This window comes from Schistocerca gregaria, unplaced genomic scaffold, assembly GCF_023897955.1.
Source record: "Schistocerca gregaria isolate iqSchGreg1 unplaced genomic scaffold, iqSchGreg1.2 ptg000049l, whole genome shotgun sequence".
NCBI lineage: Eukaryota > Metazoa > Arthropoda > Insecta > Orthoptera > Acrididae > Schistocerca > Schistocerca gregaria.
In genome coordinates, this window is record NW_026061705.1 from 251,111 (window position 1) to 323,199 (window position 72,089).

Sequence of the window (72,089 nt, forward strand, 5' to 3'; positions counted from 1 at the left end):
GATTTCTCATGTTTTTACTTCATATGAACACTTTTCACATTCTCCCGTGCAACTCCGCTGCTAATCCTCCTTTCATGCAGAATCTAAAGGTCCTAGCTCATGTCCAAGGCACCAAAGCCAGCTAAAAAGTCAATAATCGATACCTAGAACTTGAATTGTACTACTGCTTACTGGCTATTACATCAACTTAGAAGCTTCATCTGTGTTCTACTATGGTGATTTTAATGTCTCCGCATACCGGAGCACGCGACATAGCTTTGCAGACAATAAGTACAACCGTTTCAGACAGAAGAGCGGCCTATGTGACGATCTGGCTTTAAGTCGATTCGATAACAAATGACGAAAACGGACCGAATTCTCAGGTTTTTACTACATATGAACACTTTTCACATTCTCCCGTGCAACAGGGCTGCTAGTCCTCATTTCATGCAGAATCATAAGGTCCTAGCTCATGTCCAAGGCACCAAAGCCAGCTAAAAATTCAATATTGAATACCTAAAACTTGAATTGTATTACTTCTTACTGGCTATTACATCAACTTAGGAGCTTCATCTGTGTTCTACTATGGTGCTTTTAGTGTCTCCGCATACAGCAGCAGGCGACATACCTATGAAATCGATTAGTACAACCGTTTCAGAGAGAAGAGCGGCCAATGTGACGATCTGGCTTTAAGTCGAATCGATAACTAATGACGAAAACTGACGTGTTTCTCAGGTTTTTACTACATTTGAACACTTTTCACATTCTCCCGTGCAAATAAGCTGCTAGTCCTCCTTTCATGCAGAATGTTAAGGTCCTAGCTCATGTCGAGGGCACCAAAGCCAGCTATAAAGTCTTAATCCATACCTAAAACTTGAATTATACTACTTCTTCCTGGCTATTACATCAACTTAGAAACTTCATCTGTGTTCTACTATGGTGCTTTTAATGTTTCAGAATACCGCAGCACGCGACATAGCTTTGCAGACGATAAGTACAACCGTTTCAGAGAGAAGAGCGCCCAATGTGACGATCTGGCTTTAAGTCTATTCGATAACAAATGACGAAAACGGACGGATTTTCAGGTTTTTACTACATATGAACACTTTTCACATTCTCCCGTGCAAGTCGGCTGCTAGTCCTCCTTTCATGAAAAATGTTAAGTTCCTAGCTCATGCCCAAGGCACCAAAGAAGGGTAAAAAGGCAATAACCGATACCTAAAACTTTAATTGTACTACTTCTTACTGGCTATTACATCAACTTAGAAGCTTCATCTGTGTTCTACTATGGTGCTTTTAGTGTCTCCGCATACAGCAGCAGGCGACATACCTATGAAATCGATTAGTACAACCGTTTCAGAGAGAAGAGCGGCCAATGTGACGATCTGGCTTTAAGTCGAATCGATAACTAATGACGAAAACTGACGTGTTTCTCAGGTTTTTACTACATTTGAACACTTTTCACATTCTCCCGTGCAAATAAGCTGCTAGTCCTCCTTTCATGCAGAATGTTAAGGTCCTAGCTCATGTCGAGGGCACCAAAGCCAGCTATAAAGTCTTAATCCATACCTAAAACTTGAATTATACTACTTCTTCCTGGCTATTACATCAACTTAGAAACTTCATCTGTGTTCTACTATGGTGCTTTTAATGTTTCAGAATACCGCAGCACGCGACATAGCTTTGCAGACGATAAGTACAACCGTTTCAGAGAGAAGAGCGCCCAATGTGACGATCTGGCTTTAAGTCTATTCGATAACAAATGACGAAAACGGACGGATTTTCAGGTTTTTACTACATATGAACACTTTTCACATTCTCCGGAGCAAGTCGGCTGCTAGTCCTCCTTTCATGCAGAATCTTAAGGTCCTAGCTCATGTCCAAGGCACCAAAGCCAGCTAAAAAGTCAATATTCAAAACCTAAAACTTGAATTGTACTACTTCTTACTGGCTATTACATCAACATAGAAGCTTCATCTGTGTTCTACTATGGTTCTTTTACTGTCTCCGCATACCGCAGCACGCAACATAGCTTTGCAGACGAGAAGTACAACCGTTTCAGAGAGAAGAGCGGCCAGTTTGACGATCTGGCTTTAAGTCGTTTCGATAACAAATGACGAAAACGGACGGATTTCTAGGTTTTTACTACATATGAACACTTTTCACATTCTCCTGTGCAAATTGGCTGCTAGTCCTCCTTTCATGCAGAATGTTAAGGTCCTGGCTCATGTCCAAGGCACCAAGCCAGCTAAAAAGTCAATAATCGATACCTAAAACTTGAATGGTACTATTTCTTACTGGCTATTACATCAACTTAGGAGCTTCATCTGTGTTCTATTATGCTGCTTTTAGTGTCTCCGCATACCGCAGCACGCGACATAGCTATGAAATCGATTAGTACAACCGTTTCAGAGAGAAGAGCGGCCAATGTGACGATCTGGCTTTAAGTCGAATCGATAACAAATAACGAAAACTGACGTGTTTCTCAGGTTTTTACTACATTTGAACACTTTTCACATTCTCCCGTGCAAATAAGCTGCTAGTCCTCCTTTCATGCAGAATGTTAAGGTCCTAGCTCATGTCGAGGGCACCAAAGCCAGCTATAAAGTCTTAATCCATACCTAAAACTTGAATTATACTACTTCTTCCTGGCTATTACATCAACTTAGAAACTTCATCTGTGTTCTACTATGGTGCTTTTAGTGTTTCAGAATACCGCAGCACGCGACATAGCTTTGCAGACGATAAGTACAACCGTTTCAGAGAGAATAGCGGCCAATGTGACGATGTGGCTTTAAGTCGATTCGATAACAAATGACTAAAACGGACGGATTTCTAGGTTTTTACTACATATGAACACTTTTCATATTCTCCCGTGCAACTCCGCTGCTAATCCTTCTTTCATGCACAATCTTAAGGACCTAGCTCATGTCCAACGCACCAAAGCCAGCTAAAAAGTCAATAATCGATACCTAAAACTTGAATTGTACTATATCTTACTGGCTATTACATCAACTTAGAAGCTTCTTCTGTGTTCTACTATGCTGGTTTTACTTACTCCGCATGTAGCAGAGCGCGACATAGCTTTGCAGACGAGAAGTACAACCGTTTCAGAGAGAAGAGCGGCCAATGTGACGATCTGGCTTTAAGTCGATTCGATAACAAATGACGAAAACGGACGGATGTCTCAGGTTTTTACTACATATGAACACTTTTCACATTCTCCCGTGCAACTCGGCTTCTAGTTCTAGTTTCTTGCAGAATTTTAAAGTCCTAGCTCATGTCCAAGGTACCAAAGCCAGCTAAAAAGTCAATAATCGATACCCAAAAATTGAATTGTACTACTTCTTACTGGCTATTACATCAACTTAGAAGCTTCATCTGTGTTCTACTATGGTGATTTTAGTGTCTCCGCATACCGCAGCACGCGATATAGCTTTGCAGACGATAAGTAGAACCGTTTCAGAGAGAAGGGCGGCCAATGTGACGATCTGGTTTTAAGTCGATTCGATAACAAATGACGAAAACGGTCCGATTTCTCAGGTTTTTACTACATATGAACACTTTTCACATTCTCCCGTGCAACTCGGCTGCTAGTCCTCCTTTCATGCAGAATCTTAAGGTCCTAGCTCATGTCCAAGGCAACAAAGCCAGCTACAAAGTCAATATTCAAAACCTAAAACTTGAATTGTACTACTTCTTACTGGCTATTACATCAACTTAGAAGCTTCATCTGTGTTCTACTATGGTGCTTTTAGTGTCTCCGCATACCGCAGCACGCGACATAGCTTTGCAGACGATAAGTACAACCGTTTCAGAGAGAAGAGCGGCCAATGTGACGATCTGGCTATAAATTGATTCGATAACAAATGGCGAAAACGGACATTTTTCTCATGTTTTTACTACATATGAACACTTTTCACATTCTCCCGTGCAACTCGGCTGCTAGTCCTCCTTTCATGCAGAATCTTAAGGTCCTAGCTCATGTCCAAGGCACCAAAGACAACTAAAAAGTCAATTATCGATACATAAAACTTGAATTGTACTACTTCTTACTGGCTATTACATCAACTTAGAAGCTTCATCTGTGTTCTACTATGGTGATTTTAGTGTTTCGCATACCGCAGCACGCGACATAGCTTTGCAGACGATAAGCACAACCGTTTCAGAGAGAAGAGCGGCCAATTTGACGATCTGGCTTTAAGTCGATTCGATAACAAATGACGAAAACGGACAGATTTCTCAGGTTTTAACTACATATGAACACATTTCACATTCTCCCGCGCAACTCGGTTGCTAATCCTCCTTTCATGCAGAATCTTAAGTTCCTAGCTCATGTCCAAGGCACCAAAGCCAGCTAAAAAGTCAATAATCGATCCTAAAACTTGAATTGTACTACTTCTTAGTGGCTATTACATCAACTTAGAAGCTTCATCTGTGTTCTACTATGGCGCTTTTAGTGTCTCCACTAACCGCAGCACGTGACATAGCTTTGCAGACGATAAGTACAACCGTTTCAGAGAGAAGAGCGGCCAATGTGACTCTGCCTTTACGTCGATTCGATAACAAATGACGAAACGGACGGATTTCTCAGGTTTTTACTACATATGAACACTTTTCACATTCTCCCGTGCAACTCGGCTGCTAGTCCTCCGTTCATGCAGAATTTTAAGGTCCTAGCTCATGTCCAAGGCACCAAAGCCAGCTAAAAAGTCAATAATCGATACCTAAGACTTGTATTGTACTACTTCTTACCGGCTATTACATCAAGTTAGAGATTCATCCGTGTTCTACTATGGTGCTTTTAGTGTCTCCGCATACCGCAGAACGTGACATAGCTTTGCAGACGTTAAGTACAACCGTTTCAGAGTGAAGAGCGGCTAATGTGACGATCTGGCTTTAAGTCGATTCGATAACAAATGGCGGAAACGGACGGATTTCTCAGGTTTTTACTACATATGAACACTTTTCACATTCTCACGTGCAACGCGGCTGCTAGACCTCCTATCATGCAGAATCTTAAGTTCCTAGCTCATGCCCAAGGCACCAAAGAAGGGTAAAAAGTCAACAATCGATACCTAAAACTTGAATTGTACTACTTCTTACTGGCTATTACATCAACTTAGAAGCTTCATCTGTGTCCTACTATGGTGCTTTTAGTGTCTCCACATACCGCAGCACGCGACATAGCTTTGCAGACGATAAGTACAACCGCTTTAGAGAGTAGAGCGCCCAATGTGACGATCTGGCTTTAAGTCGATTCGATAACAAATGTTGAACACGGACGGATTTCTCTGGTTTTTACTACATATGAACACTTTTCACAATCTCCCTTGCAACTCGGCTGCTAGTCCTCCTTTCATGCAGAATCTTATGGTCCTAGCTCATGTCCAAGGCACCAAAGACAGCTAAAAATTCAACAATCGATACCTAAAACTTGAATGGTACTACTTCTTACTGGCTATTACATCAACTTAGAAGCTTCATCTGTGTTCTACTATGGTGCTTTTAGTGTCTCCGCATACCGCAGCACGCGACATAGCTTTGCAGTCGATTAGTACAACCGTTTCAGAGAGAATTGCGGCTAATGTGACGATCTGGCTTTAAGTCGATTCGATAACAAATGACGAAAGCGGACGGATTTCTCAGGTTTTTACTACATATGAACACTTTTCACATTCTCCCGTACACCTCGGCTTCTAGACCTCCTTTCATGCAGAATCTTAAGGTCCTAACTCATGTCCAAGGCACCAAAGCCAGCTAAAAATCAATAATCGATACCTAAAACTGGAATTGTACTACTCCTTAATGACTATTACATAATCTTAGAAGCTTCATCTGCGTTCTACTATGGTGCTTTTAGTGTCTCCGCATACCGCAGCTCGCGACATAGCTTTGCAGTCGATAAGTACAACCGTTTCAGAGAGAAGAGCGGCCAATGTGACGATCTGGTTTAAGTCGATTCGATAATAAATGTCGAACACGGACGGATTTCTCAGGCTTTTACTACATATGAACACTTTTCACATTCTCCCGTGCAACTCGGCTGCTAGTCCTCCATTAATGAAGAATCTTAAAGTCCTAGCTCATGTCCAAGGCACCAAAGCCAGCTAAAAAGTCAATAATAGATACCTGAAACTTGAATTGTACTACTTCTTACTGGCTATTACATCAACTTGGCAGCTTCATCTGTGTCCTACTATGGTGCTTTTAGTGTCTCTACATACCGCAGCACGCGACATAGCTTTGCAGACGATAAGTACAACTGTTTCAGAGAGAAGAGCGGCCAATGTGACGATCTGGCTTTACGTCGATTCGATAACAAATGACGAAAACGGACGGATTTCTCAGGTTTTTACTACATATGAACACTTTTCACATTCTCCCGTTCAACTCGGCTGCTAGTCCTCCTTTCATGCAGAATCTTAAGGTCCTAGCTCATGTCCAAGGCACCAGAGCCAGCTAGAAAGTCAATAATCAATACCTACAACTTGAATTGTACTACTTCTTACTGGCTATTACATCAACTTAGAAGCTTCATCTGTGTTCTACTATGTTGCTTTTAGTGTCTCCGCATACCGCAGCACGACACGTAGCTTTGCAGACGATAAGTACCACCGTTTCAAAGAGAAGAGCGGCCAATGTGACGATCTGGCTTTAAGTCGATTCGACAACAAATGACGAAAACGGACGGATTTCTCAGGTTTTTACTACATATGAACACTTTTCACAATCTCCCTTGCAACTCGGCTGCTAGACCTCCTATCATGCAAAACCTTAAGTTCCTAGCTCATGCCCAAGACACCAAAGAAGGGTAAAAAGTCAACAATCGATACTTAAAACTTGAATTGTACTACTTCTTACTGGCTATTACATCAACTTAGAAGCTTCATCTGTGTTCTACTATGGTGCTTTTAGTGTCTCCGCATACTGCAGCACGCGACATAGCTTTGCAGTCGATAAGTACAACCGTTTCAGAGAGAATTGCGGCTAGTGTGACGATCTGGCTTTAAGTCGATTCGATAACAAATGACGATAACGGACGGATTTCACAGGTTTTTACTACATATGAACACTTTTTACATTCTCCCGTGCAACTCGGCTGCTAGTCCTCCTTTCATGCAGAATCTTAAGGTCCTAGCGCAAGTCCAAGGAACCAAGGGCAGCTAAAAAGTCAATAATCGATACCTAAAACTTGAATTGTACTACTTCTTACTGGCTATTACATCAATTACAAGCTTCATCTGTGTTCTACTATGATGCTTTTAGTGTCTCCGCATACCGCAGCACGCGACATAGCTTTGCAGACGATAAGTGCAACCGTTTCAGAGAGAAGAGCGGCCAATGTGACGATCTGGCTTTAAGTCGATTCGATAACAAATGACGAAAACGGACGGATGTCTCAGGTTTTTACTACATATGAACACTTTTCACATTCTCCCGCGCAACTCGGCTTCTAGTCCTCCTTTCTTGCAGAATTTTAAGGTCCTAGCTCATGTCCAAGGCACCAAAGCCAGCTAAAAAGTCAATAATCGATACCTAAAACTTGAATTGTACTACTTCTTCCTGGCTACTACATCAACTTAGAAGCTTCATCTGTGTTCTACTATGGTGCTTTTAGTGTCTCAGCATACCGCAGCACGCGACATAGCTTTGCAGACGGTAAGTACAACCGTTTCAGAGAGAAGATCGGCCAATGTGACGATCTGGCTTTAAGTCGATTCGATAACAAATGACGAAAACGGACGGATTTCTAGGTTTTTACAACATATGAGCACATTTCATATTCTCCCGTGGAACTCCGCTGCTAATTTCCTTTCATGCAGAATCTAAAGGTCCTAGCTCATGTCCAAGGCAACAAAGCCAGCTAAAAAGTCAATATTCAAAACCTAAAACTTGAATTGTACTACTTCTTACTGGCTATTACATTAACTTAGAAGCTTCATCTGTGTTCTACTATGGTGCTTTTACTGTCTCCGCATACCGCAGCACGCGACATAGCTTTGCAGACGATAAGTACAACCGTTTCAGAGAGAAGAGCGACCAATGTGACGATCTGGCTTTAAGTCGATTCGATAACAAATGACAAAAACGGACGGATGTCTCAGGTTTTTACTTCATATGAACACTTTTCACATTCTCCAGTGCAACTCCGCTGCTAATCCTCCTTTCATGCAGAATCTAAAGGTCCTAGCTCTGTCCAAGGCACCAAAGCCAGCTAAAAAGTCAATAATCGATACCTAGAACTTGAATTGTACTACTGCTTACTGGCTATTACATCAACTTAGAAGCTTCATCTGTGTTCTACTATGGTGATTTTAATGTCTCCGCATACCGGAGCACGCGACATAGCTTTGCAGACGATAAGTACAACCGTTCCAGACAGAAGAGCGGCCAATGTGACGATCTGGCTTTAAGTCGATTCGATAACAAATGACGAAAACGGATCGAATTCTCAGGTTTTTACTACATATGAACACTTTTCACATTCTCCCGTGCAACAGGGCTGCTAGTCCTCATTTCATGCAGAATCTTAAGGTCCTAGCTCATGTCCAAGGCACCAAAGCCAGCTAAAAATTCAATATTGAATACCTAAAACTTGAATTGTACTACTTCTTACTGGCTATTACATCAACTTAGAAGCTTCATCTGTGTTCTACTATGGTGCTTTTAGTGTCTCCGCATACAGCAGCACGCGACATAGCTATGAAATCGATTAGTACAACCGTTTCAGAGAGAAGAGCGGCCAATGTGACGATCTGGCTTTAAGTCGAATCGATAACAAATGACGAAAACTGACGTGTTTCTCAGGTTTTTACTACATTTGAACACTTTTCACATTCTCCCGTGCTAATAAGCTGCTAGTCCTCCTTTCATGCAGAATGTTAAGGTCCTAGCTCATGTCGAGGGCACCAAAGCCAGCTATAAAGTCTTAATCCATACCTAAAACTTGAATTATACTACTTCTTGCTGGCTATTACATCAACTTAGAAACTTCATCTGTGTTCTACTATGGTGCTTTTAGTGTTTCAGAATACCGCAGCACGCGACATAGCTTTGCAGACGATAAGTACAACCGTTTCAGAGAGAATAGCGGCCAATGTGACGATGTGGCTTTAAGTCGATTCGATAACAAATGACTAAAACGGACGGATTTCTAGGTTTTTACTACATATGAACACTTTTCATATTCTCCCGTGCAACTCCGCTGCTAATCCTTCTTTCATGCACAATCTTAAGCTCCTAGCTCATGTCCAACGCACCAAAGCCAGCTAAAAATCAATAATCGATACCTAAAACTTGAATTGTACTATATCTTACTTGCTATTACATCAACTTAGAAGCTTCATCTGTGTTCTACTATGGTGCTTTTACTTACTCCGCATATCGCAGAGCGCGACATAGCTTTGCAGACGAGAAGTACAACCGTTTCAGAGAGAAGAGCGGCCAATTTTACGATCTGGCTTTAAGTCGATTCGATAACAAATGACGTAAACGGACGGATTTCTCAGGTTTTTACTACATATGAACACTTTTCACTTTCTCCCTCGCAACTCGGCTGCTAGTCCTCCTTTCATGCAGAATCTTATGGTCCTAGCTCATGTCCAAGGCACCAAAGCCAGCTAAAAAGTGAATAATCGATACCTAAAACTTGAATGGTACTACTTCTTACTGGCTATTACATCAACTTAGAAGCTTCATCTGTGTTCTACTATGGTGCTTTTAGTGTCTCCGCATACCGCTGCACGCGACATAGCTTTGCAGTCGATAAGTACAACCGTTTCAGAGAGAATTGCGGCTAATGTGACGATCTGGCTTTAAGTCGATTCGATAACAAATGACGAAAACGGACGGATTTCTAGGTTTTTACTACATATGAACACTTTTCATATTCTCCCGTGCAACTCCGCTGCTAATTCTTCTTTCATGCACAATCTTAAGGTCCTAGCTCATGTCCAAGGCACCAAAGCCAGCTAAAAAGTCAATAATCGATACCTAGAACTTGAATTGTACTACTGCTTACTGGCTATTACATCAACTTAGAAGCTTCATCTGTGTTCTACTATGGTGATTTTAATGTCTCCGCATACCGGAGCACGCGACATAGCTTTGCAGACGATAAGTACAACCGTTTCAGACAGAAGAGCGGCCAATGTGACGATCTGGCTTTAAGTCGATTCGATAACAAATGACGAAAACGGATCGAATTCTCAGGTTTTTCCTACATATGAACACTTTTCACATTCTCCCGTGCAACAGGGCTACTAGTCCTCATTTCATGCAGAATCTTAAGGTCCTAGCTCATGTCCAAGGCACCAAAGCCAGCTAAAAATTCAATATTGAATACCTAAAACTTGAATTGTACTACTTCTTACTGGCTATTACATCAACTTAGAAGCTTCATCTGTGTTCTACTATGGTGCTTTTAGTGTCTCCGCATACAGCAGCACGCGACATAGCTATGAAATCGATTAGTACAACCGTTTCAGAGAGAAGAGCGGCCAATGTGACGATCTGGCTTTAAGTCGATTCGATAACAAATGACGAAAACGGACGGATGTCTCAGGTTTTTACTACATATGAACACTTTTCACATTCTCCCGTGCAACTCGGCTTCTAGTCCTCCTTTCTTGCAGAATTTTAAGGTCCTAGCTCATGTCCAAGGTACCAAAGCCAGCTACAAAGTCAATAATCGATACCTAAAACTTGAATTGTACTACTTCTTACTGGCTATTACATCAACTTAGGAGCTTCATCTGTGATCTACTATGGTGATTTTAGTGTCTCCGCATACCGCAGCACGCGATATAGCTTTGCAGACGATAAGTAGAACCGTTTCAGAGAGAAGGGCGGCCATTGTGGCGATCTGGTTTTAAGTCGATTCGATAACAAATGACGAAAACGGACCGATTTCTCGGTTTTTACTACATATGAACACTTTTCACATTCTCCCGTGCAACTCGGCTGCTAGTCCTCCTTTCATGCAGAATCTAAAGGTCCTAGCTCATGTCCAAGGCAACAAAGCCAGCTAAAAAGTCAATATTCAAAACCTAAAACTTGAATTGTACTACTTCTTACTGGCTATTACAAAACTTGGAAGCTTCATCTGTGTTCTACTATGGTGCTTTTAGTGTCTCCGCATACCGCAGCACGCGACATAGCTTTGCAGACGATAAGTACAACCGTTTCAGAGAGAATAGCGGCCAATGTGACGATCTGGCTATAAATCGATTCGATAACGAATGGCGAAAACGGACGTATTTCTCATGTTTTTACTACATATGAACACTTTTCACATTCTCCCGTGCAACTCGGCTGCTAGTCCTCCTTTCATGCAGAATCTTAAGGTCCTAGCTCATGTCCAAGGCACCAAAGACAGCTAAAAAGTCAATAATCGATACATAAAACTTGAATTGTACTACTTCTTACTGGCTATTACATCAACTTAGAAGCTTCATCTGTGTTCTTCTATGGTTCTTTTACTGTCTCCGCATACCGCAGCACGCAACATAGCTTTGCAGACGAGAAGTACAACCGTTCCAGAGAGAAGAGCGGCCAGTTTGACGATCTGGCTTTAAGTCGATTCGATAACAAATGATGAAAACGGACAAATGTCTCAGGTTTTTACTACATATGAATACTTTTCATATTGTCCCGTGCAACTCGGCTGCTAGTCCTCCTTTAATGCAGAAACCTAAGGTCCTGTCTCATGTCCAAGGCACCAAAGCCAGCTAAAAATTCAATATTGAATACCTAAAACTTGAATTGTACTACTTCTTACTGGCTATTACATCAACTTAGGAGCTTCATCTGTGTTCTACTATGGTGCTTTTAGTGTCTCCGCATACAGCAGCACGCGACATACCTATGAAATCGATTAGTACAACCGTTTCAGAGAGAAGAGCGGCCAATGTGACGATCTGGCTTTTAAGTCGATTCGATAACAAATGACGAAAACGGACCGATTTCTCAGGTTTTTACTACATATGAACACTTTTCACATTCTCCGGAGCAAGTCGGCTGCTAGTCCTCCTTTCATGCAGAATCTTAAGGTCCTAGCTCATGTCCAAGGCACCAAAGCCAGCTAAAAAGTCAATATTCAAAACCTAAAACTTGAATTGTACTACTTCTTACTGGCTATTACATCAACATAGAAGCTTCATCTGTGTTCTACTATGGTTCTTTTACTGTCTCCGCATACCGCAGCACGCAACATAGCTTTGCAGACGAGAAGTACAACCGTTTCAGAGAGAAGAGCGGCCAGTTTGACGATCTGGCTTTAAGTCGTTTCGATAACAAATGACGAAAACGGACGGATTTCTAGGTTTTTACTACATATGAACACTTTTCACATTCTCCTGTGCAAATTGGCTGCTAGTCCTCCTTTCATGCAGAATTTTAAGGTCCTGGCTCATGTCCAAGGCACCAAGCCAGCTAAAAAGTCAATAATCGATACCTAAAACTTGAATGGTACTATTTCTTACTGGCTATTACATCAACTTAGGAGCTTCATCTGTGTTCTATTATGCTGCTTTTAGTGTCTCCGCATACCGCAGCACGCGACATAGCTATGAAATCGATTAGTACAACCGTTTCAGAGAAAAGAGCGGCCAATGTGACGATCTGGCTTTAAGTCGAATCGATAACAAATGACGAAAACTGACGTGTTTCTCAGGTTTTTACTACATTTGAACACTTTTCACATTCTCCCGTGCTAATAAGCTGCTAGTCCTCCTTTCATGCAGAATGTTAAGGTCCTAGCTCATGTCGAGGGCACCAAAGCCAGCTATAAAGTCTTAATCCATACCTAAAACTTGAATTATACTACTTCTTCCTGGCTATTACATCAACTTAGAAACTTCATCTGTGTTCTACTATGGTGCTTTTAGTGTTTCAGAATACCGCAGCACGCGACATAGCTTTGCAGACGATAAGTACAACCGTTTCAGAGAGAATAGCGGCCAATGTGACGATGTGGCTTTAAGTCGATTCGATAACAAATGACGAAAACGGACGGATTTCTAGGTTTTTACTACATATGAACACTTTTCATATTCTCCCGTGCAACTCCGCTGCTAATCCTTCTTTCATGCACAATCTTAAGGACCTAGCTCATGTCCAACGCACCAAAGCCAGCTATAAAGTCAATAATCGATACCTAAAACTTGAATTGTACTATATCTTACTAGCTATTACATCAACTTAGAAGCTTCATCTGTGTTCTACTATGCTGGTTTTACTTACTCCGCATATCGCAGAGCGCGACATAGCTTTGCAGACGAGAAGTACAACCGTTTCAGAGAGAAGAGCGGCCAATGTGACGATCTGGCTTTAAGTCGATTCGATAACAAATGACGAAAACGGACGGATGTCTCAGGTTTTTACTACATATGAACACTTTTCACATTCTCCCGTGCAACTCGGCTTCTAGTTCTAGTTTCTTGCAGAATTTTAAGGTCCTAGCTCATGTCCAAGGTACCAAAGCCAGCTAAAAAGTCAATAATCGATACCTAAAACTTGAATTGTACTACTTCTTACTGGCTATTACATCAACTTAGAAGCTTCATCTGTGTTCTACTATGGTGATTTTAGTGTCTCCGCATACCGCAGCACGCGATATAGCTTTGCAGACGATAAGTAGAAGCGTTTCAGAGAGAAGGGCGGCCAATGTGACGATCTGGTTTTAAGTCGATTCGATAACAAATGACGAAAACGGTCCGATTTCTCAGGTTTTTACTACATATGAACACTTTTCACATACTCCCGTGCAACTCGGCTGCTAGTCCTCCTTTCATGCAGAATCTTAAGGTCCTAGCTCATGTCCAAGGCAACAAAGCCAGCTAAAAAGTCAATATTCAAAACCTAAAACTTGAATTGTACTACTTCTTACTGGCTATTACATCAACTTAGGAGCTTCATCTGTGATCGACTATGGTGATTTTAGTGTCTCCGCATACCGCAGCACGCGATATAGCTTTGAAGACGATAAGTAGAACCGTTTCAGAGAGAAGGGCGGCCATTGTGACGATCTGGTTTTAAGTCGATTCGATAACAAATGACGAAAACGGACCGATTTCTCGGTTTTTACTACATATGAACACTTTTCACATTCTCCCGTGCAACTCGGCTGCTAGTCCTCCTTTCATGCAGAATCTAAAGGTCCTAGCTCATGTCCAAGGCAACAAAGCCAGCTAAAAAGTCAATATTCAAAACCTAAAACTTGAATTGTACTACTTCTTACTGGCTATTACATCAACTTGGAAGCTTCATCTGTGTTCTACTATGGTTCTTTTAGTGTCTCCGCATATCGCAGCACGCGACATAGCTTTGCAGACGATAAGTACAACCGTTTCAGAGAGAATAGCGGCCAATGTGACGATCTGGCTATAAATCGATTCGATAACGAATGGCGAAAACGGACGTATTTCTCATGTTTTTACTACATATGAACACTTTTCACATTCTCCCGTGCAACTCGGCTGCTAGTCGTCCTTTCATGCAGAATCTTAAGGTCCTAGCTCATGTCCAAGGCACCAAAGACAGCTACAAAGTCAATAATCGATACATAAAACTTGAATTGTACTACTTCTTACTGGCTATTACATCAACTTAGAAGCTTCATCTGTGTTCTTCTATGGTTCTTTTACTGTCTCCGCATACCGCAGCACGCAACATAGCTTTGCAGACGAGAAGTACAACCGTTCCAGAGAGAAGAGCGGCCAGTTTGACGATCTGGCTTTAAGTCGATTCGATAACAAATGATGAAAACGGACAAATGTCTCAGGTTTTTACTACATATGAATACTTTTCATATTCTCCCGTGCAACTCGGCTGCTAGTCCTCCTTTAATGCAGAAACCTAAGGTCCTGTCTCATGTCCAAGGCACCAAAGCCAGCTAAAAATTCAATATTGAATACCTAAAATTTGAACTGTACTACTTCTTACTGGCTATTACATCAACTTAGGAGCTTCATCTGTGTTCTACTATGGTGCTTTTAGTGTCTCCGCATACAGCAGCACGCGACATACCTATGAAATCGATTAGTACAACCGTTTCAGAGAGAAGAGCGGCCAATGTGACGATCTGGCTTTAAGTCGATTCGATAACAAATGACGAAAACGGACGGATGTCTCAGGTTTTTACTACATATGAACACTTTTTCACATTATCCCGTGCAACTCGGCTTCTAGTCCTCCTTTCTTGCAGAATTTTAAGGTCCTAGCTCATGTCCAAGGTACAAAAGCCAGCTAAAAAGTCAATAATCGATACCTAAAACTTGAATTGTACTACTTCTTACTGGCTATTACATCAACTTAGAAGCTTCATCTGTGTTCCACTATGGTGATTTTAGTGTCTCCGCATACCGCAGCACGCGACCTAGCTTTGCAGACGATAAGTAGAACCGTTTCAGAGAGAAGGGCGGCCAATGTGACGATCTGCTTTTAAGTCGATTCGATAACAAATGACGAAAACGGACCGATTTCTCAGGTTTTTACTACATATGAACACTTTTCACATTCTCCGGAGCAAGTCGGCTGCTAGTCCTCCTTTCATGCAGAATCTTAAGGTCCTAGCTCATGTCCAAGGCAACAAAGCCAGCTAAAAAGTCAATATTCAAAACCTAAAACTTGAATTGTACTACTTCTTACTGGCTATTACATCAACATAGAAGCTTCATCTGTGTTCTACTATGGTTCTTTTACTGTCTCCGCATACCGCAGCACGCAACATAGCTTTGCAGACGAGAAGTACAACCGTTTCAGAGAGAAGAGCGGCCAGTTTGACGATCTGGCTTTAAGTCGTTTCGATAACAAATGACGAAAACGGACGGATTTCTAGGTTTTTACTACATATGAACACTTTTCACATTCTCCTGTGCAAATTGGCTGCTAGTCCTCCTTTCATGCAGAATTTTAAGGTCCTGGCTCATGTCCAAGGCACCAAGCCAGCTAAAAAGTCAATAATCGATACCTAAAACTTGAATGGTACTACTTCTTACTGGCTATTACATCAACTTAGGAGCTTCATCTGTGTTCTATTATGCTGCTTTTAGTGTCTCCGCATACCGCAGCACGCGACATAGCTATGAAATCGATTAGTACAACCGTTTCAGAGAGAAGAGCGGCCAATGTGACGATCTGGCTTTAAGTCGAATCGATAACAAATGACGAAAACTGACGTGTTTCTCAGGTTTTTACTACATTTGAACACTTTTCACATTCTCCCGTGCAAATAAGCTGCTAGTCCTCCTTTCATGCAGAATGTTAAGGTCCTAGCTCATGTCGAGGGCACCAAAGCCAGCTATAAAGTCTTAATCCATACCTAAAACTTGAATTATACTACTTCTTCCTGGCTATTACATCAACTTAGAAACTTCATCTGTGTTCTACTATGGTGCTTTTAGTGTTTCAGAACACCGCAGCACGCGACATAGCTTTGCAGACGATAAGTACAACCGTTTCAGAGAGAATAGCGGCCAATGTGACGATGTGGCTTTAAGTCGATTCGATAACAAATGACGAAAACGGACGGATTTCTAGGTTTTTACTACATATGAACACTTTTCATATTCTCCCGTGCAACTCCGCTGCTAATCCTTCTTTCATGCACAATCTTAAGGACCTAGCTCATGTCCAACGCACCAAAGCCAGCTAAAAAGTCAATAATCGATACCTAAAACTTGAATTGTACTATATCTTACTGGCTATTACATCAACTTAGAAGCTTCATCTGTGTTCTACTATGCTGGTTTTACTTACTCCGCATATCGCAGAGCGCGACATAGCTTTGCAGACGAGAAGTACAACCGTTTCAGAGAGAAGAGCGGCAAATGTGACGATCTGGCTTTAAGTCGATTCGATAACAAATGACGAAAACGGACGGATGTCTCAGGTTTTTACTACATATGAACACTTTTCACATTCTCCCGTGCAACTCGGCTTCTAGTTCTAGTTTCTTGCAGAATTTTAAGGTCCTAGCTCATGTCCAAGGTACCAAAGCCAGCTAAAAAGTCAATAATCGATACCTAAAACTTGAATTGTACTACTTCTTACTGGCTATTACATCAACTTAGAAGCTTCAACTGTGTTCTACTATGGTGATTTTAGTGTCTCCGCATACCGCAGCACGCGATATAGCTTTGCAGACGATAAGTAGAAGCGTTTCAGAGAGAAGGGCGGCCAATGTGACGATCTGGTTTTAAGTCGATTCGGTAACAAATGACGAAAACGGTCCGATTTCTCAGGTTTTTACTACATATGAACACTTTTCACATTCTCCCGTGCAACTCGGCTGCTAGTCCTCCTTTCATGCAGAATCTTAAGGTCCTAGCTCATGTCCAAGGCAACAAAGCCAGCTAAAAAGTCAATATTCAAAACCTAAAACTTGAATTGTACTACTTCTTACTGGCTATTACATCAACTTAGAAGCTTCATCTGTGTTCTACTATGGTGCTTTTAGTGTCTCCGCATACCGCAGCACGCGACATAGATTTGCAGACGATAAGTACAACCGTTACAGAGAGAAGAGCGGCCAATGTGACGATCTGGCTTTAAGTCGATTCGATAACAAATGACGAAAACGGACGGATTTCTCAGGTTTTTACTACATATGAACACTTTTCACATTCTCCCGTGCAACTCGGCAGCTAGTCCTCCTTCAATGCAGAATCTTAAGGTCCTAGCTCATGTCGAAGGCACCAAAGCCAGCTAAAATGTCAATAATCGATACCTAAAACTTGAATTGCACTACTTCTTCCTGGCTATTAGATCAACTTAGAAGCTTCATCTGTGTTCTACTATGGCGCTTTTAGTGTCTCCACATACCGCAGCACGTGGCATAGCTTCGCAGACGATAAGTACAACCGTTTCAGAGAGAAGAGCGGCCAATGTGACGATCTGGCTTTACGTCGATTCGATAACAAATGACGAAAACGGACGGATTTCTCAGGTTTTTACTACATATGAACACTTTCCACATTCCCCGTGCAACTCGGCTGCTAGTCCTCCGTTCATGCAGAATTTTGAGGTCCTAGCCCATGCCCAAGGCACCAAAGAAGGGTAAAAAGTCAATAATCGATACCTAAAACTTGAATTGTACTACTTCTTACTGGCTATTACATCATCTTAGAAGCTTCATCTGTGTTCTACTATGGTGCTTTTAGTGTCTCCGCATACCGCAGCACGCGACATAGCTTTGCAGTCGATAAGTACAACCGTTTCAGAGAGAAGAGCGGCTAATGTGACGATCTGGCTTTCAGTCGATTCGATAACAAATGACGATAACGGAGGGATTTCTCAGGTTTTTACTACATATGAACACTTTTCACACTCTCCTGTGCAACTCGGCTGCTAGTCCTCCTTTCATGCAGAATCTTAAGGTCCTAGCTCATGTTCAAGGCACCAAAGCCAGCTAAAAAGTCAATAATCGATACCTACAACTTGAATTGTACAACTTCTTACTGGCTATTACATCAAATTAGAGGCTTCATCTATGTTCTACTATGGTGCTTTTAGTGTCTCCGCATTCCGCAACACGCGACATAGCTTTGCAGACGATAAGTAGAACCGTTTCAGAGAGGAGAGCGGCCAATGTAACGATCTGGCTTTAAGTCGATTCGATAAATAAATGACGAAAACGGACGGATTTATCAGGTTTTTACTACATATGAACACATTTCACATTCTCCCGTGCAACTCGGCTGCTAATCCACATTTCATGCAGAATCTTAAGGTCCTAACTCATGTCCAAGGCACAAAAGTCAGCTAAAAAGTCAATAATCGATACTTAAAACTTGAATTGTACTACTTCTTACTGACTATTACATCATCTTAGAAGCTTCATCTGTGTTCTACTATGGTGCTTTTAGTGTCTCCGCATACCGCAGCACGTGACATAGCTTTGCAGTCGATAAGTACAACCGTTTCAGAGAGAAGAGCGGCTAATGTGACGATCTGGCTTTAAGTCGATTCGATAACAAATGACGATAACGGACGGATTTCTCAGGTTTTTACTACATATGAACACTTTTCACATTCTCCCGTTCAACTCGGCTGCTAGTCCTCCTTTCATGCAGAATCTTAAGGTCCTAGCTCATGTCCAAGGCACCAGAGCCAGCTAGAAAGTCAATAATCAATACCTACAACTTGAATTGTACTACTTCTTACTGGCTATTACATCAACTTAGAAGCTTCATCTGTGTTCTACTATGTTGCTTTTAGTGTCTCCGCATACCGCAGCACGACACGTAGCTTTGCAGACGATAAGTACCACCGTTTCAAAGAGAAGAGCGGCCAATGTTACGATCTGGCTTTAAGTCGATTCGACAACAAATGACGAAAACGGACGGATTTCTCAGGTTTTTACTACATATGAACACTTTTCACATTCTCACGTGCAACGCGGCTGCTAGACCTCCTATCATGCAAAACCTTAAGTTCCTAGCTCATGCCCAAGGCACCAAAGAAGGGTAAAAAGTCAACAATCGATACTTAAAACTTGAATTGTACTACTTCTTACTGGCTATTACATCAACTTAGAAGCTTCATCTGTGTTCTACTATGGTGCTTTTAGTGTCTCCGCATACCGCAGCACGCGACATAGCTTTGCAGTCGATAAGTACAACCGTTTCAGAGAGAATTGCGGCTAGTGTGACGATCTGGCTTTAAGTCGATTCGATAACAAATGACGATAACGGACGGATTTCACAGGTTTTTACTACATATGAACACTTTTTACATTCTCCCGTGCAACTCGGCTGCTAGTCCTCCTTTCATGCAGAATCTTAAGGTCCTAGCGCATGTCCAAGGAACCAAGGGCAGCTAAAAAGTCAATAATCGATACCTAAAACTTGAATTGTACTACTTCTTACTGGCTATTACATCAATTACAAGCTTCATCTGTGTTCTACTATGATGCTTTTAGTGTCTCCGCATACCGCAGCACGCGACATAGCTTTGCAGACGATAAGTACAACCGTTTCAGAGAGAAGAGCGGCCAATGTGACGATCTGGCTTTAAGTCGATTCGATAACAAATGACGAAAACGGACGGATTTCTCAGGTTTTTACTACATATGAACACTTTTCACATTCTCCCGTGCAACTCGGCTGCTAGTCCTCCTTTCATGCAGATTCTTAAGGTCCTAGCTCATGTCCAAGGCACCAAGGGCAGCTAAAAAGTCAATAATCGATACCTAAAACTTGAATTGTACTACTTCTTACTGGCTATTACATCACCTTAGAAGCTTCATCTGTGTTCTACTATGATGCTTTTAGTGTCTCCGCATACCGCAGCACGCGACATAGCTTTGCAGACGATAAGTACAACTGTTTCAGAGAGAAGAGCGGCCAATGTGACGATCTGGCTTTAAGTCGATTCGACAAAAAATGACGAAAACGGACCGATTTCTCAGGTTTTTACTACATATGAATACTTTTCACATTCTCACGTGCAACGCGGCTGCTAGACCTCCTATTATGCAATCTCAAGTTCCTAGCTCAAGCCCAAGGCACCAAAGAAGGGTAAGAAGTCAACAATCGATACTTAAAACTTGAATTGTACTACTTCTTACTGGCTATTACATCAATTTGGAAGCTTCACCTGTGTTTTACTATGGTGCTTTTAGTGTCTCCGCATACCGCTGCACGCGACATTGGCTTTGCAGTCGATAAGTACAACCGTTTCAGAAAGAATGGCGGCTAATGTGACGATCTTGCTTTAAGTCGATTCGATAACAAATGACGATAACGGACGGATTTCACAGGTTTTTACTACGTATGAACACTTTTTACATTCTCCCGTGCAACTCGGCTGCTAGTCCTCCTTTCATGCAGAATCTTAAGGTCCTAGCGCATGTCCAAGGAAACAAGGGCAGCTAAAAAGTCAATAATCGATACCTAAAACTTGAATTGTACTACTTCTTACTGGCTATTACATCAATTACAAGCTTCATCTGTGTTCTACTATGATTCTTTTAGTGTCTCCGCATACCGCAGCACGCGACATAGCTTTGCAGACGATAAGTACAACCGTTTCAGAGAGAAGAGCGGCCAATGTAACGATCTGGCTTTAAGTCGATTCGATAACAAATGACGAAAACGGACGGATTTCTCAGGTTTTTACTACATATGAACACTTTTCACATTCTCCCGTGCAACTCGGCTGCTAGTCCTCCTTTCATGCAGAATCTTAAGGTCCTAGCTCATGTCCAAGGCACCAAAGCCAGCTAAAAAGTGAATAATCGATACCTAAAACTTGAATGGTAGTACTTCTTACTGGCTATTACATCAACTTAGAAGCTTCATCTGTGTTCTACTATGGTGCTTTTAGTGTCTCCACATACCGCAGCACGCGACATAGCTTTGCAGAAGATAAGTACAACCGTTTCAGAGAGAAGAGCGGCCAATGTGACGATCTGGCTTTACGTCGATTCGATAACAAATGACGAAAACGGACGGATTTCAAAGGTTTTTACTACATATGAACACTTTTCACATTCTCCCGTACAACTCGGCTGCTAGACCTCCTTTCATGCAGAATCTTAAGGTCCTAACTCATGTCCAAGGCACCAAAGACAGCTAAAAAGTCAATAAACGATACCTAAAACTTGAATTGTACTACATTTTACTGACTATTACATCATCTTAGAAGCTTCATCTGTGTTCTACTATGGTGCTTTTAGTGTCTCCGCATATCGCAGCACGCGACATAGCTTTGCAGTCGATAAGTACAACCGTTTCAGAGAGAAGAGCGGCTGATGTGACGATCTGGTTTTAAGGCGATTCGATAACAAATGACGATAACGAACGGATTTCTCAGGTTTTTACTACATATGAACACTTTTCACTTTCTCCCTCGCAACTCGGCTGCTAGTCCTCCTTTCATGCAGAATCTTAAGGCCCTAGCTCATGTCCAAGAAACCAAAGCCAGCTAAAAAGTCAATAATCGATACCTAAAACATGAATTGTACTACTTCTTACTGGCTATTACATCAACTTAGAGCTTCATCTGTGTTCTACTATGGTGCTTTTAGTGTCTCCGCATATCGCAGCACGCGACATAGCTTTGCAGACGATAAGTACAACCGTTTCAGAGAGAAGAGCGGCCAATGTGACGATCTGGCTTTAAGTCAATTCAATAACAAATGACGAAAACGTAACGATTTCTCAGGTTTTTACTACATATGAACATTTTCCACATTCTCCCGTGCAACTCGGCTGCTAGTCCTCCTTTCATGCACAATCTTAAAGTCCTAGCTCATGTCCAAGGCACCAAAGCCAGCTAAAAAGTCAATAATCGATACTTAAAACTTGAATTGTACTACTTCTTACTGACTATTACATCATCTTAGAAGCTTCATCTGTGTCTACTATGGTGCTTTTAGTGTCTCCGCATACCGCAGCACGCGACATAGCTTTGCAGACGGTAAGTACAACCGTTTCAGAGAGAAGAGCGGCCAATGTGACGATCTGGCTTTAAGTCGATTCGATAACAAATGACGAAAACGGACGGATTTATCAGGTTTTTACTACATATGAACACTTTTCACATTCTCCCGTGCAACTCGGCTGCTAGTCCTCCTTTCATGCACAATCTTAAAGTCCTAGCTCATGTCCAAGGCACCAAAGCCAGCTAAAAAGTGAATAATCGATACCTAAAACTTGAATTGTACTACTTCTTACTGGCTATTACATCAACTTAGAAGCTTCTTCTGTGTTCTACTATGGTGCTTTTAGTGTCTCCACATACCGCAGCACGCGACATAGCTTTGCAGAAGATAAGTACAACCGTTTCAGAGAGAAGAGCGGCCAATGTGACGATCTGGCTTTAAGTCGATTCGATAACAAATGACGTAAACGGACGGATTTCTCAGGTTTTTACTACATATGAACACTTTTCACTTTCTCCCTCGCAACTCGGCTGCTAGTCCTCCTTTCATGCAGAATATTAAGGTCCTAGCTCATGTCCAAGGCACCAAAGCCAGCTAAAAAGTCAATAATCGATACCTAAAACTTGAATTGTACTACTTCTTACTGGCTATTACATCAACTTAGAAGCTTCATCTGTGTTCTACTATGGTGCTTTTAGTGTCTCCGCATACCGCAGCACGCGACATAGCTTTGCAGATGATAAGTACAACCGTTTCAGAGAGAAGAGCGGCCAATGTGACGATCTGGCTTTAAGTCAATTCGATAACAAATGACGAAAACGTAAGGATTTCTCAGGTTTTTACTACATATGAACATTTTCCACATTCTCCAGTGCAACTCGGCTGCTAGTCCTCCTTTCATGCAGAATCTTAAGGTCCTAGCTCATGTTCAAGTCACCAAAGCAAGCTAAGAAGTCAATAATCGATACCTATAACATGAATTGCACTACTTCTTACTGGCTATTACATCAGCTTAGAAGTTTCATCTGTGTTCTACTATGGTGCTTTTAGTGTCTCCACATACCGCAGCACGCGACATAGCTTTACAGACGATACGTACAACCGTTTCAGAGAGAAGAGCGGCCAATGTGACGATCTGGCTTTAAGTCGATTCGATAACAAATGGCGGAAACGGACGGATTTCTTAGGTTTTTACTACATATGAACACTTTTCACATTCTCCCATGCAACTGGACTGCTAGTCCTCCTTTCATGCAGAATCATAAGGTCCTAGCTCATGTCCAAGGTACCAAAGCCAGCTAAAAAGTCAATAATCGATACTTAAAACTTGAATTGTACTACTTCTTACTGACTATTACATCATCTTAGAAGCTTCATCTGTGTTCTACTATGGTGCTTTTAGTGTCTCCGCATACCGCAGAACGCGACATAGCTTTGCAGTCGATAAGTACAACCGTTTCAGAGAGAAGAGCGGCTAATGTGACGATCTGGCTTTAAGTCGATTCGATAACAAATGACGATAACGAACGGATTTCTCAGGTTTTTCTACATATGAACACTTTTTACATTCTCCCCTGCAACTCGCCTGCTAGTCCTCCTTTCATGCAGAATCTTAAGGTCCTAGCTCATGTCCAAGGCACCAAAGCCACCTAAAAAGTCAATAATCGATACCTAAAACTTGAATTGTACTACTTCTTACTGGCTATTACATCAACTTAGAAGCTTCATCTGTGTTCTACTATGATGCTATTAGTGTCTCCGCATACCGCAGCACGCGACATAGCTTTGCAGACGGTAAGTACAACCGTTTCAGAGAGAAGAGCGGCCAATGTGACGATCTGGCTTTAAGTCGATTCGATAACAAATGACGAAAACGGACGGATTTATCAGGTTTTTACTACATATGAACACTTTTCACATTCTCCCGTGCAACTCGGCTGCTAGTCCTCCTTTCATGCACAATCTTAAAGTCCTAGCTCATGTCCAAGGCACCAAAGGCAGCTAAAAAGTCAATAATCGATACCTAAAACTTGAATTGTACTACTTCTTACTGGCTATTACATCAACTTAGAAGCTTCATCTGTGTTCTACTATGGTGCTTTTAGTGTCTCCACATACCGCAGCACGCGACATAGCTTTGCAGAAGATAAGTACAACCGTTTCAGAGAGAAGAGCGGCCAATGTGACGATCTGGCTTTAAGTCGATTCGATAACAAATGACGAAAACGGACGGATTTCTTAGGTTTTTACTACATATGAACACTTTTCACATTCTCCCGTACAACTCGGCTTCTAGACCTCCTTTCATGCAGAATCTTAAGGTCCTAATTCATGTCCAAGGCACCAAAGACAGCTAAAAAGTCAATAATCGATACCTAAAACTTGAATTGTACTACATCTTACTGACTATTACATCATCTTAGAAGCTTCATCTGTGTTCTACTATGGTGCTTTTAGTGTCTCCGCATATCGCAGCACGCGACATAGCTTTGCAGTCGATAAGTACAACCGTTTCACAGAGAAGAGCGGCTAATGTGACGATCTGGCTTTAAGGCGATTCGATAACAAATGACGATAACGAACGGATTTCTCAGGTTTTTAATACATATGAACACTTTTCACACTCTCCTGTGCAACTCGGCTGCTAGTCCTCCTTTCATGCAGAATCTTAAGGTGATAGCTCATGTTCAAGTCACCAAAGCAAGCTAAGAAGTCAATAATCGATACCTATAACATGAATTGTACTACTTCTTACTGGCTATTACATCAGCTTAGAAGCTTCATCTGTGTTCTACTATGGTGCTTTTAGTGTCTCCACATACCGCAGCACGCGACATAGCTTTGCAGACGATACGTACAACCGTTTCACAGAGAAGAGCGGCCAATGTGACGATCTGGCTTTAAGTCGATTCGATAACAAATGGGGGAAACGGACGGATTTCTTAGGTTTTTACTACATATGAACACTTTTCACATTCTCCCATGCAACTGGACTGCTAGTCCTCCTTCCATGCAGAATCATAAGGTCCTAGCTCATGTCCAAGGTACCAAAGCCAGCTAAAAAGTCAATAATCGATACTTAAAACTTGAATTGTACTACTTCTTACTGACTATTACATCATCTTAGAAGCTTCATCTGTGTTCTACTATGGTGCTTTTAGTGTCTCCGCATACCGCAGCACGCGACATAGCTTTGCAGTCGATAAGTACAACCGTTTCAGAGAGAAGAGCGGCTAATGTGACGATCTGGCTTTAAGTCGATTCGATAACAAATGACGATAACGAACGGATTTCTCAGGTTTTTACTACATATGAACACTTTTTAATTCTCCCCTGCAACTCGGCTGCTAGTCCTCCTTTCATGCAGAATCTTAAGGTCCTAGCTCATGTCCAAGGCACCAAAGCCACCTAAAAAGTCAATAATCGATACCTAAAACTTGAATTGTACTACTTCTTACTGGCTATTACATCAACTTAGAAGCTTCATCTGTGTTCTACTATGATGCTTTTAGTGCCTCCGCATACCGCAGCACGCGACATAGCTTTGCAGACGATAAGTACAACCGTTTCAGAGAGAAGAGCGGCCAATGTGACGATCTGGCTTTAAGTCGATTCGATAACAAATGACGAAAACGGACGGATTTCTCAGGTTTTTACTACATATGAACACTTTTCACATTCTCCCGTGCAACTCGGCTGCTAGTCCTCCTTTCATGCAGAATCTTAAGGTCCTAGCTCATGTCCAAGGCACCAAGGGCAGCTAAAAATCAATAATCGATACCTAAAACTTGAATTGTACTACTTCTTACTGACTATTACATCATCTTAGAAGCTTCATCTGTGTTTTCTATGGTGGTTTTAGTGTCTCCGCATACCGCAGCACGCGACATAGCTTTGCAGTCGATAAGTACAATCGTTTCAGAGAGAAGAGCGGCTAAGGTGACGATCTGGCTTTAAGTCGATTCGATAACAAATGACGATAACGAACGGATTTCTCAGGCTTTTACTACATATGAACACTTTTTACATTCTCCCCTGCAACTCGGCTGCTAGTCCTCCATTCATGCAGAATCTTAAGGTACTAGCTCATGTCCAAGGCACCAAGGGCAGCTAAAAAGTCAATAATCGATACCTAAAACTTGAATTGTACTACTTCTTACTGGCTATTACATCAACTTAGAAGCTTCATCTGTGTTCTACTATGATGCTTTTAGTGTCTCCGCATGCCGCAGCACGCGACATAGCTTTGCAGACGATAAGTACAACCGTTTCAGAGAGAAGAGCGGCCAATGTGACGATCTGGCTTTAAGTCGAATCGATAACAAATGACAAAAACGGACGGATTTCTCAGGTTTTTACTACATATGAACACTTTTCACATTCTCCCGTGCAACTCGGCTGCTAGTCCTCGTTTCATGCAGAATCTTAAGGTCTTAGCTCATGTCCAAGTCACCAAAGCCAGCTAAAAAGTCAATAATCGATACCTAACACTTGAATTGTACTACTTCTTACTGGCTATTACATCGCCTTAGAAGCTTCATCTGTCTTCTACTATGGTGCTTTTAGTGTCTCCGCATACCGCAGCACGCGACATAGCTTTGCAGACGATAAGTACAACCGTTTCAGAGAGAAGAGCGCCAATGTGACGATCTGGCTTTAAGACGATTCGACAACAAATGACGAAAACGGACGGATTTCTCAGGTTTTTACTACATATGAACACTTTTCACATTCTCCCAAGCAACTCGGCTGCTAGTCCTCCGTTCATGCAGAATTTTAAGGTCCTAGCTCATGTCCAAGGCACCAAAGAATCGTAAAAAGTCAATAATCGATACCTAAGACTTGAATTGTACTACATCTTACTGGATATTACTTCAACTTAGAAGCTTCATCTGTGTTCTACTATGGTGCTTTTAGTGTCTCCGCATACCGCAGCACGCGACAAAGCTTTGCAGACGATAAGTACAACCGTTTCAGAGAGAAGAGCGGCCAATGTGACGATCTGGCTTTAAGTCAATTCGATAACAAATGACGAAAACGGAATTATTTCTCAGGTTTTTACTACATATGAACATTTTCCACATTCTCCAGTGCAACTCGGCTGCTAGTCCTCCTTTCATGCAGAATCTTAAGGTCCTAGCTCATGTTCAAGTCACCAAAGCAAGCTAAGAAGTCAATAATCGATACCTATAACATGAATTGTACTACTTCGTACTGGCTATTACATCAACTTGGAAGCTTCATCTGTGTTCTACTATAGTGCTTTTAGTGTCTCCACATACCGCAGCACGCGACATAGCTTTGCAGACGATAAGTACAACCGTTTCAGAGAGAAGAGCGGCCAATGTGACGATCTGGCTTTAAGTCGATTCGATAACAAATGACAAAAACGGTCGTATTTCTCAGGTTTTTACTATATATTAACACTTTTCACATTCTTCCGTGCAACTTGGCTGTTAGTCGTCCTTTCATGCAGAATTTTAAGGTCCTAGCTCATGTCCAAGGCACCAGAGCCAGCTAAAAAGTCAATAATCGATACCTATAACTTGAATTGTACTACTTCTTACTGGCTATTACATCAACTTAGAAGCTTCATCTGTGGTCTACTATGGTGCTTTTAGTGTCTCCGCATACCGCAGCACGCGACATAGCTTTGCAGACGATAAGTACAACCGTTTTAGAGAGTAGAGCGCACAATGTGACGACCTGGCTTTAAGTCGATTCGATAACAAATGAGGTAAACTGACGGATTTCTCTGGTTTTTACTACATATGAACACTTTTCACTTTCTCCCGTGCAACTCGGCTGCTAGTCCTCCTTTCATGCAGAATCTTAAGGTCCTAGCTCATGTCCAAATCACCAAAGCCAGCTAAAAAGTCAATAATCAATTCCTAAAACTTGAATTGTACTACTTCTTACTGACTATTACATCAACTTAGAAGCTTCATCTGTGTTCTACTATGGTGCTTTTAGTGTCTCCGCATACCGCAGCACGCGACATAGCTTTCCAGACGATAAGTACAACCGTTTCAGAGAGAAGAGCGGCCAATGTGACAATCTGGCTTTAAGTCGATTCGATAACAAATGGCGGAAACAGCCGGATTTCTTAGGTTTTTACTACATATGAACACTTTTCACATTCTCCCGTGCAACTGGGCTGCTAGACCTCCTATCATGCAAAATCTTAAGTTCCTAGCTCATGCCCAAGGCACCAAAGAAGGGTAAAAAGTCAACAATCGATACCTAAAACTTGAATTGTACTACTTCTTACTGGCTATTGCATCAACTTAGAAGCTTCATCTGTGTTCTACTATGGTGCTTTTAGTGTCTCCGCATGCCGCAGCACTCGACATAGCTTTGCAGACGATAAGTACAACCGTTCCAGAGAGAAGAGCGGCAAATGTTACGATCTGGCTTTAAGTCGATTCGATAACAAATGTCGAACACGGACGGATTTCTCTGGTTTTTACTACATATGAACACTTTTCTCATTCTCCCGTGCAACTCGGCTGCTAGTCCTCCTTTCATGCAGAATCTTAAGGTCCTAGCTCATGTCCAAGGCACCAAAGCCAGCTAAAAAGTCAATAATCAATACCTAAAACTTGAATTGTACTACTTCTTACTGACTATTACATCAATTTAGAAGCTTCCTCTGTGTTCTACTATTGTGCTTTTAGTGTCTCCGCATACCGCAGCACGCGACATAGCTTTGCAGTCGATAAGTACAACCGTTTGAGAGAGAAGAGAGGCCAATGTGACGATCTGGCTTTAAGTCGATTCGATAACAATGACGATAACGAACGGATTTTTAAGGTTTCTACTACATATGAACACTTTTCACATTCTCCAGTGCAACTCGGCTGCTAGTCCTCCTTTCATGCAGAATCTTAAGGTCCTAGCTCATGTTCAAGTCACCAAAGCCAGCTAAGAAGCCAATAATCGATACTTATAACATGAATTGTACTACTTCTTGCTGGCTATTACATCAACTTAGAAGCTTCATCTGTGTTCTACTATGGTGCTTTTAGTGTCTCCGCATACCGCAGCACGCGACATAGCTTTGCAGACGATAAGTACAACCGTTTCAGAGAGAAGAGCGGCCAATGTGACGAACTGGCTTTAAGTCGATTCCATAACAAATGGCGGAAACTGACGGATTTCTCAGGTTTTTACTACATATGAACACTTTTCACTTTCTCCCTCGCAACTCGGCTGCTAGTCCTCCTTTCATGCACAATCTTAAGGTCCTAGCTCATGTCCAAGGCACCAAAGCCAGCTAAAAATTCAATAATCGATACCTAAAACTTGAATTGTACTACTTCTTACTGGCTATTACATCAACTTAGAAGCTTCATCTGTGTTCTACTATGTTGCTTTTAGTGTCTCCGCATACCGCAGCACGCGACATAGCTTTGCAGACGATAAGTACAACCGTTTCAGAGAGAAGAGCGGCCAATGTGACGATCTGGCTTTAAGTCAATTCGATAACAAATGACGAAAACGGAAGGATTTCTCAGGTTTTTACTACATATGAACATTTTCCACATTCTCCCGTGCAACTCGGCTGCTAGTCCTCCTTTCATGCAGAATCTTAAGGTCCTAGCTCATGGTCAAGTCACCAAAGCAAGCTAAGAAGTCAATAATCGATACCTATAACACGAATTGTACTACTTCTTACTGGCTATTACATCAGCTTAGAAGCTTCATCTGTGTTCTACTATGGTGCTTTTAGTGTCTCCGCATACCGCAGCACGCGACATAGCTTTGCAGACGATAAGTACAACCGTTTCAGAGAGAAGAGCGGCCAATGTGACGATCTGGCTTTAAGTCGATTCGATAACAAATGGCGGAAACAGACGGATTTCTTTGGTTTTTACTACATATGAACACTTTTCACATTCTCCCGTGCAACTGGGCTGCTAGTCCTCCTTTCATGAAGAATCATAAGGTCCTAGCTCATGTACAAGGTACCAAAGCCAGCTAAAAAGTCAATAATCGATACCTATAACTTGAATTGTACTACTTCTTACTGGCTATTACATCAACTTAGAAGCTTCATCTGTGTTCTACTATGGTGCTATTAGTGTCTCCGCATACAGCAGCGCTCGACATAGCTTTGCAGACAATAAGTACAACCGTTTCAGAGAGAAGAGCGGCCAATGTGACGATCTGGCTTTAAGTCGATTCGATAACAAATGTCGAACACGGACGGATTTCTCAGGCTTTTTTTACATATGAACACTTTTCACATTCTCCCGTGCAACTCGTCTGCTAGTCCTCCATTAATGAAGAATCTTAAGGTCCTAGCTCATGTCCAAGGCACCAAAGACAGCTAAAAAGTCAATAATCGATACCGAAAACATGAATTTTACTACTTCTTACTGGCTATTAGATCAACTTAGAAGCTTCATGTGTGTTCTACTATGGTGCTTTTAGTGTCTCCGCATACCGCAGCACGCGACATAGCTTTGCAGACGATAAGTACAACCGTTTCAGAGAGAAGAGCGGCCAATGTGACGATCTGGCTTTAAGTCGATTCGATAACAAATGACCAAAACGGACGGATTTCTCAGGTTTTTACTATATATGAACACTTTTCACATTCTTCCGTGCAACTTGGCTGTTAGTCGTCCTTTGATGCAGAATTTTAAGGTCCTAGCTCATGTCCAAGGCACCAAAGCCAGCTAAAAAGTCAATAATCGATACATATAACTTGAATTGTACTTCTTCTTACTGGCTATTAGATCAACTTAGAAGCTTCATGTGTGTTCTACTATGGTGCTTTAAGTGTCTCCGCATACCGCAGCATGCGACATAGCTTTGCAGACGATAAGTACAATCGTTTTAGAGAGTAGAGCGCCCAACGTGACGATCTGGCTTTAAGTCGATTCGATAACAAATGAGGAAAACGGACGGATTTCTCAGGTTTTTACTACATATGAACACTTTTCACATTCTGACGTGCAACGCGGCTGCTAGACCTCCTATCATATAAAATCGTAAGTTCCTAGCTCATGCCCAAGGCACCAAAGAAGGGTAAAAAGTCAACAATCGATACCTAAAACTTGAATTGTACTACATCTTACTGGCTATTACATCAACTTAGAAGCTTCATCTGTGTTCTACTATGGTGCTTTTAGTGTCTCCGCATGCCGCAGCACTCGACATAGCTTTGCAGACGATAAGTACAACCGTTTCAGAGAGAAGAGCGGCCAATGTGACGATCTGGCTTTAAGTCGATTCGATAACAAATGTCGAACACGGACGAATTTCTCTGGTTTTTACTACATATGAACACTTTTCACATTCTGCCGTGCAACTCGGCTGCTAGTCCTCCTTTCATGCAGAATCTTAAGGTCCTAGCTCATGTTCAAGTCACCAAAGCCAGCTAAGAAGCGAATAATCGATACTTATAACATGAATTGTACTACTTCTTACTGGCTATTACATCAGCTTAGAAGCTTCATCTGTGTTCTACTATGGTGCTTTTAGTGTCTCCGCATACCGGAGCACGCGACCTAGCTTTGCAGACGATAAGTACAACCGTTTCAGAGAGAAGAGCGGCCAATGTGACGATCTGGCTTTAACTCGATTCCATAACAAATGGCGGAAACTGACGGATTTCTCAGGTTTTTACTACATATGAACACTTTTTACTTTCTCCCTCGCAACTCGGCTGCCAGTCCTCCTTTCATGCAGAATCTTAAGGCCCTAGCTCATGTCCAAGACACCAAAGCCAGTTAAAGAGTCAATAATCGATACCTAAAACTTAAATTGTACTACTTCTTACTGGCTATTACATCAACTTAGAAGCTTCATCTGTGTTCTACTATGGTGCTTTTAGTGTCTCCGCATACCGCAGCACGCGACATAGCTTTGCAGACGATAAGTACAACCGTTTCAGAGAGAAGAGCGGCCAATGTGACGATCTGGCTTTAAGTCAATTCGATAACAAATGACGAAAACGGAAGGATTTCTCAGGTTTTTACTACATATGAACATTTACCACATTCTCCCGTGCAACTCGGCTGCTAGTCCTCCTTTCATGCAGAATCTTAAGGTCCTAGCTCATGGTCAAGTCACCAAAGCAAGCTAAGAAGTCAATAATCGATACCTATAACACGAATTGTACTACTTCTTACTGCCTATTACATCAGCTTAGAAGCTTCATCTGTGTTCTACTATGATGCTTTTAGTGTCTCCGCATACCGCAGCACGCGACATAGCTTTGCAGACGATAAGTACAACCGTTTCAGAGAGAAGAGCGGCCAATGTGACGATCTGGCTTTAAGTCGATTCGATAACAAATGGCGGAAACAGACGGATTTCTTTGGTTTTTACTACATATGAACACTTTTCACATTCTCCCGTGCAACTGGGCTGCTAGTCCTCCTTTCATGCAGAATCATAAGGTCCTAGCTCATGTACAAGGTACCAAAGCCAGCTAAAAAGTCAATAACCGATAGCTATAACTTGAATTGTACTACTTCTTACTGGCTATTACATCAACATAGAAGCTTCATCTGTGTTCTACTATGGTGCTATTAGTGTCTCCGCATACAGCAGCGCTCGACATAGCTTTGCAGACAATAAGTACAACCGTTTCAGAGAGAAGAGCGGCCAATGTGACGATCTGGCTTTAAGTCGATTCGATAACAAATGTCGAACACGGACGGATTTCTCAGGTTTTTACTACATATGAACACTTTTCACACTCTCCCGTGCAACTCGTCTGCTAGTCCTCCATTAATGAAGAATTTTTAGGTCCTAGCCCATGTCCAAGGCACCAAAGACAGCTAAAAACTCAATAATCGATACCTAAAACTTGAATTTTACTACTTCTTACTGGCTATTACATCAACTTGGAAGCTTCATCTGTGTTCTACTATGGTGCTTTTAGTGTCTCCACATACCGCAGCACGCGACATAGCTTTGCAGACGATAAGTACAACCGTTTCAGAGAGAAGAGCGGCCAATGTGACGATCTGGCTTTAAGTCGATTCGATAACAAATGGCGGAAACAGATGGATTTCTTTGGTTTTTACTACATATGAACACTTTTCACATTCTCCCGTGCAACTCGGCTGCTAGTCCTCCTTTCATGCAGAATCATAAGGTCCTAGCTCATGTACAAGTTACCAAAGCCGGCTAAAAAGTCAATAATCGATACCTATAACTTTTTATTGTACTACTTCTTACTGGCTATTACATCAACTTAGAAGCTTCATCTGTGTTCTACTATGGTGCTTTTAGTGTCTCCGTATACAGCAGCGCTCGACATAGCTTTGCAGACAATAAGTACAACCGTTTCAGAGAGAAGAGCTGCTAATGTGACGATCTGGCTTTAAGTCGATTCGATAACAAATGTCGAACACGGACGGATTTCTCAGGCTTTTACTACATATGAAGACTTTTCACATTCTCCCGTGCAACTCGGCTGCTAGTCCTTCTTTCATGCAGAATCTTAAGGTCCTGGCTCATGTCCAAGGCACCGAAGCCAGCTAAAAAGTCAATAATCGATACTTAAAACTTGAATTTTACTACTTCTTACTGGCTATTACATCAACTTGGAAGCTTCATCTGTGTTCTACTATGGTGCTTTTAGTGTCTCCACATACCGCAGCACGCGACATAGCTTTGCAGACGATAAGTACAACCGTTTCAGAGAAAAGAGCGGCCAATGTGACGATCTGGCTTTAAGTCGATTCGATAACAAATGACCAAAACGGACGTATTTCTCAGGTTTTTACTATATATGAACACTTTTCACAATCTTCCGTGCAACTTGGCTGTTAGTCGTCCTTTCATGCAGAATTTTAAGGTCCTAGCTCACGTCCAAGGCACCAAAGCCAGCTAAAAAGTCAATAATCGATACCTATAACTTGAATTGTACTTCTTCTTACTGGCTATTACATCAACTTAGAAGCTTCATCTGTGTTCTACTATGGTGCTTTTAGTATCTCCGCATACCGCAGCACGCGACATAGCTTTGCAGACGATAAGTACAACCGTTTTAGGGAGTAGAGCGCCCAACGTGACGATCTGGCTTTAAGTCGATTCGATAACAAATGAGGAAAACGGACGGATTTCTCAGGTTTTTACTACATATGAACACTTTTCACATTCTCACGTGCAACGCGGCTGCTAGACCTCCTATCATGTAAAATCTTAAGTTCCTAGCTCATGCCCAAGGCACCAATGAAGGGTAAAAAGTCAACAATCGATACCTAAAACTTGAATTGTACTACTTCTTACTGGCTATTACATCAACTTAGAAGCTTCATCTGTGTTCTACTATGGTGCTTTTAGTGTATCCGCATACCGCAGCCCGCGACATAGGTTTGCAGTCGATAAGTACAACCGTTTCAGAGAGAAGAGCGGCTAATGTGACGATCTGGCTTTAAGTCGATTCGATAACAATGACGATAACGAACGGATTTTTAAGGTTTTTACTACATATGAACACTTTTCACATTCTCCCGTGCAACTCGGCTGCTAGTCCTCCTTTCATGCAGAATCTTAAGGTCCTAGCCATGTCCAAGGCACCAAAGCCAGCTAAAAAGTCAATAATCGATACCTAAAACTTGAATTATACTACTTCTTAATGGCTATTACATCAAATGAGAGGCTTCATCTGTGTTCTACTATGGTGCTTTTAGTGTCTCCGCATACCGCAGCACGCGACATAGCTTTGCAGTCGATAAGTACAACCGTTTCAGAGAGAAGAGCGGCCAATGTGACGATCTGGCTTTAAGTCAATTCGATAACAAATGACGAAAACGGAAGGATTTCTCAGGTTTTTACTACATATGAACATTTTCCACATTCTCCAGTGCAACTCGGCTGCTAGTCCTCCTTTCATGCAGAATCTTAAGGTCATAGCTCATGTTCAAGTCACCAAAGCCAGCTATGAAGTCAATAATCGATACTTATTACATGAATTGTACTACTTCTTACTGGCTATTACATCAGCTTAGAAGCTTCATCTGTGTTCTACTATGGTGCTTTTAGTGTCTCCGCGTACCGCAGCATGCGACATAGCTTTGCAGACGATAAGTACAACCGTTTCATAGAGAAGAGCGGCCAATGTGACGATCTGGCTTTAAGTCGATTCCATAACAAATGGCGGAAACGGACGGATTTCTCAGGTTTTTACTACATATGAACACTTTTCACATTCTCCCGTGCAACTGGGCTGCTAGTCCTCCTTTCATGCAGAATCATAAGGTCCTAGCTCATGTCCAAGGTACCAAAACCAGCTAAAAAGTCAATAATCGATACCTATAGCTAGAATTGTACTACTTCTTACTGGCTATTACATCAACTTAGAAGCTTCATCTGTGTTCTACTATGGTGCTTTTAGTGTCTCCGCATACCGCAGCACTCGACATAGCTTTGCAGACAATAAGTACAACCGTTTCAGAGAGAAGAGCGGCCAATGTGACGATCTGGTTTAAGTCGATTCGATAACAAATGTCGAACACGGACGGATTTCTCAGGCTTTTACTACATATGAACACTTTTGACATTCTCCCGTGCAACTCGGCTGCTAGTCCTCCATTAATGAAGAATCTTAAGGTCCTAGCTCATGTCCAAGGCACCAAAGCCAGCTAAAAAGTCAATAATCGATACCTGAAACTTGAATTGTACTACTTCTTACTGGCTATTACATCAACTTGGCAGCTTCATCTGTGTCCTACTATGGGGCTTTTAGTGTCTCCACATACCGCAGCCCGCGACATAGCTTTGCAGACGATAGGTACAACCGTTTCAGAGAGAAGAGCGGCCAATGTGACGATCTGGCTTTAAGCCGATTCGATAACAAATGTCGTCCACGGACGGATTTCTCTGGTTTTTACTACATATGAACTCTTTTCACATTCTCCCGTGCAACTCGGCTGCTAGTCCTCCTTTCATGCAGAATCTTAAGGTTCTAGCCATGTCCAAGGCACCAAAGCCAGCTAAAAAGTCAATAATCGATACCTAAAACTTGAATTATACTACTTCTTACTGGCTATTACATCAAATTGGAGGCTTCATCTGTATTCTACTATGGTGCTTTTAGTGTCTCCGCATACCGCAGCACGCGACATAGCTTTGCAGTCGATAAGTACAACCGTTTCAGAGAGAAGAGCGGCCAATGTGACGATCTGGCTTTAAGTCAATTCGATAACAAATGACGAAAACGGAAGGGTTTCTCAGGTTTTTACTACATATGAACATTTTCCACATTCTCCAGTGCAACTCGGCTGCTAGTCCTCCTTTCATGCAGAATCTTAAGGTCCTAGCTCATGTTCAAGTCACCAAAGCCAGCTATGAAGTCAATAATCGATACTTATTACATGAATTGTACTAATTCTTACTGGCTATTACATCAGCTTAGAAGCTTCATCTGTGTTCTACTATGGTGCTTTTAGTGTCTCCGCATACCGCAGCATGCGACATAGCTTTGCAGACGATAAGTACAACCGTTTCAGAGAGAAGAGCGGCCAATGTGACGATCTGACTTTAAGTCGATTCCATAACAAATGGAGGAAACGGACGGATTTCTCAGGTTTTTACTACATATGAACACTTTTCACATTCTCCCGTGCAACTGGGCTGCTAGTCCTCCTTTCATGCAGAATCATAAGATCCTAGCTCATGTCCAAGGCACCAAAGCCAGCTAAAAAGTCAATAATCGATACCTATAACTAGAATTGTACTACTTCTTACTGGCTATTACATCAACTTAGAAGCTTCATCTGTGTTCTACTATGGTGCTTTTAGTGTCTCCGCATACCGCAGCACTCGACATAGCTTTGCAGACAATAAGTACAACCGTTTCAGAGAGAAGAGCGGCCAATGTGACGATCTGGCTTTAAGTCGATTCGATAACAAATGGCGGAAACAGCCGGATTTCTTAGGTTTTTACTACATATGAACACTTTTCACATTCTCCCGTGCAACTGGGCTGCTAGTCCTCCTTTCATGCAGAATCATAAGGTCCTAGCTCATGTCCAAGGTACCAAAGCCAGCTAAAAAGTCAATAATCGATACCTATAACTTGAATTGTACTACTTCTTACTGGCTATTACATCAACTTAGAAGCTTCATCTGTGTTCTACTATGTTGCTTTTAGTGTCTCCACATACTGCAGCACTCGACATAGCTTTGCAGACAATAAGTACAACCGATGCAGAGAGAAGAGCGGGAAATGTGACGATCTGGCTTTAAGTCGATTCGATAACAAATGTCGAACACGGACGGATTTCTCAGGCTTTTACTACATATGAACACTTTTCACATTCTCCCGTGCAACTCGGCTGCTAGTCTTCCATTAATGAAGAATCTTAAGGTCCTAGCTCATGTCCAAGGCACCAAAGACAGCTATAAAGTCAATAATCGATACCTAAAACTTGAATTGTACTACTTGTTACTGGCTATTACATCAACTTGGAAGCTTCATCTGTCTTCTACTATAGTGCTTTTAGTGTCTCCACATACCGCAGCACGCGACATAGCTTTGCAGACGATAAGTACAACCGTTTCAGAGAGAAGAGCGGCCAATGTGACGATCTGGCTTTAAGTCGATTCGATAACAAATGACGAAAACGGACGTATTTCTCAGGTTTTTACTATATATGAACACTTTTCTCATTCTTCCGTGCAACTTGGCTGTTAGTCGTCCTTTCATGCAGAATTTTAAGGTCCTAGCTCATGTCCAAGGCACCAAAGCCAGCTAAAAGTCAATAATCGATACCTAAAACTTGAATGGTACTACTTCTTACTGGCCATTACATCAACTTAGAAGCTTCATCTGTGTTCTACTATGGTGCATTTAGTGGCTCCGCATACCGCAGCACGCGACATAGTTTTGCAGACGATAAGTACAACCGTTTTAGAGAGTAGAGCGCCCAATGTGACGATCTGGCTTTAAGTCGATTCGATAACAAATGAGGAAAACGGACGGATTTCTCAGGTTTTTACTAAATATGAACACTTTTCACATTCTCACGTGCAACGCGGCTGCTAGACCTCCTATCATGCAAAATCTTAAGTTCCTAGCTCATGCCCAAGGCACCAAAGAAGGGTAAAAAGTCAACAATCGATACCTAAAACTTGAATTGTACTACTTCTTACTGGCTATTACATCAACTTAGAAGCTTCATCTGTGTTCTACTATGTTGCTTTTAGTGTCTCCGCATACCGCAGCACGCGACATAGCTTTGCAGACGATAAGTACAACCGTTTCAGAGAGAAGAGCGGCCAATGTGACGATCTGGCTTTAAGTCAATTCGATAACAAATGTCGAAAACGGAAGGATTTCTCAGGTTTTTACTACATATGAACATTTTCCACATTCTCCCGTGCAACTCGGCTGCTAGTCCTCCTTTCATGCAGAATCTTAAGGTCCTAGCTCATGGTCAAGTCACCAAAGCAAGCTAAGAAGTCAATAATCGATACCTATAACACGAATTGTACTACTTCTTACTGGCTATTACATCAGCTTAGAAGCTTCATCTGTGTTCTACTATGGTGCTTTTAGTGTCTCCGCATACCGCAGCACGTGCCATAGCTTTGCAGACGATAAGTACAACCGTTTCAGAGAGAAGAGCGGCCAATGTGACGATCTGGCTTTAAGTCGATTCGATAACAAATGGCGGAAACAGACGGATTTCTTTGGTTTTTACTACATATGAACACTTTTCACATTCTCCCATGCAACTGGGCTGCTAGTCCTCCTTTCATGAAGAATCATAAGGTCCTAGCTCATGTACAAGGTACCAAAGCCAGCTAAAAAGTCAATAATCGATACCTATAACTTGAATTGTACTACTTCTTACTGGCTATTACATCAACTTAGAAGCTTCATCTGTGTTCTACTATGGTGCTATTAGTGTCTCCGCATACAGCAGCGCTCGACATAGCTTTGCAGACAATAAGTACAACCGTTTCAGAGAGAAGAGCGGCCAATGTGACGATCTGGCTTTAAGTCGATTCGATAACAAATGTCGAACACGGACGGATTTCTCAGGCTTTTTTTACATATGAACACTTTTCACATTCTCCCGTGCAACTCGTCTGCTAGTCCTCCATTAATGAAGAATCTTAAGGTCCTAGCTCATGTCCAAGGCACCAGAGACAGCTAAAAAGTCAATAATCGATACCTAAAACATGAATTTTACTACTTCTTACTGGCTATTAGATCAACTTAGAAGCTTCATGTGTGTTCTACTATGGTGCTTTTAGTGTCTCCGCATACCGCAGCACGCGACATAGCTTTGCAGACGATAAGTACAACCGTTTTAGAGAGTAGAGCGCCCAACGTGACGATCTGGCTTTAAGTCGATTCGATAACAAATGAGGAAAACGGACGGATTTCTCAGGTTTTTACTACATATGAACAATTTTTACATTCTCACGTGCAACGCGGCTGCTAGACCTCCTATCATGTAAAATCTTAAGTTCCTATCTCATGCCCAAGGCACCAAAGAAGGGTAAAAAGTCAACAGTCGATACCTAAAACTTGAATTGTACTACTTTTTACTGGCTATTACATCAACTTAGAAGCTTCATCTGTGTTCTACTATGGTGCTTTTAGTGTCTCCGCATGCCGCAGCACTCGACATAGCTTTGCAGACGATAAGTACAACCGTTTCAGAGAGAAGAGCGGCCAATGTGACGATCTGGCTTTAAGTCGATTCGATAACAAATGACCAAAACGGACGGATTTCTCAGGTTTTTACTATATATGAACACTTTTCACATTCTTCCGTGCAACTTGGCTGTTAGTCGTCCTTTGATGCAGAATTTTAAGGTCCTAGCTCATGTCCAAGGCACCAAAGCCAGCTAAAAAGTCAATAATCGATACATATAACTTGAATTGTACTTCTTCTTACTGGCTATTAGATCAACTTAGAAGCTTCATGTGTGTTCTACTATGGTGCTTTAAGTGTCTCCGCATACCGCAACACGCGACATAGCTTTGCAGACGATAAGTACAACCGTTTTAGAGAGTAGAGCGCCCAACGTGACGATCTGGCTTTAAGTCGATTCGATAACAAATGAGGAAAACGGACGGATTTCTCAGGTTTTTACTACATATGAACACTTTTCACATTCTGACGTGCAACGCGGCTGCTAGACCTCCTATCATGTAAAATCTTAAGTTCCTAGCTCATGCCCAAGGCACCAAAGAAGGGTAAAAAGTCAACAATCGATACCTAAAACTTGAATTGTACTACTTCTTACTGGCTATTACATCAACTTAGAAGCTTCATCTGTGTTCTACTATGGTGCTTTTAGTGTCTCCGCATGCCGCAGCACTCGACATAGCTTTGCAGACGATAAGTACAACCGTTTCAGAGAGAAGAGCGGCCAATGTGACGATCTGGCTTTAAGTCGATTCGATAACAAATGTCGAACACGGACGAATTTCTCTGGTTTTTACTACATATGAACACTTTTCACATTCTGCCGTGCAACTCGGCTGCTAGTCCTCCTTTCATGCAGAATCTTAAGGTCCTAGCTCATGTTCAAGTCACCAAAGCCAGCTAAGAAGCCAATAATCGATACTTATAACATGAATTGTACTACTTCTTACTGGCTCTTACATCAGCTTAGAAGCTTCATCTGTGTTCTACTATGGTGCTTTTAGTGTCTCCGCATACCGGAGCACGCGACATAGCTTTGCAGACGATAAGTACAACCGTTTCAGAGAGAAGAGCGGCCAATGTGACGATCTGGCTTTAGGTCGATTCGATAACAAATGGCGGAAACAGACGGATTTCTTTGGTTTTTACTACATATTAACACTTTTCACATTCTCCCGTGCAACTCGGCTGCTAGTCCTCCTTTCATGCAGAATCATAAGGTCCTAGCTCATGTACAAGGTACCAAAGCCAGCTAAAAAGTCAATAATCGATACCTATAACTTGAATTGTACTACTTCTTACTGGCTATTACATCAACTTAGAAGCTTCATCTGTGTTCTACTATGGTGCTTTTAGTGTCTCCGCATACAGCAGCGCTCGACATAGCTTAGCAGACAATAAGTACAACCGTTTCAGAGAGAAGAGTGGCCAATGTGACGATCTGGCTTTAAGTCGATTCGATAACAAATGTCGAACACGGACGGATTTCTCAGGCTTTTTCTACATATGAACACTTTTCACATTCTCCCGTGCAACTCGTCTGCTAGTCCTCCATTAATGAAGAATCTTAAGGTCCTAGCTCATGTCCAAGGCACCAAAGACAGCTAAAAAGTCAATAATCGATACCTAAAACTTGAATTTTACTACTTCTTACTGGCTATTACATCAACTTGGAAGCTTAATCTGTGTTCTACTATGGTGCTTTTAGTGTCTCCACATACCGCAGCACGCGACATAGCTTTGCAGACGATAAGTACAACCGTTTCAGAGAGAAGAGCGGCCAATGTGACGAACTGGCTCTAAGTCGATTCCATAACAAATGGCGGAAACTGACGGATTTCTCAGGTTTTTACTACATATGAACACTTTTTACTTTCTCCCTCGCAACTCGGCTGCTAGTCCTCCTTTCATGCAGAATCTTAAGGCCCTAGCTCATGTCCAAGACACCAAAGCCAGCTAAAAAGTCAATAATCGATACTAAAACTTGAATTGTACTACTTCTTACTGGCTATAACATCAACTTAGAAGCTTCATCTGTGTTCTACTATGGTGCTTTTAGTGTCTCCGCATACCGCAGCACGCGACATAGCTTTGCAGACGATAAGTACAACCGTTTCAGAGAGAAGAGCGGCCAATGTGACGATCTGGCTTTAAGTCGATTCGATAAGAAATGGCGGAAACAGACGGATTTCTTTCGTTTTTACTACATATGAACACTATTCACATTCTCCCGTGCAACTGGGCTGCTAGTCCTCCTTTCATGCAGAATCATAAGGTCCTAGCTCATGTACAAGGTACCAAAGCCAGGTAAAAAGTCAATAACCGATACCTATAACTTGAATTGTACTACTTCTTACTGGCTATTACATCAACATAGAAGCTTCATCTGTGTTCTACTATGGTGCTATTAGTGTCTCCGCATACAGCAGCGCTCGACATAGCTTTGCAGACCATAAGTACAACCGTTTCAGAGAGAAGAGCGGCCAATGTGACGATCTGGCTTTAAGTCGATTCGATAACAAATGTCGAACACGGACGGATTTCTCAGGTTTTTACTACATATGAACACTTTTCACACTCTCCCGTGCAACTCGTCTGCTAGTCCTCCATTAATGAAGAATTTTTAGGTCCTAGCCCATGTCCAAGGCACCAAAGACAGCTAAAAACTCAATAATCGATACCTAAAACTTGAATTTTACTACTTCTTACTGGCTATTACATCAACTTGGAAGCTTCATCTGTGTTCTACTATGGTGCTTTTAGTGTCTCCACATACCGCAGCACGCGACATAGCTTTGCAGACGATAAGTACAACCGTTTCAGAGAGAAGAGCGGCCAATGTGACGATCTGGCTTTAAGTCGATTCGATAACAAATGGCGGAAACAGATGGATTTCTTTGGTTTTTACTACATATGAACACTTTTCACATTCTCCCGTGCAACTCGGCTGCTAGTCCTCCTTTCATGCAGAATCATAAGGTCCTAGCTCATGTACAAGGTACCAAAGCCAGCTAAAAAGTCAATAATCGATACCTATAACTTGAATTGTACTACTTCTTACTGGCTATTACATCAACTTAGAAGCTTCATCTGTGTTCTACTATGGTGCTTTTAGTGTCTCCGCATACAGCAGCGCTCGACATAGCTTAGCAGACAATAAGTACAACCGTTTCAGAGAGAAGAGTGGCCAATGTGACGATCTGGCTTTAAGTCGATTCGATAACAAATGTCGAACACGGACGGATTTCTCAGGCTTTTTCTACATATGAACACTTTTCACATTCTCCCGTGCAACTCGTCTGCTAGTCCTCCATTAATGAAGAATCTTAAGGTCCTAGCTCATGTCCAAGGCACCAAAGACAGCTAAAAAGTCAATAATCGATACCTAAAACTTGAATTTTACTACTTCTTACTGGCTATTACATCAACTTGGAAGCTTAATCTGTGTTCTACTATGGTGCTTTTAGTGTCTCCACATACCGCAGCACGCGACATAGCTTTGCAGACGATAAGTACAACCGTTTCAGAGAGAAGAGCGGCCAATGTGACGAACTGGCTCTAAGTCGATTCCATAACAAATGGCGGAAACTGACGGATTTCTCAGGTTTTTACTACATATGAACACTTTTTACTTTCTCCCTCGCAACTCGGCTGCTAGTCCTCCTTTCATGCAGAATCTTAAGGCCCTAGCTCATGTCCAAGACACCAAAGCCAGCTAAAAAGTCAATAATCGATACTAAAACTTGAATTGTACTACTTCTTACTGGCTATAACATCAACTTAGAAGCTTCATCTGTGTTCTACTATGGTGCTTTTAGTGTCTCCGCATACCGCAGCACGCGACATAGCTTTGCAGACGATAAGTACAACCTTTTCAGAGAGAAGAGCGGCCAATGTGACGATCTGGCTTTAAGTCAATTCGATAACAAATGACGAAAACGGAACGATTTCTCAGGTTTTTACTACATATGAACATTTTCCACATTCTCCCGTGCAACTCGGCTGCTAGTCCTCCTTTCATGCAGAATCTTAAGGTCCTAGCTCATGGTCAAGTCACCAAAGCAAGCTAAGAAGTCAATAATCGATACCTATAACACGAATTGAACTACTTCTTACAGGCTATTACATCAGCTTAGAAGCTTCATCTGTGTTCTACTATGGTGCTTTTAGTGTCTCCGCATACCGCAGCACGCGACATAGCTTTGCAGACGATAAGTACAACCGTTTCAGAGAGAAGAGCGGCCAATGTGACGATCTGGCTTTAAGTCGATTCGATAAGAAATGGCGGAAACAGACGGATTTCTTTCGTTTTTACTACATATGAACACTTTTCACATTCTCCCGTGCAACTGGGCTGCTAGTCCTCCTTTCATGCAGAATCATAAGGTCCTAGCTCATGTACAAGGTACCAAAGCCAGCTAAAAAGTCAATAACCGATACCTATAACTTGAATTGTACTACTTCTTACTGGCTATTACATCAACATAGAAGCTTCATCTGTGTTCTACTATGGTGCTATTAGTGTCTCCGCATACAGCAGCGCTCGACATAGCTTTGCAGACCATAAGTACAACCGTTTCAGAGAGAAGAGCGGCCAATGTGACGATCTGGCTTTAAGTCGATTCGATAACAAATGTCGAACACGGACGGATTTCTCAGGTTTTTACTACATATGAACACTTTTCACACTCTCCCGTGCAACTCGTCTGCTAGTCCTCCATTAATGAAGAATTTTTAGGTCCTAGCCCATGTCCAAGGCACCAAAGACAGCTAAAAACTCAATAATCGATACCTAAAACTTGAATTTTACTACTTCTTACTGGCTATTACATCAATTTGGAAGCTTCATCTGTGTTCTACTATGGTGCTTTTAGTGTCTCCACATACCGCAGCACGCGACATAGCTTTGCAGACGATAAGTACAACCGTTTCAGAGAGAAGAGCGGCCAATGTGACGATCTGGCTTTAAGTCGATTCGATAACAAATGGCGGAAACAGATGGATTTCTTTGGTTTTTACTACATATGAACACTTTTCACATTCTCCCGTGCAACTCGGCTGCTAGTCCTCCTTTCATGCAGAATCATAAGGTCCTAGCTCATGTACAAGGTACCAAAGCCGGCTAAAAAGTCAATAATCGATACCTATAACTTGAATTGTACTACTTCTTACTGGCTATTACATCAACTTAGAAGCTTCATCTGTGTTCTACTATGGTGCTTTTAGTGTCTCCGCATACAGCAGCGCTCGACATAGCTTTGCAGACAATAAGTACAACCGTTTCAGAGAGAAGAGCTGCTAATGTGACGATCTGGCTTTAAGTCGATTCGATAACAAATGTCGAACACGGACGGATTTCTCAGGCTTTTACTACATATGAAGACTTTTCACATTCTCCCGTGCAACTCGTCTGCTAGTCCTCCATTAATGAAGAATCTTAAGGTCCTAGCTCATGTCCAAGGCACCAAAGACAGCTAAAAAGTCAATAATCGATACTTAAAACTTGAATTTTACTACTTCTTACTGGCTATTACATCAACTTGGAAGCTTCATCTGTGTTCTACTATGGTGCTTTTAGTGTCTCCACATACCGCAGCACGCGACATAGCTTTGCAGACGATAAGTACAACCGTTTCAGAGAAAAGAGCGGCCAATGTGACGATCTGGCTTTAAGTCGATTCGATAACAAACGACCAAAACGGACGTATTTCTCAGGTTTTTACTATATATGAACACTTTTCACAATCTTCCGTGCAACTTGGCTGTTAGTCGTCCTTTCATGCAGAATTTTAAGGTCCTAGCTCACGTCCAAGGCACCAAAGCCAGCTAAAAAGTCAATAATCGATACCTATAACTTGAATTGTACTTCTTCTTACTGGCTATTACATCAACTTAGAAGCTTCATCTGTGTTCTACTATGGTGCTTTTAGTATCTCCGCATACCGCAGCACGCGACATAGCTTTGCAGACGATAAGTACAACCGTTTTAGGGAGTAGAGCGCCCAACGTGACGATCTGGCTTTAAGTCGATTCGATAACAAATGAGGAAAACGGACGGATTTCTCAGGTTTTTACTACATATGAACACTTTTCACATTCTCACGTGCAACGCGGCTGCTAGACCTCCTATCATGTAAAATCTTAAGTTCCTAGCTCATGCCCAAGGCACCAAAGAAGGGTAAAAAGTCAACAATCGATACCTAAAACTTGAATTGTACTACTTCTTACTGGCTATTACATCAACTTAGAAGCTTCATCTGTGTTCTACTATGGTGCTTTTAGTGTCTCCGCATACCGCAGCCCGCGACATAGGTTTGCAGTCGATAAGTACAACCGTTTCAGAGAGAAGAGCGGCTAATGTGACGATCTGGCTTTAAGTCGATTCGATAACAATGACGATAACGAACGGATTTTTAAGGTTTTTACTACATATGAACACTTTTCACATTCTCCCGTGCAACTCGGCTGCTAGTCCTCCTTTCATGCAGAATCTTAAGGTCCTAGCCATGTCCAAGGCACCAAAGCCAGCTAAAAAGTCAATAATCGATACCTAAAACTTGAATTATACTACTTCTTAATGGCTATTACATCAAATGAGAGGCTTCATCTGTGTTCTACTATGGTGCTTTTAGTGTCTCCGCATACCGCAGCACGCGACATAGCTTTGCAGTCGATAAGTACAACCGTTTCAGAGAGAAGAGCGGCCAATGTGACGATCTGGCTTTAAGTCAATTCGATAACAAATGACGAAAACGGAAGGATTTCTCAGGTTTTTACTACATATGAACATTTTCCGCATTCTCCAGTGCAACTCGGCTGCTAGTCCTCCTTTCATGCAGAATCTTAAGGTCCTAGCTCATGTTCAAGTCACCAAAGCCAGCTATGAAGTTAATAATCGATACTTATTACATGAATTGTACTACTTCTTACTGGCTATTACATCAGCTTAGAAGCTTCATCTGTGTTCTACTATGGTGCTTTTAGTGTCTCCGCGTACCGCAGCATGCGACATAGCTTTGCAGACGATAAGTACAACCGTTTCATAGAGAAGAGCGGCCAATGTGACGATCTGGCTTTAAGTCGATTCCATAACAAATGGCGGAAACGGACGGATTTCTCAGGTTTTTACTACATATGAACACTTTTCACATTCTCCCGTGCAACTGGGCTGCTAGTCCTCCTTTCATGCAGAATCATAAGGTCCTAGCTCATGTCCAAGGTACCAAAGCCAGCTAAAAAGTCAATAATCGATACCTATAGCTAGAATTGTACTACTTCTTACTGGCTATTACATCAACTTAGAAGTTTCATCTGTGTTCTACTATGGTGCTTTTAGTGTCTCCGCATACCGCAGCACTCGACATAGCTTTGCAGACAATAAGTACAACCGTTTCAGAGAGAAGAGCGGCCAATGTGACGATCTGGTTTAAGTCGATTCGATAACAAATGTCGAACACGGACGGATTTCTCAGGCTTTTACTACATATGAACACTTTTGACATTCTCCCGTGCAACTCGGCTGCTAGTCCTCCATTAATGAAGAATCTTAAGGTCCTAGCTCATGTCCAAGGCACCAAAGCCAGCTAAAAAGTCAATAATCGATACCTGAAACTTGAATTGTACTACTTCTTACTGGCTATTACATCAACTTGGCAGCTTCATCTGTGTCCTACTATGGGGCTTTTAGTGTCTCCACATACCGCAGCCCGCGACATAGCTTTGCAGACGATAGGTACAACCGTTTCAGAGAGAAGAGCGGCCAATGTGACGATCTGGCTTTAAGTCGATTCGATAACAAATGTCGTCCACGGACGGATTTCTCTGGTTTTTACTACATATGAACTCTTTTCACATTCTCCCGTGCAACTCGGCTGCTAGTCCTCCTTTCATGCAGAATCTTATGGTTCTAGCCATGTCCAAGGCACCAAAGCCAGCTAAAAAGTCAATAATCGATACCTAAAACTTGAATTATACTACTTCTTACTGGCTATTACATCTAATTGGAGGCTTCATCTGTATTCTACTATGGTGCTTTTAGTGTCTCCGCATACCGCAGCACGCGACATAGCTTTGCAGTCGATAAGTACAACCGTTTCAGAGAGAAGAGCGGCCAATGTGACGATCTGGCTTTAAGTCAATTCGATAACAAATGACGAAAACGGAAGGGTTTCTCAGGTTTTTACTACATATGAACATTTTCCACATTCTCCAGTGCAACTCGGCTGCTAGTCCTCCTTTCATGCAGAATCTTAAGGTCCTAGCTCATGTTCAAGTCACCAAAGCCAGCTATGAAGTCAATAATCGATACTTATTACATGAATTGTACTACTTCTTACTGGCTATTACATCAGCTTAGAAGCTTCATCTGTGTTCTACTATGGTGCTTTTAGTGTCTCCGCATACCGCAGCATGCGACATAGCTTTGCAGACGATAAGTACAACCGTTTCAGAGAGAAGAGCGGCCAATGTGACGATCTGGCTTTAAGTCGATTCCATAACAAATGGAGGAAACGGACGGATTTCTCAGGTTTTTACTACATATGAACACTTTTCACATTCTCCCGTGCAACTGGGCTGCTAGTCCTCCTTTCATGCAGAATCATAAGGTCCTAGCTCATGTCCAAGGCACCAAAGCCAGCTAAAAAGTCAATAATCGATACCTATAACTAGAATTGTACTACTTCTTACTGGCTATTACATCAACTTAGAAGCTTCATCTGTGTTCTACTATGGTGCCTTTAGTGTCTCCGCATACCGCAGCACTCGACATAGCTTTGCAGACAATAAGTACAACCGTTTCAGAGAGAACAGCGGCCAATGAGACGATCTGGCTTTACGTCGATTCGATAACAAATGACGAAAACGGACGGATTTCTCAGGTTTTTACTACATATGAACACTTTTCACATTCTCCCGTACAACTCGGCTGCTAGACCTCCTTTCATGCAGAATCTTAAGGTCCTAACTCATGTCCAAGGCACCAAAGACAGCTAAAAAGTCAATAAACGATACCTAAAACTTGAATTGTACTACATTTTACTGACTATTACATCATCTTAGAAGCTTCATCTGTGTTCTACTATGGTGCTTTTAGTGTCTCCGCATATCGCAGCACGCGACATAGCTTTGCAGTCGATAAGTACAACCGTTTCAGAGAGAAGAGCGGCCAATGTGACGATCTGGCTTTAAGTCAATTCGATAACAAATGACGAAAACGGAAGGATTTCTCAGGTTGTTACTACATATGAACATTTTCCACATTCTCCAGTGCAACTCGGCTGCTAGTCCTCCTTTCATGCAGAATCTTAAGGTCCTAGCTCATGTTCAAGTCACCAAAACCAGCTATGAAGTCAATAATCGATACTTATTACATGAATTGTACTACTTCTTACTGGCTATTACATCAGCTTAGAAGCTTCATCTGTGTTCTACTATGGTGCTTTTAGTGTCTCCGCATACCGCAGCATGCGACAAAGCTTTGCAGACGATAAGTACAACCGTTTCAGAGAGAAGAGCGGCCAATGTGACGATCTGGCTTTAAGTCGATTCCATAACAAATGGAGGAAACGGACGGATTTCTCTGGTTTTTACTACATATGAACACTTTTCAAATTCTCCCGTGCAACTCGGCTGCTAGTCCTCCTTTCATGCAGAATCATAAGGTCCTAGCTCATGTCCAAGGTACCAAAGCCAGCTAAAAAGTCAATAATCGATACCTAAAACTTGAATTGTACTACATCTTACTGGCTATTACATCAACTTAGAAGCTTCATCTGTGTTCTACTATGGTGCTTTTAGTGTCTCCGCATGCCGCAGCACTCGACATAGCTTTGCAGACGATAAGTACAACCGTTTCAGAGAGAAGAGCGGCCAATGTGACGAACTGGCTTTAAGTCAATTCGATAACAAATGACGAAAACGGAAGGATTTCTCAGGTTTTTACTACATATGAACATTTTCCACATTCTCCAGTGCAACTCGGCTGCTAGTCCTCCTTTCATGCAGAATCTTAAGGTCCTAGCTCATGTTCAAGTCACCAAAGCCAGCTATGAAGTCAATAATCGATACTTATTACATGAATTGTACTACTTCTTACTGGCTATTACATCAGCTTAGAAGCTTCATCTGTGTTCAACTATGGTGCTTTTAGTGTCTCCGCATACCGCAGCATGCGACATAGCTTTGCAGACGATAAGTACAACCGTTTCAGAGAGAAGAGCGGCCAATGTGACGATCTGGCTTTAAGTCAATTCGATAACAAATGACGAAAACGGAAGGGTTTCTCAGGTTTTTACTACATATGAACATTTTCCACATTCTCCAGTGCAACTCGGCTGCTAGTCCTCCTTTCATGCAGAATCTTAAGGTCCTAGCTCATGTTCAAGTCACCAAAGCCAGCTATGAAGTCAATAATCGATACTTATTACATGAATTGTACTACTTCTTACTGGCTATTACATCAGCTTAGAAGCTTCATCTGTGTTCTACTAAGGTGCTTTTAGTGTCTCCGCATACCGCAGCATGCGACATAGCTTTGCAGACGATAAGTACAACCGTTTCAGAGAGAAGAGCGGCCAATGTGACGATCTGGCTTTAAGTCGATTCCATAACAAATGGAGGAAACGGACGGATTTCTCAGGTTTTTACTACATATGAACACTTTTCACATTCTCCCGTGCAACTGGGCTGCTAGTCCTCCTTTCATGCAGAATCATAAGGTCCTAGCTCATGTCCAAGGCACCAAAGCCAGCTAAAAAGTCAATAATCGATACCTATAACTAGAATTGTACTACTTCTTACTGGCTATTACATCAACTTAGAAGCTTCATCTGTGTTCTACTATGGTGCTTTTAGTGTCTCCGCATACCGCAGCACTCGACATAGCTTTGCAGACAATAAGTACAACCGTTTCAGAGAGAACAGCGGCCAATGTGACGATCTGGCTTTACGTCGATTCGATAACAAATGACGAAAACGGACGGATTTCTCAGGTTTTTACTACATATGAACACTTTTCACATTCTCCCGTACAACTCGGCTGCTAGACCTCCTTTCATGCAGAATCTTAAGGTCCTAACTCATGTCCAAGGCACCAAAGACAGCTAAAAAGTCAATAAACGATACCAAAAACTTGAATTGTACTACATTTTACTGACTATTACATCATCTTAGAAGCTTCATCTGTGTTCTACTATGGTGCTTTTAGTGTCTCCGCATATCGCAGCACGCGACATAGCTTTGCAGTCGATAAGTACAACCGTTTCAGAGAGAAGAGCGGCCAATGTGACGATCTGGCTTTAAGTCAATTCGATAACAAATGACGAAAACGGACGGATTTCTCAGGTTGTTACTACATATGAACATTTTCCACATTCTCCAGTGCAACTCGGCTGCTAGTCCTCCTTTCATGCAGAATCTTAAGGTCCTAGCTCATGTTCAAGTCACCAAAACCAGCTATGAAGTCAATAATCGATACTTATTACATGAATTGTACTACTTCTTACTGGCTATTACATCAGCTTAGAAGCTTCATCTGTGTTCTACTATGGTGCTTTTAGTGTCTCCGCATACCGCAGCATGCGACAAAGCTTTGCAGACGATAAGTACAACCGTTTCAGAGAGAAGAGCGGCCAATGTGACGATCTGGCTTTAAGTCGATTCCATAACAAATGGAGGAAACGGACGGATTTCTCTGGTTTTTACTACATATGAACACTTTTCAAATTCTCCCGTGCAACTCGGCTGCTAGTCCTCCTTTCATGCAGAATCATAAGGTCCTAGCTCATGTCCAAGGTACCAAAGCCAGCTAAAAAGTCAATAATCGATACCTAAAACTTGAATTGTACTACATCTTACTGGCTATTACATCAACTTAGAAGCTTCATCTGTGTTCTACTATGGTGCTTTTAGTGTCTCCGCATGCCGCAGCACTCGACATAGCTTTGCAGACGATAAGTACAACCGTTTCAGAGAGAAGAGCGGCCAATGTGACGATCTGGCTTTAAGTCAATTCGATAACAAATGACGAAAACGGAAGGATTTCTCAGGTTTTTACTACATATGAACATTTTCCACATTCTCCAGTGCAACTCGGCTGCTAGTCCTCCTTTCATGCAGAATCTTAAGGTCCTAGCTCATGTTCAAGTCACCAAAGCCAGCTATGAAGTCAATAATCGATACTTATTACATGAATTGTACTACTTCTTACTGGCTATTACATCAGCTTAGAAGCTTCATCTGTGTTCAACTATGGTGCTTTTAGTGTCTCCGCATACCGCAGCATGCGACATAGCTTTGCAGACGATAAGTACAACCGTTTCAGAGAGAAGAGCGGCCAATGTGACGATCTGGCTTTAAGTCAATTCGATAACAAATGACGAAAACGGAAGGGTTTCTCAGGTTTTTACTACATATGAACATTTTCCACATTCTCCAGTGCAACTCGGCTGCTAGTCCTCCTTTCATGCAGAATCTTAAGGTCCTAGCTCATGTTCAAGTCACCAAAGCCAGCTATGAAGTCAATAATCGATACTTATTACATGAATTGTACTACTTCTTACTGGCTATTACATCAGCTTAGAAGCTTCATCTGTGTTCTACTAAGGTGCTTTTAGTGTCTCCGCATACCGCAGCATGCGACATAGCTTTGCAGACGATAAGTACAACCGTTTCAGAGAGAAGAGCGGCCAATGTGACGATCTGGCTTTAAGTCGATTCCATAACAAATGGAGGAAACGGACGGATTTCTCAGGTTTTTACTACATATGAACACTTTTCACATTCTCCCGTGCAACTGGGCTGCTAGTCCTCCTTTCATGCAGAATCATAAGGTCCTAGCTCATGTCCAAGGCACCAAAGCCAGCTAAAAAGTCAATAATCGATACCTATAACTAGAATTGTACTACTTCTTACTGGCTATTACATCAACTTAGAAGCTTCATCTGTGTTCTACTATGGTGCTTTTAGTGTCTCCGCATACCGCAGCACTCGACATAGCTTTGCAGACAATAAGTACAACCGTTTCAGAGAGAACAGCGGCCAATGTGACGATCTGGCTTTACGTCGATTCGATAACAAATGACGAAAACGGACGGATTTCTCAGGTTTTTACTACATATGAACACTTTTCACATTCTCCCGTACAACTCGGCTGCTAGACCTCCTTTCATGCAGAATCTTAAGGTCCTAACTCATGTCCAAGGCACCAAAGACAGCTAAAAAGTCAATAAACGATACCAAAAACTTGAATTGTACTACATTTTACTGACTATTACATCATCTTAGAAGCTTCATCTGTGTTCTACTATGGTGCTTTTAGTGTCTCCGCATATCGCAGCACGCGACATAGCTTTGCAGTCGATAAGTACAACCGTTTCAGAGAGAAGAGCGGCCAATGTGACGATCTGGCTTTAAGTCAATTCGATAACAAATGACGAAAACGGAAGGATTTCTCAGGTTGTTACTACATATGAACATTTTCCACATTCTCCAGTGCAACTCGGCTGCTAGTCCTCCTTTCATGCAGAATCTTAAGGTCCTAGCTCATGTTCAAGTCACCAAAACCAGCTATGAAGTCAATAATCGATACTTATTACATGAATTGTACTACTTCTTACTGGCTATTACATCAGCTTAGAAGCTTCATCTGTGTTCAACTATGGTGCTTTTAGTGTCTCCGCATACCGCAGCATGCGACATAGCTTTGCAGACGATAAGTACAACCGTTTCAGAGAGAAGAGCGGCCAATGTGACGATCTGGCTTTAAGTCAATTCGATAACAAATGACGAAAACGGAAGGGTTTCTCAGGTTTTTACTACATATGAACATTTTCCACATTCTCCAGTGCAACTCGGCTGCTAGTCCTCCTTTCATGCAGAATCTTAAGGTCCTAGCTCATGTTCAAGTCACCAAAGCCAGCTATGAAGTCAATAATCGATACTTATTACATGAATTGTACTACTTCTTACTGGCTATTACATCAGCTTAGAAGCTTCATCTGTGTTCTACTAAGGTGCTTTTAGTGTCTCCGCATACCGCAGCATGCGACATAGCTTTGCAGACGATAAGTACAACCGTTTCAGAGAGAAGAGCGGCCAATGTGACGATCTGGCTTTAAGTCGATTCCATAACAAATGGAGGAAACGGACGGATTTCTCAGGTTTTTACTACATATGAACACTTTTCACATTCTCCCGTGCAACTGGGCTGCTAGTCCTCCTTTCATGCAGAATCATAAGGTCCTAGCTCATGTCCAAGGCACCAAAGCCAGCTAAAAAGTCAATAATCGATACCTATAACTAGAATTGTACTACTTCTTACTGGCTATTACATCAACTTAGAAGCATCATCTGTGTTCTACTATGGTGCTTTTAGTGTCTCCGCATACCGCAGCACTCGACATAGCTTTGCAGACAATAAGTACAACCGTTTCAGAGAGAACAGCGGCCAATGTGACGATCTGGCTTTACGTCGATTCGATAACAAATGACGAAAACGGACGGATTTCTCAGGTTTTTACTACATATGAACACTTTTCACATTCTCCCGTACAACTCGGCTGCTAGACCTCCTTTCATGCAGAATCTTAAGGTCCTAACTCATGTCCAAGGCACCAAAGACAGCTAAAAAGTCAATAAACGATACCAAAAACTTGAATTGTACTACATTTTACTGACTATTACATCATCTTAGAAGCTTCATCTGTGTTCTACTATGGTGCTTTTAGTGTCTCCGCATATCGCAGCACGCGACATAGCTTTGCAGTCGATAAGTACAACCGTTTCAGAGAGAAGAGCGGCCAATGTGACGATCTGGCTTTAAGTCAATTCGATAACAAATGACGAAAACGGACGGATTTCTCAGGTTGTTACTACATATGAACATTTTCCACATTCTCCAGTGCAACTCGGCTGCTAGTCCTCCTTTCATGCAGAATCTTAAGGTCCTAGCTCATGTTCAAGTCACCAAAACCAGCTATGAAGTCAATAATCGATACTTATTACATGAATTGTACTACTTCTTACTGGCTATTACATCAGCTTAGAAGCTTCATCTGTGTTCTACTATGGTGCTTTTAGTGTCTCCGCATACCGCAGCATGCGACAAAGCTTTGCAGACGATAAGTACAACCGTTTCAGAGAGAAGAGCGGCCAATGTGACGATCTGGCTTTAAGTCGATTCCATAACAAATGGAGGAAACGGACGGATTTCTCTGGTTTTTACTACATATGAACACTTTTCAAATTCTCCCGTGCAACTCGGCTGCTAGTCCTCCTTTCATGCAGAATCATAAGGTCCTAGCTCATGTCCAAGGTACCAAAGCCAGCTAAAAAGTCAATAATCGATACCTAAAACTTGAATTGTACTACATCTTACTGGCTATTACATCAACTTAGAAGCTTCATCTGTGTTCTACTATGGTGCTTTTAGTGTCTCCGCATGCCGCAGCACTCGACATAGCTTTGCAGACGATAAGTACAACCGTTTCAGAGAGAAGAGCGGCCAATGTGACGATCTGGCTTTAAGTCAATTCGATAACAAATGACGAAAACGGAAGGATTTCTCAGGTTTTTACTACATATGAACATTTTCCACATTCTCCAGTGCAACTCGGCTGCTAGTCCTCCTTTCATGCAGAATCTTAAGGTCCTAGCTCATGTTCAAGTCACCAAAGCCAGCTACGAAGTCAATAATCGATACTTATTACATGAATTGTACTACTTCTTACTGGCTATTACATCAGCTTAGAAGCTTCATCTGTGTTCAACTATGGTGCTTTTAGTGTCTCCGCATACCGCAGCATGCGACATAGCTTTGCAGACGATAAGTACAACCGTTTCAGAGAGAAGAGCGGCCAATGTGACGATCTGGCTTTAAGTCAATTCGATAACAAATGACGAAAACGGAAGGGTTTCTCAGGTTTTTACTACATATGAACATTTTCCACATTCTCCAGTGCAACTCGGCTGCTAGTCCTCCTTTCATGCAGAATCTTAAGGTCCTAGCTCATGTTCAAGTCACCAAAGCCAGCTATGAAGTCAATAATCGATACTTATTACATGAATTGTACTACTTCTTACTGGCTATTACATCAGCTTAGAAGCTTCATCTGTGTTCTACTAAGGTGCTTTTAGTGTCTCCGCATACCGCAGCATGCGACATAGCTTTGCAGACGATAAGTACAACCGTTTCAGAGAGAAGAGCGGCCAATGTGACGATCTGGCTTTAAGTCGATTCCATAACAAATGGAGGAAACGGACGGATTTCTCAGGTTTTTACTACATATGAACACTTTTCACATTCTCCCGTGCAACTGGGCTGCTAGTCCTCCTTTCATGCAGAATCATAAGGTCCTAGCTCATGTCCAAGGCACCAAAGCCAGCTAAAAAGTCAATAATCGATACCTATAACTAGAATTGTACTACTTCTTACTGGCTATTACATCAACTTAGAAGCTTCATCTGTGTTCTACTATGGTGCTTTTAGTGTCTCCGCATACCGCAGCACTCGACATAGCTTTGCAGACAATAAGTACAACCGTTTCAGAGAGAACAGCGGCCAATGTGACGATCTGGCTTTACGTCGATTCGATAACAAATGACGAAAACGGACGGATTTCTCAGGTTTTTACTACATATGAACACTTTTCACATTCTCCCGTACAACTCGGCTGCTAGACCTCCTTTCATGCAGAATCTTAAGGTCCTAACTCATGTCCAAGGCACCAAAGACAGCTAAAAAGTCAATAAACGATACCAAAAACTTGAATTGTACTACATTTTACTGACTATTACATCATCTTAGAAGCTTCATCTGTGTTCTACTATGGTGCTTTTAGTGTCTCCGCATATCGCAGCACGCGACATAGCTTAGCAGTCGATAAGTACAACCGTTTCAGAGAGAAGAGCGGCCAATGTGACGATCTGGCTTTAAGTCAATTCGATAACAAATGACGAAAACGGAAGGATTTCTCAGGTTGTTACTACATATGAACATTTTCCACATTCTCCAGTGCAACTCGGCTGCTAGTCCTCCTTTCATGCAGAATCTTAAGGTCCTAGCTCATGTTCAAGTCACCAAAACCAGCTATGAAGTCAATAATCGATACTTATTACATGAATTGTACTACTTCTTACTGGCTATTACATCAGCTTAGAAGCTTCATCTGTGTTCTACTATGGTGCTTTTAGTGTCTCCGCATACCGCAGCATGCGACAAAGCTTTGCAGACGATAAGTACAACCGTTTCAGAGAGAAGAGCGGCCAATGTGACGATCTGGCTTTAAGTCGATTCCATAACAAATGGAGGAAACGGACGGATTTCTCTGGTTTTTACTACATATGAACACTTTTCAAATTCTCCCGTGCAACTCGGCTGCTAGTCCTCCTTTCATGCAGAATCATAAGGTCCTAGCTCATGTCCAAGGTACCAAAGCCAGCTAAAAAGTCAATAATCGATACCTAAAACTTGAATTGTACTACATCTTACTGGCTATTACATCAACTTAGAAGCTTCATCTGTGTTCTACTATAGTGCTTTTAGTGTCTCCGCATGCCGCAGCACTCGACATAGCTTTGCAGACGATAAGTACAACCGTTTCAGAGAGAAGAGCGGCCAATGTGACGATCTGGCTTTAAGTCAATTCGATAACAAATGACGAAAACGGAAGGATTTCTCAGGTTTTTACTACATATGAACATTTTCCACATTCTCCAGTGCAACTCGGCTGCTAGTCCTCCTTTCATGCAGAATCTTAAGGTCCTAGCTCATGTTCAAGTCACCAAAGCCAGCTATGAAGTCAATAATCGATACTTATTACATGAATTGTACTACTTCTTACTGGCTATTACATCAGCTTAGAAGCTTCATCTGTGTTCAACTATGGTGCTTTTAGTGTCTCCGCATACCGCAGCATGCGACATAGCTTTGCAGACGATAAGTACAACCGTTTCAGAGAGAAGAGCGGCCAATGTGACGATCTGGCTTTAAGTCGATTCCATAACAAATGGAGGAAACGGACGGATTTCTCAGGTTTTTACTACATATGAACACTTTTCACATTCTCCCGTGCAACTGGGCTGCTAGTCCTCCTTTCATGCAGAATCATAAGGTCCTAGCTCATGTCCAAGGTACCAAAGCCAGCTAAAAAGTCAATAATCGATACCTATAACTAGAATTGTACTACATCTTACTGGCTATTACATGAACTTAGAAGCTTCATCTGTGTTCTACTATGGTGCTTTTAGTGTCTCCGCATACCGCAGCACTCGACATAGCTTTGCAGACAATAAGTACAAACGTTTCAGAGAGAAGAGCGGCCAATGTGACGATCTGGTTTAAGTCGATTCGATAACAATGACGATAACGAACGGATTTTTAAAGTTTTTACTACATATGAACACTTTTCACATTCTCCCGTGCAACTCGGCTGCTAGTCCTCCTTTCATGCAGAATCTTAAGGTTCTAGCCATGTCCAAGGCACCAAAGCCAGCTAAAAAGTCAATAATCGATACCTAAAACTTGAATTATACTACTTCTTACTGGATATTACATCAAATTGGAGGCTTCATCTGTATTCTACTATGGTGCTTTTAGTATCTCCGCATACCGCAGCACGCGACATAGCTTTGCAGTCGATAAGTACAACCGTTTCAGAGAGAAGAGCGGCCAATGTGACGATCTGGCTTTACGTCGATTCAATAACAAATGACGAAAACGGACGGATTTCTCAGGTTTTTACTACATATGAACATTTTCCACATTCTCCAGTGCAACTCGGCTGCTAGTCCTCCTTTCATGCAGAATCTTAAGGTCCTAGCTCATGTTCAAGTAACCAAAGCCAGCTATGAAGTCAATAATCGATACTTATTACATGAATTGTACTACTTCTTACTGGCTATTACATCAGCTTAGAAGCTTCCTCTGTGTTCTACTATGGTGCTTTTAGTGTCTCCGCATACCGCAGCATGCGACATAGCTTTGCAGACGATAAGTACAACCGTTTCAGAGAGAAGAGCGGCCAATGTGATGATCTGGCTTTAAGTCGATTCCATAACAAATGGAGGAAACGGACGGATTTCTCAGGTTTTTACTACATATGAACACTTTTCACATTCTCCCGTGCAACTGGGCTGCTAGTCCTCCTTTCATGCAGAATCATAAGGTCCTAGCTCATGTCCAAGGTACCAAAGCCAGCTAAAAAGTCAATAATCGATACCTATAACTAGAATTGTACTACTTCTTACTGGCTATTACATCAACTTAGAAGCTTCATCTGTGTTCTACTATGGTGCTTTTAGTGTCTCCGCATACCGCAGCACTCGACATAGCTTTGCAGACAATAAGTACAACCGTTTCAGAGAGAAGAGCGGCCAATGTGACGATCTGGTTTAAGTCGATTCGATAACAATGACGAAAACGGAAGGATTTTTCAGGTTTTTACTACATATGAGCACATTTCATATTCTCCCGTGGAACTCGGCTGCTAGTCCTCCTTTCATGCAGAATCTTAAGGTCCTAGCTCATGTTCAAGTGACCAAAGCCAGCTAAGGAGTCAAAAATCGATACCTATAACATGAATTGTACTACTTCTTACTGGCTATTACATCAGCTTAGAAGCTTCATCTGTGTTCTACTATGGTGCTTTTTGTGTCCGCATACCGCAGCACGCGACATAGCTTTGCAGACGATAAGTACAACCGTTTCAGAGAGAAGAGCGGCCAATGTGACGATCTGGCTTTAAGTCGATTCCATAACAAATGGCGGAAACGGACGGATTTCTCAGGCTTTTACTACATATAAACACTTTTCACATTCTCCCGTGCAACTCGGCTGCTAGTCCTCCATTAATGAAGAATCTTAAGGTCCTAGCTCATGTCCAAGGCACCAAAGCCAGCTAAAAAGTCAATAATCGATATCTAAAATTTAAATTGTACTACTTCTTACTAGCTATTACATCAACTTAGAAGCTTCATCTGTGTTCTACTATGTTGCTTTTAGTGTCTCCGCATACCGCAGGACGCGACATAGCTTTGCAGTCGATAAGTACAACCGTTTCAGAGAGAAGAGCGGCTAATGTGACGATCTGGTTTAAGTCGATTCGATAACAATGACGATAACGAACGGATTTTAAACGTTTTTACTACATATGAACACTTTTCACATTCTCCCTTGCAACTCGGCTGCTAGTCCTCCTTTCATGCGGAATCTTAAGTTTCTAGCCATGTCCAAGGCACCAAAGCCAGCTAAAAAGTCAATAAACGATAGCTAAAACTTGAATTATACTACTTCTTACTGGCTATTACATCAAATTGGAGGCTTCATCCGTATTCTACTATGGTGCTTTTAGTGTCTCCGCATACCGCAGCACGCGACATAGCTTTGCAGTCGATAAGTACAACCGTTTCAGAGAGAAGAGCGGCCAATGTGACTATCTGGTTTAAGTCGATTCGATAACAAATGTCGAACACGGACGGATTTCTCAGGCTTTTACTACATATGCACACTTTTCACATTCTCCCGTGCAACTCGGCTGCTAGTCCTCCATTAATGAAGAATCTTATGGTCCTAGCTCATGTCCAAGGCACCAAAGCCAGCTAAAAAGTCAATAATCGATACCTGAAACTTGAATTGTACTACTTCTTACTGGCTATTACATCAACTTGGCAGCTTCATCTGTGTCCTACTATGGTGCTTTTAGTGTCTCTACATACCGCAGCACGCGACATAGCTTTGCAGACGATAAGTACAACTGTTTCAGAGAGAAGAGCGGCCAATGTGACGATCTGGCTTTAAGTCGATTCGATAACAAATGACGAAAACGGACGGATTTCTCAGGTTTTTACTAAATATGAACACTTTTCACATTCTCACGTGCAACGCGGCTGCTAGTCCTCCTATCTTGCAAAATCTTAAGTTCCTAGCTCATGCCCAAGGCACCAAAGAAGGGTAAAAAGTCAACAATCGATACCTAAAACTTGAATTGTACTACTTCTTACTGGCTATTACATCAACTTGGAAGCTTCATCTGTGTTCTACTATGGTGCTTTTAGTGTCTCCGCATGCCGCAGCACTCGACATAGCTTTGCAGACGATAAGTACAACTGTTTCAGAGAGAAGGGCGGCCAATGTGACGATCTGGCTTTAAGTCGATTCGATAACAAATGTCGAACACGGATGGATTTCCCTGGCTTTTACTACATATGAACACTTTTCACATTCTCCCGTGCAACTCGGCTGCTAGTCCTCCTTTCATGCAGAATCGTAAGGTCCTAGCTCATATCCAAGGCACCAAAGCCAGCTAAAAAGTCAATAATCGATATCTAAAATTTCAATTGTACTACTTCTTACTAGCTATTACATCAACTTAGAAGCTTCATCTGTGTTCTACTATGGTGCTTTTAGTGTCTCCGCATACCGCAGCACGCGACATAGCTTTGCAGTCGATAAGTACAACCGTTTCAGAGAGAAGAGCGGCTAATGTGACGATCTGGCTTTAAGTCGATTCGATAACAATGACGATAACGAACGGATTTTTAACGTTTTTACTACATATGAACACTTTTCACATTCTCCCTTGCAACTCGGCTGCTAGTCCTCCTATCTTGCAAAATCTTAAGTTCCTAGCTCATGCCCAAGGCACCAAAGAAGGGTAAAAAGTCAACAATCGATACCTAAAACTTGAATTGTACTACTTCTTACTGGCTATTACATCAACTTGGAAGCTTCATCTGTGTTCTACTATGGTGCTTTTAGTGTCTCCGCATGCCGCAGCACTCGACATAGCTTTGCAGACGATAAGTACAACTGTTTCAGAGAGAAGAGCGGCCAATGTGACGATCTGGCTTTAAGTCGATTCGATAACAAATGTCGAACACGGATGGATTTCCCTGGCTTTTACTACATATGAACACTTTTCACATTCTCCCGTGCAACTCGGCTGCTAGTCCTCCTTTCATGCAGAATCGTAAGGTCCTAGCTCATATCCAATTCACCAAAGCCAGCTAAAAAGTCAATAATCGATATCTAAAATTTCAATTGTACTACTTCTTACTAGCTATTACATCAACTTAGAAGCTTCATCTGTGTTCTACTATGGTGCTTTTAGTGTCTCCGCATACCGCAGCACGCGACATAGCTTTGCAGTCGATAAGTACAACCGTTTCAGAGAGAAGAGCGGCTAATGTGACGATCTGGCTTTAAGTCGATTCGATAACAATGACGATAACGAACGGATTTTTAACGTTTTTACTACATATGAACACTTTTCACATTCTCCCTTGCAACTTGGCTGCTAGTCCTCCTTTCATGCGGAATCTTAAGTTTCTAGCCATGTCCAAGGCACCAAAGCCAGCTAAAAAGTCAATAATCGATACCTAAAACTTGAATTATACTACTTCTTACTGGCTATTACATCAAATTGGAGGCTTCATCCGTATTCTACTATGGTGCTTTTAGTGTCTCCGCATACCGCAGCACGCGACATAGCTTTGCAGTCGATAAGTACAACCGTTTCAGAGAGAAGAGCGGCCAATGTGACGATCTGGTTTAAGTCGATTCGATAACAAATGTCGAACACGGACGGATTTCTCAGGCTTTTACTACATATGAACACTTTTCACATTCTCCCGTGCAACTCGGCTGCTAGTCCTCCATTAATGAAGAATCTTATGGTCCTAGCTCATGTCCAAGGCACCAAAGCCAGCTAAAAAGTCAATAATCGATACCTGAAACTTGAATTGTACTACTTCTTACTGGCTATTACATCAACTTGGCAGCTTCATCTGTGTCCTACTATGGTGCTTTTAGTGTCTCTACATACCGCAGCACGCTACATAGCTTTGCAGACGATAAGTACAACTGTTTCAGAGAGAAGAGCGGCCAATGTGACGATCTGGCTATAAGTCGATTCGATAACAAATGACGAAAACGGACGGATTTCTCAGGTTTTTACTAAATATGAACACTTTTCACATTCTCACGTGCAACGCGGCTGCTAGTCCTCCTATCTTGCAAAATCTTAAGTTCCTAGCTCATGCCCAAGGCACCAAAGAAGGGTAAAAAGTCAACAATCGATACCTAAAACTTGAATTGTACTACTTCTTACTGGCTATTACATCAACTTGGAAGCTTCATCTGTGTTCTACTATGGTGCTTTTAGTGTCTCCGCATGCCGCAGCACTCGACATAGCTTTGCAGACGATAAGTACAACTGTTTCAGAGAGAAGAGCGGCCAATGTGACGATCTGGCTTTAAGTCGATTCGATAACAAATGTCGAACACGGATGGATTTCCCTGGCTTTTACTACATATGAACACTTTTCACATTCTCCCGTGCAACTCGGCTGCTAGTCCTCCTTTCATGCAGAATCGTAAGGTCCTAGCTCATATCCAAGGCACCAAAGCCAGCTAAAAAGTCAATAATCGATATCTAAAATTTCAATTGTACTACTTCTTACTAGCTATTACATCAACTTAGAAGCTTCATCTGTGTTCTACTATGGTGCTTTTAGTGTCTCCGCATACCGCAGCACGCGACATAGCTTTGCAGTCGATAAGTACAACCGTTTCAGAGAGAAGAGCGGCTAATGTGACGATCTGGCTTTAAGTCGATTCGATAACAATGACGATAACGAACGGATTTTTAACGTTTTTACTACATATGAACACTTTTCACATTCTCCCTTGCAACTCGGCTGCTAGTCCTCCTTTCATGCGGAATCTTAAGTTTCTAGCCATGTCCAAGGCACCAAAGCCAGCTAAAAAGTCAATAATCGATACCTAAAACTTGGATTATACTACTTCTTACTGGCTATTACATCAAATTGGAGGCTTCATCCGTATTCTACTATGGTGCTTTTAGTGTCTCCGCATACCGCAGCACGCGACATAGCTTTGCAGTCGATAAGTACAACCGTTTCAGAGAGAAGAGCGGCCAATGTGACGATCTGGTTTAAGTCGATTCGATAACAAATGTCGAACACGGACGGATTTCTCAGGCTTTTACTACATATGAACACTTTTCACATTCTCCCGTGCAACTCGGCTGCTAGTCCTCCATTAATGAAGAATCTTAAGGTTCTAGCTCATGTCCAAGGCACCAAAGCCAGCTAAAAAGTCAATAATAGATACCTGAAACTTGAATTGTACTACTTCTTACTGGCTATTACATCAACTTGGCAGCTTCATCTGTGTCCTACTATGGTGCTTTTAGTGTCTCTACATACCGCAGCACGCGACATAGCTTTGCAGACGATAAGTACAACTGTTTCAGAGAGAAGAGCGGCCAATGTGACGATCTGGCTTTAAGTCGATTCGATAACAAATGACGAAAACGGACGGATTTCTCAGGTTTTTACTAAATATGAACACTTTTCACATTCTCACGTGCAACGCGGCTGCTAGACCTCCTATCTTGCAAAATCTTAAGTTCCTAGCTCATGCCCAAGGCACCAAAGAAGGGTAAAAAGTCAACAATCGATACCTAAAACTTGAATTGTACTACTTCTTACTGGCTATTACATCAACTTGGAAGCTTCATCTGTGTTCTACTATGGTGCTTTTAGTGTCTCCGCATGCCGCAGCACTCGACATAGCTTTGCAGACGATAAGTACAACTGTTTCAGAGAGAAGAGCGGCCAATGTGACGATCTGGCTTTAAGTCGATTCGATAACAAATGTCGAACACGGACGGATTTCCCTGGCTTTTACTACATATGAACACTTTTCACATTCTCCCGTGCAACTCGGCTGCTAGTCCTCCTTTCATGCAGAATCGTAAGGTCCTAGCTCATATATAAGGCACCAAAGCCAGCTAAAAAGTCAATAACCGATATCTAAAATTTCAATTGTACTACTTCTTACTAGCTATTACATCAACATAGAAGCTTCATCTGTGTTCTACTATGCTGCTTTTAGTGTCTCCGCATACTGCAGCACGCGACATAGCTTTGCAGACGATAAGTGCAACCGTTTCAGAGAAAAGAGCGCCCAATGTGACGATCAGGCTTTAAGTCGATTCGATAACAAACGACGAAAACGGACGGATTTCTCAGGTTTTTACTACATATGAACACTTTTCACATTCTCCCGTGCAACTCAGCTGCTAGCCCTCCTTTCATGCAGAATCTTAAGGTCCTAGCTCATGTCCAAGGCACCAAAGCCAGCTAAAAAGTCAATAATCAATACCTAAAACTGGTATTGTACTAATTCTTACTGGCTATTACATCATCTTAGAAGATTCATCTGTGTTCTACTATGGTGCTTTTAGTGTCTCCGCAAACCGCAGCACGCGACATAGCTTTCACACGATAAGTACAACCGTTTCAGAGAGAAGAGCGGCCAATGTGACGATCTGGCTTTAAGTCGATTCGATAACAAATGTCGAACACGGACGCATTTCTCTGGTTTTTACTACATATGAACACTTTTCACATTCTCCCGTGCAACTCGGCTGCTAGTCCTCCTTTCATGCAGAATCTTATGGTCCTAGCTCATGTCCAAGGCTCCAAAGCCAGCTAAAAAGTCAATAATCAATACCTAAAACTTGAATTGTACTACTTCTTACTGACTATTACATCAACTTAGAAGCTTCATCTGTGTTCTACTATGGTGCTTTTAGTGTCTCAGCATACCGCAGATCGCGACATAGCTTTACAGACGATAAGTACAACCGTTTCAGAGAGAAGAGCGGCTAATGTGACGAATTGGCTTTAAGTCGATTCGATAACAATGACGATAACGAACGGATTTTTAATGTTTTTACTACATATGAACACTTTTCACATTCTCCCGTGCAACTCGGCTGCTAGTCCTCCTTTCATGCAGAATCTTAAGGTCCTAGCCATGTCCAAGGCACCAAAGCCAGCTAAAAAGTCAATAATCGATACCTAAAACTTGAATTATACTACTTCTTACTGGCTATTACATCAAATTAGAGGCTTCATCTGTGTTCTACTATGGTGCTTTTAGTATCTCCGCATACCGCAGCCGGCGACATAGCTTTGCAGACGATAAGTACAACCGTTTCAGAGAGAAGAACGGCCAATGTGACGATCTGGCTGTAAGTCAATTCGATAACAAATGACGAAAACGGAAGGATTTCTCAGGTTTTTAGTACATATGAACATTTTCCACATTCTCCAGTGCAACTCGGCTGCTATTCCTCCCTTCATGCAGAATGTTAAGGTCCTAGCTCATGTTCAAGTCACCAAAGCCAGCTAAGAAGTCAATAATCGATACCTATAACATGAATTGTACTACTTCTTACTGGCTATTACATCAGCTCAGAAGCTTCATCTGTGTTCTACTATGGTGCTTTTAGTGTCTCCACATACCGCAGCACGCGACATAGCTTTGCAGACGATAAAGACAAACGTTTCAGAGAGAAGAGCGGCCAATGTGTCGATCTGGCTTTAAGTCGATTCCATAACAAATGGCGGAAACGGACGGATTTCTCAGGTTTTTACTACATATGAAAACTTTTCACATTCTCCCGTGCAACTGGGCTGCTAGTCCTCCTTTCATGCAGAATCATAAGGTCCTAGCTCATGTCCAAGGTACCAAAGCCAGCTAAAAAGTCAATAATCGATACCTATAACTTGAATTGTACTACTTCTTACTGGATATTACATCAACTTAGAAGCTTCATCTGTGTTCTACTATGGGGCTTTTACTGTCTCCGCATGCCGCAGCACTCAAAATAGATTTGCAGACGATAAGTGCAACCGTTTCAGAGAAAAGAGCGCCCAATGTGACGATCAGGCTTTAAGTCGATTCGATAACAAACGACGAAAACGGACGGATTTCTCAGGTTTTTACTACATATGAACACTTTTCACATTCTCCCGTGCAACTCAGCTGCTAGTCCTCCTTACATGCAGAATCTTAAGGTCCTAGTTCATTTTCAAGTCACCAAAGCAAGCTATGAAGTCAATAATCGATACCTATAACATGAATTCTACTACTTGTTACTGGCTATTACATCAGCTTAGAAGCTTCATCTGTGTTCTACTATGGTGCTTTTAGTGTCTCCGCATACCGCAGCACGCGACATAGCTTTGCAGACGATAAGTACAACCGTTTCAGAGAGAAGAGCGGCCAATGTGACGATCTGGCCTTAAGTCGATTCGATAACAAATGGCGGAAACGGACGGATTTCTTAGGTTTTTACTACATATGAACACTTTTCACATTCTCCCGTGTAACTGGGCTGCTAGTCCTCCTTTCGTGCAGAATCATAAGGTCCTAGCTCATGTCCAAGGTACCAAAGCCAGCTGATAAGTCAATAATCGATACCTATAACTTGAATTGTACTACTTCTTACTGGCTATTACATCAGCTTAGAAGCTTCATCTGTGTTCTACTATGGTGCTTTTAGTGTCTCCGCATACCGCAGCACGCCTCATAGCTTTGCAGACGATAAGTACAACCGTTTCAGAGAGAAGAGCGGCCAATGTGACGATCTGGCTTTAAGTCGATTCGATAACAAATGGCGGAAACGGACGGATTTCTTAGGTTTTTACTACATATGAACACTTTTCACATTCTCCCGTGCAACTCGGCTGCTAGACCTCCTATCATGCAAAATCTTAAGTTCCTAGCTCATGCCCAAGGCACCAAAGAAGGGTAAAAAGTCAACAATCGATACCTAAAACTTGAATTGTACTACTTCTTACTGGCTATTACATCAACTTAGAAGCTTCATCTGTGTTCTACTATGGGGCTTTTAGTGTCTCAGCATACCGCAGCACGCGACATAGCTTTGCAGACGATAAGTACAACCCTTTCAGAGAGAAGAGCGGCCAATGTGACGATCTGGCTTCAAGTTGATTCGATAACAAATGTCGAACACGGACGGAATTCTCTCGTTTTTACTACATATGAACACTTTTCACATTCTCCCGTGCAACTCGGCTGCTAGTCCTCCTTTCATGCAGAATCTTAAGGTCCTAGCTCATGTCCAAGGCTCCAAAGCCAGCTAAAAAGTCAATAATCAATACCTAAAACTTGAATTGTACTACTTCTTACTGACTATTACATCAACTTAGAAGCTTCATCTGTGTTCTACTATGGTGCTTTTAGTGTCTCAGCATACCGCAGCACGCGACATAGCTTTGCAGACGATAAGTACAACCGTCTCAGAGAGAAGAGCGGCTAATGTGACGATCTGGCTTTAAGTCGATTCGATAACAATGACGATAACGAACGGATTTTTAAGGTTTTTACTACATATGAACACTTTTCACATTCTCCCGTGCAACTCGGCTGCTAGTCCTCCTTTCATGCAGAATCTTAAGGTCCTAGCCATGTCCAAGGCACCAAAGCAGCTAAAAAGTCAATAATCGATACCTAAAACTTGAATTATACTACTTCTTACTGGCTATTACATCAAATTAGAGGCTTCATCTGTGTTCTACTATGGTGCTTTTAGTATCTCCGCATACCGCAGCCCGCGACATAGCTTTGCAGACGATATGTACAACCGTTTCAGAGAGAAGAGCGGCCAATGTGACGATCTGGCTGTAAGTCAATTCGATAACAAATGACGAAAACGGAAGGATTTCTCAGGTTTTTACTACATATGAACATTTTCCACATTCTCCAGTGCAACTCGGCTGCTAGTCCTCCCATCATGCAGAATGTTAAGGTCCTAGCTCATGTTCAAGTCACCAAAGCCAGCTAAGAAGTCAATAATCGATACCTATAACATGAATTGTACTACTTCTTACTGGCTATTACATCAGCTTAGAAGCTTCATCTGTGTTCTACTATGGTGCTTTTAGTGTCTCCACATACCGCAGCACGCGACATAGCTTTGCAGACGATAAAGACAACCGTTTCAGAGAGAAGAGCGGCCAATCTGTCGATCTGGCTTTAAGTCGATTCCATAACAAATGGCGGAAACGGACGGATTTCTCAGGTTTTTACTACATATGAACACTTTTCACATTCTCCCGTGCAACTGGGCTGCTAGTCCTCCTTTCATGCAGAATCATAAGGTCCTAGCTCATGTCCAAGGTACCAAAGCCAGCTAAAAAGTCAATAATCGATAAATATAACTTGAATTGTACTACTTCTTACTGGATATTACATCAACTTAGAAGCTTCATCTGTGTTCTACTATGGGGCTTTTACTGTCTCCGCATGCCGCAGCACTCAAAATAGATTTGCAGACGATAAGTACAACCGTTTCAGAGAGAAGAGCGGCCAATGTGACGATCTGGCTTTAAGTCGATTCGATAACAAATGACGATAACGAACTTATTTCTCAGGTTTTTACTACATATGAACACTTTTCACATTCTCCTGTTCAACTCGGCTGCTAGTCCTCCTTTCATGCAGAATCTTAAGGTCCTAGTTCATGTTCAAGTCACCAAAGCAAGCTAGGAATTCAATAATCGATACCTATAACATGAATTCTACTACTTGTTACTGGCTATTACATCAGCTTAGAAGCTTCATCTGTGTTCTACTATGGTGCTTTTAGTGTCTCCGCATACCGCAGCACGCGACATAGCATTGCAGACGATAAGTACAACCGTTTCAGAGAGAAGAGCGGCCAATGTGACGATCTGGCCTTAAGTCGACTCGATAACAAATGGCGGAAACGGACGGATTTCTTAGGTTTTTACTACATATGAACACTTTTCACATTCTCCCGTGTAACTGGGCTGCTAGTCCTCCTTTCGTGCAGAATCATAAGGTCCTAGCTCATGTCCAAGGTACCAAAGCCAGCTGATAAGTCAATAATCGATACCTATAACTTGAATTGTACTACTTCTTACTGGCTATTACATCAGCTTAGAAGCTTCATCTGTGTTCTACTATGGTGCTTTTAGTGTCTCCGCATACCGCAGCACGCCTCATAGCTTTGCAGACGATAAGTACAACCGTTTCAGAGAGAAGAGCGGCCAATGTGACGATCTGGCTTTAAGTCGATTCGATAACAAATGGCGGAAACGGACGGATTTCTTAGGTTTTTACTACATATGAACACTTTTCACATTCTCCCGTGCAACTCGGCTGCTAGACCTCCTATCATGCAAAATCTTAAGTTCCTAGCTCATGCCCAAGGCACCAAAGAAGGGTAAAAAGTCAACAATCGATACCTATAACTTGAATTGTACTACTTCTTACTGGCGATTACATCAACTTAGAAGCTTCATCTGTGTTCTACTATGGGGCTTTTAGTGTCTCAGCATACCGCAGCACGCGACATAGCTTTGCAGACGATAAGTACAACCCTTTCAGAGAGAAGAGCGGCCAATGTGACGATCTGGCTTTAAGTCGATTCGATAACAAATGTCGAACACGGACGGAATTCTCTGGTTTTTACTACATATGAACACTTTTCACATTCTCCCGTGCAACTCGGCTGCTAGTCCTCCTTTCATGCAGAATCTTAAGGTCCTAGCTCATGTCCAAGGCTCCAAAGCCAGCTAAAAAGTCAATAATCAATACCTAAAACTTGAATTGTACTACTTCTTACTGACTATTACATCAACTTAGAAGCTTCATCTGTGTTCTACTATGGTGCTTTTAGTGTCTCAGCATACCGCAGCACGCGACATAGCTTTGCAGACGATAAGTACAACCGTCTCAGAGAGAAGAGCGGCTAATGTGACGATCTGGCTTTAAGTCGATTCGATAACAATGACGATAACGAACGGATTTTTAATGTTTTTACTACATATGAACACTTTTCACATTCTCCCGTGCAACTCGGCTGCTAGTCCTCCTTTCATGCAGAATCTTAAGGTCCTAGCCATGTCCAAGGCACCAAAGCCAGCTAAAAAGTCAATAATCGATACCTAAAACTTGAATTATACTACTTCTTACTGGCTATTACATCAAATTAGAGGCTTCATCTGTGTTCTACTATGGTGCTTTTAGTATCTCCGCATACCGCAGCCCGCGACATAGCTTTGCAGACGATATGTACAACCGTTTCAGAGAGAAGAGCGGCCAATGTGACGATCTGGCTGTAAGTCAATTCGATAACAAATGACGAAAACGGAAGGATTTCTCAGGTTTTTACTACATATGAACATTTTCCACATTCTCCAGTGCAACTCGGCTGCTAGTCCTCCCATCATGCAGAATGATAAGGTCCTAGCTCATGTTCAAGTCACCAAAGCCAGCTAAGAAGTCAATAATCGATACCTATAACATGAATTGTACTACTTCTTACTGGCTATTACATCAGCTTAGAAGCTTCATCTGTGTTCTACTATGGTGCTTTTAGTGTCTCCACATACCGCAGCACGCGACATAGCTTTGCAGACGATAAAGACAAACGTTTCAGAGAGAAGAGCGGCCAATCTGTCGATCTGGCTTTAAGTCGATTCCATAACAAATGGCGGAAACGGACGGATTTCTCAGGTTTTTACTACATATGAACACTTTTCACATTCTCCCGTGCAACTGGGCTGCTAGTCCTCCTTTCATGCAGAATCATAAGGTCCTAGCTCATGTCCAAGGTACCAAAGCCAGCTAAAAAGTCAATAATCGATAAATATAACTTGAATTGTACTACTTCTTACTGGATATTACATCAACTTAGAAACTTCATCTGTGTTCTACTATGGGGCTTTTAGTGTCTCCGCATGCCGCAGCACTCAAAATAAATTTGCAGACGATAAGTACAACCGTTTCAGAGAGAAGAGCGGCCAATGTGACGATCTGGCTTTAAGTCGATTCGATAACAGATGTCGAACACGGACGGATTTCTCTGGTTTTTACTACATATGAACACTTTTCACACCTAGCTCATGTCCTAGGCACCAAAGCCAGCTAAAAAGTCAATAATCAATACCTAAAACTTGGATTGTACTACTTCTTACTGACTATTACATCAACTTAGAAGCTTCATCTGTGTTCTACTATGGTGCTTTTAGTGTCTCCGCATACGGCAGCACGCGACATAGCTTTGCAGTCGATTAGTACAACCGTTTCATAGAGAAGAGCGGCTAATGTGACGATCTGGCTTTAAGTCGATTCGATAACAATGACGATAACGAACGGATTTTTAAGGTTTTTACTACATATGAACACTTTTCACATTCTCCCGCGCAACTCGGCTGCT